Source organism: Myxine glutinosa, chromosome 11 (genome assembly GCF_964187855.1).
Source record: "Myxine glutinosa chromosome 11, kmMyxGlut1.1, whole genome shotgun sequence".
Classification (NCBI taxonomy): domain Eukaryota; kingdom Metazoa; phylum Chordata; class Myxini; order Myxiniformes; family Myxinidae; genus Myxine; species Myxine glutinosa.
In genome coordinates, this window is record NC_136271.1 from 137,988,038 (window position 1) to 138,060,126 (window position 72,089).

The 72,089-nt window shown below is 44.7% G+C and overlaps 1 protein-coding gene across 1 annotated transcript; it reads left to right on the forward strand.

Moving 5' to 3' along the window:
- Nucleotides 1-1,639: 1,639 nt before the first annotated feature.
- On the forward strand, nucleotides 1,640-59,733 carry LEMD3 (LEM domain containing 3). Its single transcript, XM_068130929.2, has 13 exons — nucleotides 1,640-2,186; nucleotides 11,622-11,656; nucleotides 13,292-13,364; nucleotides 21,681-21,751; nucleotides 30,634-30,710; nucleotides 30,857-31,002; nucleotides 41,544-41,645; nucleotides 41,830-41,932; nucleotides 47,634-47,806; nucleotides 49,383-49,458; nucleotides 49,755-49,860; nucleotides 54,978-55,056; nucleotides 58,740-59,733. Exons 1-13 carry the CDS (start codon nucleotides 1,667-1,669, stop codon nucleotides 58,856-58,858), a joined length of 1,680 nt encoding a protein of 559 aa, XP_067987030.1. The 5' UTR covers nucleotides 1,640-1,666; the 3' UTR covers nucleotides 58,859-59,733.
- Nucleotides 59,734-72,089: the final 12,356 nt, after the last annotated feature.

Genomic DNA, 72,089 nt, shown 5'->3' on the forward strand with positions numbered 1-72,089 from the left:
GTGGCCCCCAGTCCTACATCCCCCCAGCGCTTCGCACAGCGGAGTACGTCTTTGTGCGTCATGACGCACACCGGGGTCCACTCCGGCCGCCGTACGACGGGCTCTTCCGGGTCCTGCGACGGGACAACAAGTCATTCGTCATCGACTTCGGCGGCCGGTCGGACCGGATTTCAGTGGACCGCCTCAAGCCGGCACACGTGGACGTCGACCAACCACCACGGTTGGCCCTTCCTCCGCGGCGAGGCCACCCCCCGTCCACAGTTCCCCCCGCTCGACCACCCACCACCACATCGGACCCCCCCCCCCCACGACCCTCCAGGGGTCGCTTTCGGCCGGGTCATCAGGACCCCCCTTAAATTGACCCTGCCGGTGCAAGTCGATTCTGGAGGGGCGTGTGTAGCGGTTACCGCTGGGTGTACACAATCGCCTTGCACCTACCAAGGACGCGGCCAGGGAGCAATCACCATGCCGGGCTCGTCCAGGCCGCCCGGACAGGCCCAGACGCGCCTCTCCCGGGCATGCCCGGACTCGCTGTTCCCGGGCTCGCCCGAGCCTCCCGGGCACGCCCGGTCTCGTCTTTCCCAGGCATGCCCAGACTCGCCTTTCCAGGGCTCGCCCAGGACGCCCGGGCATGCCCGCTCTCGCCTTTCCAGGGCTCGCCCAGGACGCCGGGGCATGCCCGCTCTCGCCTTTCCAGGGCTCGCCCAGGATGCCCGGGCAGGTCCAGACTCGCCTTTCCAGGACTCGCCCTTGACGCCCGGGCATGCCCGGTCTCGCTTTTCCCGGGAAAACGCTCCGGCATAATGTGTATATATATTGCTGCCCGATAAACGGGCTTTTCAGAGTACCCGAGTTTGATACGTGCAATAAAGCAACTCGGACGAATTTCCGTCTTTGATCGCGTCAATCCTTCCGACTCGCGTTGGAGCACAGCTCCTTCAACGGAAGACTATTTTATCGATCATGCCTTTGCTGTAAGAGTGGGCCCAATTGACACTACGTTGTCACTACGTTGTACTAGTTACTCACGTCAACCTCAAATGGGAAAAGTGAGGAAAGGGTTTGCATTGACATAGCAATGCATTGACTGTACGAGTGAAGAAAGCCAGGTATGAAGGCGGCCTCGTATATGCTCCTGGTAGCGAGGTTGTTAAGAAGAAGATGTTATACTGTTCTGAATGCCCGAGTCCTGACCTTTTGGTGGGAGATAAACATATCCGTAACGGCATAAGACCACAAAGCACAACTGTCTCAACCACAGGATTCTGTGTATCAGGGACAAGGGTATGGATAGAATCAGCCCAGGCGGGATGGGTGTGGGATTAAGCGGTATATGAGGGAGGAAGGGCTGGAGATGAGGGAACTACAGTTTTCATGTCGGGTCGGGCATCGAGTGTTTCCATTAATATCACTATCAGGGGATTATTGTATCAGATTGTTCGCTCGATTGGTTCATTCTTCCGTCTCTGCCGAAACTTGGTGCTGAAGCTAATTTTAAGAATGAAGTCCAATTATCAGGATATAGAGTTATTATTACTCGCTAATTTTAAAACATTTCAAAACTGATTAAAATTAACACCACAATAAGGCGAGAAATGCGTGAATATAATGCGTCATCACGTCTTTTCATTTGAATCTTACGTCATTACGTGTCGAATGAAGCGACATGGCGGCGCCTGTGTTTCAGGGTGTCGTGCAATGCACAGCGGGCCTAGGGCACAGCAACAGAAATGGGCCGCATGCCTTGACAAAAGGCTTCCGGGAAGCACCAGACCATAGGACGGCGGCTCTCGAAAGAAGAAAGGCAGCGTGTGGCGCCCAAGGGGGTTGCTACTCTGAGGCCAGTTGCTTTCGTGCCATCAACGCCAACGGGGTGAGGAGGGTCTCAGGGTCGGAAAGGACCGAAGTCTCTGCCAATGGAGCCGACCGAATCGACGCCGAATTGGAGTACTCGGACTCAGACGGGGAAGCAGACGGGCTGGCATTGAGGCCTAGACGGCGCCGTGGTTCGGATGGCGAGGGAGAGCTATTGCGGCAGTTTGCAACGGCCGGACAAGCGAGGGCACCGAGTTCCTTCTGGGCACAGCAGCTGTCTATGTTGCTTCTGATAGGCACAGCTTTGTTCTTCCTGGGTCTCGCCTGTGCCTACCTGAACGTCCGTAATAATGGAGAGACTACTAATAACAGTGGGTGTCAACGTCTGCCTTGTCTGTCAGTGTCGGTCTGCCCGCCTGTCTGTGTGTCTGCCTGCTAGTTTGTGTGTCTGCCTGCTAGTCTATGTGTCTGCCTGCTAGTCTATGTGTCTGCCTGCTAGTCTATGTGTCTGCCTGCTAGTCTATGTGTCTGCCTGCTGGTCTGTGTCTGCCTGCTGGTCTGTGTCTGCCTGCTGGTCTGTGTCTGCCTGCTGGTCTGTGTCTGCCTGCTAGTCTGTGTCTGCCTGCTAGTCTGTGTCTGCCTGCTAGTCTGTGTGTCTGCCTGCTAGTCTGTGTGTCTGCCTGCTAGTCTGTGTGTCTGCCTGCTAGTCTGTGTGTCTGCCTGCTAGTCTGTGTGTCTGCCTGCTAGTCTGTGTGTCTGCCTGCTAGTCTGTGTGTCTGCCTGCTAGTCTGTGTGTCTGCCTGCTAGTCTGTGTGTCTGCCTGCTAGTCTGTGTGTCTGCCTGCTAGTCTGTGTGTCTGCCTGCTAGTCTGTGTGTCTGCCTGCTAGTCTGTGTGTCTGCCTGCTAGTCTGTGTGTCTGCCTGCTAGTCTGTGTGTCTGCCTGCTAGTCTGTGTGTCTGCCTGCTAGTCTGTGTGTCTGCCTGCTAGTCTGTGTGTCTGCCTGCTAGTCTGTGTGTCTGCCTGCTAGTCTGTGTGTCTGCCTGCTAGTCTGTGTGTCTGCCTGCTAGTCTGTGTGTCTGCCTGCTAGTCTGTGTGTCTGCCTGCTAGTCTGTGTGTCTGCCTGCTAGTCTGTGTGTCTGCCTGCTAGTCCGTGTGTCTGCCTGCTAGTCCGTGTGTCTGCCTGCTAGTCCGTGTGTCTGCCTGCTAGTCCGTGTGTCTGCCTGCTAGTCCGTGTGTCTGCCTGCTAGTCCGTGTGTCTGCCTGCTAGTCCGTGTGTCTGCCTGCTAGTCCGTGTGTCTGCCTGCTAGTCCGTGTGTCTGCTTGCTAGTCCGTGTGTCTGCCTGCTAGTCCGTGTGTCTGCCTGCTAGTCCGTGTGTCTGCCTGCTAGTCCGTGTGTCTGCCTGCTAGTCCGTGTGTCTGCCTGCTAGTCCGTGTGTCTGCCTGCTAGTCCGTGTGTCTGCCTGCTAGTCCGTGTGTCTGCCTGCTAGTCCGTGTGTCTGCCTGCTAGTCCGTGTGTCTGCCTGCTAGTCCGTGTGTCTGCCTGCTAGTCCGTGTGTCTGCCTGCTAGTCCGTGTGTCTGCCTGCTAGTCCGTGTGTCTGCCTGCTAGTCCGTGTGTCTGCCTGCTAGTCCGTGTGTCTGCCTGCTAGTCCGTGTGTCTGCCTGCTAGTCCGTGTGTCTGCCTGCTAGTCTGTGTGTCTGCCCGCGAGTCTGTGTGTCTGCCCGCGAGTCTGTCTGTCTGCCCGCGAGTCTGTCTGCCCGCTAGTCTGTCTGTCTGCCCGCGAGTCTGTCTGTCTGCCCGCGAGTCTGTCTGTCTGCCCGCGAGTCTGTCTGTCTGCCCGCGAGTCTGTCTGCCTGCCCGCTAGTCTGTCTGCCTGCCCACTAGTCTGTCTGTCTGTCTGCCCGCCCGCTCTTCTGTCTGCCTGCCTGCCCGCCCGTGCCCGCTCTTCTGTCTGCTCTTCCTTCAGTCTGGCCGCTTGGCTGTCTTTCACTGTCTGCCTGCTTGGCTGTCACTGCCTGCCCACTTGGCTGTCACTGCCTGCCCGCTTGGCTGTCACCGTCTGCCCGCTTGGCTGTCACCGTCTGCCCGCTTGGCTGTCACCGTCTGCCCGCTTGGCTGTCACCGTCTGCCCGCTTGGCTGTTTATCTGTGTGCCCGCTTGGCTGTCTATCTGTGTGCCCGCTTGGCTGTCTATCTGTGTGCCCGCTTGGCTGTCTATCTGTGTGCCCGCTTGGCTGTCACTGTCTGCGTGCCCACTTGGCTGTCTATCTGTGTGCCTGCTTGGCTGTCTCTGTCTGGCCGTCTTTCGACGATGCCTAAAATAAACGATGTAGAAATCTAGCAAGACCAATAAAACGTCATCATTCACCTAACTTCACTATTTGATCCAAACTTGAATGTAAAACTTAGTTATTGTTTTGAAATATATGTTAATTTGTTTACGTCATGCATTTTAAAAAAACCTCACAACTTGATCTTTTCACTATTTTTTATTTATTTTGCATCATTGATTTTGGTTTTTATATGACCATCTTAATGTGTTCGTGTGTGTTTATTGTGGGCCGGAGATACTAATGGTATGGCTCCATGGACAGGTTGGCGCCGTTCGTACATCGTGTTCGCACAGCTTCCACTTCCCAATACATACCATGATACATTGGCATGGCATTGCACGTGTGTTCAACTCACTCTAAACTGAGCTTGGATGACATCAATCTTGACTTGACTTGATGCATTGCATGTACGTCTGTGCAAGAGATCATCTGTTAATTATATTACTACACGCCACAATGAAGTGTGCTTCAGGGTTATTACCTCACACATGCTGAGCGAAAAGCGTTGTGAAGCAATTTGTTCACTTTATCTGTCTGTGTCTACAAATGTCAGTATATGATCCAGGCACTACTTAACTTTTAGTTCCTGGATCATCAACTACTTAACCCACTCATTTGTTCCTCTTTTTTTCTTTTTTTCCCACCTGTGGAATGAACTTCCACATCCTCTTCAATTTCATTCTTCCCTCCAGGTCTTCAAGACGACTGTTCACCACCATCTCAGTTTGTCCCCAATCCAAAACCATGATCTTTTCTACCCTCGTTAATCCCCCCACAGAAACCCCACCCCAATCCCGTCTCTTTCAAAACTTCCAGCTTTCCTTCCTGAGAGTTTCTTTCTCTGTCCATCTTGTCCACCCCATGCATCTATCTGCTCTTCCCACCCCCCCCCCCCATTCCTTCCCCATCTCTTGCCCCTTGGTGTTTCCCGCCTCCCTCGCCTTCTGCCCTGCCGTTGCTGCTCCTCCCTCTGTACTATTCATTTAGTCCTGTTGCGTCCTGATCCGTTCAGTGTACTCATATTACCTCTTCCACGAGCCTCGACTACCTATACAAAAAAACCTTCTGTTGAATGTTATATTTTGAACATTAATCAGAACATGACACAGCAGTTTAGCAGGACTTTGGCTCTGAATTTGGCAAATTATACGTAATGTCTGGTTGTGCGGCATTGGTGTGTTGGTGTTGGTGTTGGCTTAGCGGTTAGGGTGCTGGCTTGGGATCCTAGCATCCTGAGTTCGAATCCCGGTCAATCGCTGAATTAACACCAGGGGGGTTGACTCAGCCGGTCATCCTTCCGAGGTCGGCAAATTGAGTACCAGCTTGCTGGGATGAATGATCCCAGTGTGTACCCCAGCTTAGAATAGGTACACCGTATCCCTGCTCATCGTAAGAGGTGACTAAGGGTTGGCGTCAGGAAGGGCATCCGGCCATAAAAACATTGCCTCAAAAAGGGAACCATGAGGTCATGGGGCCCGCAAGGCTAACCCCCGCTTTAGCGGGGAAAAATGGCCTCAAAACGATCATTCATTCATTCATTCCTTCTGGTTGTGCGGCGATTTGGAGTAAGGTAATTATTTTACTGTGTCTGCCTGTCTGGCAATCAAACAAAATTGAAAATCATTCCAAACAGGGAACGTACTGTTTTAAGAACATCAATAAGCACCCCAGTGTGTACCCCGGTTTAGAATAGGAATAGGTTTAGAATAGGTATCCCTCCCTGCGTGTCGTAAGAGGCGATTAAAAGGGTTGGCGTCAGTAAGGGGATCCGGCCATAAAACATTGCCTCAAAAAGGGAACCATGACAATTACAATTACATATGGGCACGGTACAGCCCAAAGTACCCCGTGGAGGACCTCACTCCCTCTCGTCAAAAATCAAGGTGGGGAACCCGATCGAAGCAAGGGTAGAACTCACTCCATTTATGACGACGAAACGTCTGATGCCCGACGTGGAGATCGGTTTCTGAGGTTTGGGACATGGAATGTCGGGACAATGACAGGGAGATCAGGAGAAGTGGTGGAAGTATTGGTCAGAAGAAGAGTGGACATATGTTGTGTGCAGGAGACGAGATGGAAGGGAAGTGGTGTGAGAATGGTGAAGGGTAGGCAGGGACAGAAATACAAGTTTGTGTGGCAAGGGTGCCCGGAAGGCGTGCATGGTGATGGTGTCCTGTTTTCTGAGGAGAGTGTGACTAGAGTGAGTGAAAGGTTGATGATGGTGAAAATGATGATTGGAAAGCTCTTGGTGAAGGTCATCTCGAGATATGCTCCGCAGGTCGGTCGGAGCGATGAAGAGAGGGACAAGTTCTGGTGTGCGATACAGAAGCTGATGGAAAACGTGAAAGATGAGGAAGTTGTTGTGGTAGGAGGAGACCTAAATGGACATGTGGGAAGGAGTATGGACCGTTTTGAGGGAGTTCATGGGGGTTATGGATATGGTGTGAGAAATGGAGAAGGTGAAAGGATTTTGGAGTTTGCTGATGGAGCTGGTTTGTTTATTTGTAATACTCAGTTCCAGAAAGAGGATAATAAGCTTGTTACATACGCGTCAGGTGGGTCGACGACAACCGTTGACTACCTGCTGGTGCGTAGGCGAGATAGGGGGCACCTCCGGGACACAAAGGTGATCCCGGGGGAGGAGGCTGTTTCACAGCACCACTTGGTTGTCTGCGACATAAGGGTGAAAGGTGCGAGGAGAGCTCGGCGGGTGAAGTACCAACCGAGAATGAAGGTGTGGAGGTTGAAAGAGGTGACGGTGAGGGAGGCATTAAAAGAGAGGCTGAGTAATGCAGAGGATGATGTGGTTGAGCTTGAAAGTGGTTGGATGTCACTGAAAGATGGTCTGTTGGTAGCCGTTGGTAGCCGTTGGTGAGGTATGTGGATGGACGAAAGAACCACCGAGGCACTCGGAAACATGGTGGTGGGATGATGAAGTTGGAAAGAGGATTGACGAGAAGAGGAAGAAGTTCAAGGAGTGGCAGAAGGCGAAGGGTACGGGAGAAGAAAAGGCAGAACATGAAAGTTATAAGGCAGCAAGAAGGCTGCAAAGAAAGAGGTAGCAAAGGCGCAGGAGGCATGTAGGAAAATGTTCGGAGAATGCTTGGATTCAGAAGAGGGGCAGAGAGCGGTATTCAGGATTGCAAAGCAGATAGCGAAAGAGAGGTGCGATGTGATGGGGGTGAGTTGCTTGAAGGATGAAGTGGGACAAATCGTTGTGGACCCAGATGGAATTAAAGGAAGATGGAAGAGATATATGGAAATACTGTTGAATGCAGAGAATGAATGGGACGGCAACATCGAGAGTAACCCAGTTTTAGGCCCGGCAGAGAAGATAACTGAGAAGGAAGTTGAGAAGCGATAAAAGCAATGAAGAGTAGAAAAGCGGGAGGGCCGAAGGGCATTGTGGGAGATATGTTGAAGGCAGCAGGAAGTTGGGGTGTGAAGAGAATGATAGAGATCTGTAATCTGGTGGTTAAAGAAGGCCGCATTCCAGTGGATTGGGAACTGAGTACCCTCGTCCCTCTATACAAGCGGAAAGGTGACCCTCTGGACTGTGGCCCGTATCGAGCGATAAAGTTATTAGAGCATGCAATGAAGGTATTGGAAAGGGTGTTGGAGAGGAGGATAAGGAAGAAAGTGAAGATCGACGAAATGCATTTTGGATTTATGCCAGGAAGAGGAACGACAGACACACTTTTTATTGTAAGGCAGTTGCAGGAGAAGTACATGGAAAAGAGGAAGAAGTTGTTTCTTGGGTTTGTTGATCTGGAGGAAACATTCGATAGGCTTCCACGCTAAGTAGTGACATGGGCATTGAGGAAGTTAGGAGTGGAGGAATGGTTGAACAGAGTAGTGATGGCAATGTACGAGAGAGTGTGCATAGCTGTAAGGACGAAGGATGGGAACAGTGGTGAGTTTGAGGTGAAGGTGGGAGTGCATCCGGGGTCGGTACCAAGTCCACTACTATTTGTAGCTGTGATGGAGGTGCTGGCTCGGAATGTAAAGGAGGGTTTACCGTGGGAGTTGTTGTATGCAGATGATCTGGTGTTGATTGCGGAAAGTATGGTTGGACTGAAGGAGAAGATGAACAAGTGGAAGGAATGTATGGAAACAAAAGGTCTGAAGGTGAATATCGGAAAAACGAAGGTGATGGTAAGTGGTAAAGCATGTGGTGAGGTGGAAAGAACTGGGAAGTGGCCGTGTGCTGCGTGCAGGAAGGGTGTCGGAGTGAACTCCATTCAATGTACAATGTGCGCTGAATGGGTTCATCAAAAATGTAGTGGTCTGAGAGGGTCATTTACCAGTGTGGCAGCTACATTCAAGTGTAAGGTGTGCACAGAGTGAGCTTCAGATGGAAGGAAGAAATGTTGAGCTGGATCTTGGAGACGGTGTGAAGCTGGAAGGTGTGAAAACATTTTGCTACCAAGGAGACGTGCTGAATGGAGAAGGTGGTTCAGACTCGGCAACGGTTGCTCGAGTGAGATGTGCACGAGTGAGAGCGTGTTTCGGGAACTGAGTGGCATGCTGACGAGGAGGGGAGTGTCGTTGAAGCTGAAGGGGAAGGTGTATGCTGCATGTGTGAGAAGTGTTATGATTTATGGGAGCGAGACATGGTTAATGAATGTAGAGCACCAACGAAGGCTGGAAAGGGTGGTAATGCGAATGGTTCGGTGGATGTGTGGAGTATCGTTGAGAGAGAGGAAGACAAATTATGAATTGCGAAAGATAAGGGGAATAGAGCCTGTGATGGATGCTGTGAAGAGAAACAGGTTGAGATGGTTTGGTCATGTGTTGAGGAAGGATGAAAGTGACTGGTTGAGAAGTGATGTGAATGAATGTAGAAGGAAGTAGAGGACGGGGAAGACCGAGAAAGACTTGGCTGAAGGTGGTGGAAGAAGAAATGCGGGCAAGAGGGTTAACAAGGGGAGATGCAGAAAATATGGCAAAATGGAGAAGATTGTCATGGGGCCCGCAAGGCTAACCCCCGCTCTCGCAGGGAAATTGGCCTTAAAATGCCTGTTGTTGTATAAAGCACACAAACACCAGGCATCAATAACTAATGTAACATGTGAAATAATGTGGTGTAAATGACTGTGCATCAATGGAGGTAAACTTCCAAAGTTTTTTTTATGACCTTTAAAATCTTTATTTAATGTTAATTCAGTTTTATACTTAAACACTGTGGAATAGAAATTCTTAACCGCTGGTCCCCGGACCACTACTGATTCGTGGAGTAATGCCAAAAAAAAGAATTTTGTTTGTATATATATATTTATATATTATATATTATATATTATATATTTGCTGTGACTCACACGCCAGCGATGCCCGACGAATCCATATATAATGGAGCAAGTGTATATATGTGGCATCTTCTCCAGGGAGGGATCCAGGATTTTTTTGAAAAGGGGTTGGGGGAGGTCCAGAAAATTTTGAAAAGGTAAAAGGTTGCATACTGTTACGGATTCGTCACCTCCGTTGTTGTGGTTTTCATCCACTGTAAACATTTTTGATTCCATGTATTATTATTATTGTTGTTTGAGGGAAATAGCAATTATTATTGTCAAAAGGTAAAAAGGTTAATGTTTTAAATGAAAACAGGAACCGGACGGCGACGAAGAGGAAGAGGAGAAAAAGAAGGCGGAGCGAGTGGAGTCAGACAAGAAGCATAGTTGCTTTGCGGTCTGGAGCGAACATTGGCGAGCAAGAGTCACGAGTGAACTTTGGGTTTCCCAGTAAAGGGATTCCTGCGACAGAGTTGTTATCGCTGTGACAGATTAACCTGTGTGTCAGGTTTTGCGATTGATTCCGAAGAGAATCATCGAAGGGCCGTTACGTCTCGAGAATGGGCCGTCGGCCATTTTGACTCATGCGCTTTGCACGTCGAGCAAGGTTTCTTTGTTTCGTCAGCCGTTTTCACTGCTTTCAGACGTATCTGGTGTGTGTGTGTGTGTGTGTGTGTGTGTGTGTGTGTGTGTGTGTGTGTGTGTGTGTGTGTGTGTGTGTGTGTGTGTGTGTGTGTGTGTGTGTGTGTGTGTGTGTGTGTGTGTGTGTGTGTGTGTGTGTGTGTGTGTGTGTGTGTGTGTGTGTGTGTGTGTGTGTGTGTGTGTGTGTGTGTGTGTGTGTGTGTGTGTGTGTGTGTGTGTGTGTGTGTGTGTGTGTGTGTGTGTGTGTGTGTGTGTGTGTGTGTGTGTGTGTGTGTGTGTGTGTGTGTGTGTGTGTGTGTGTGTGTGTGTGTGTGTGTGTGCAATGTGGCTTTTGAAGATTAATTTGCGGTTCGCCGACTGTGAGCCGTGGAACGTCCATACCCGAGGGTGTGATTTTCCCGTCGCCTGGAGGGCGCCTTTGGATTTCCCAGTCGCCTTGAGGGTGCCTTTGCACTGATTTGGCAGCAGGACTGTAACTGCCAACCCAACTGGATTCTGGTCTCGATTGGACATCGTTCTGACGATCCTGGGAGCAGATCGACTTTCTGGCTTGAAGCCGGAATCAACTTTGGGTTGAAGCCGGGAATTAGAGACATTGGGAATCTTCTTCTTTTCGCTCACTTGGAGCACAGTGAGTAATATTGTACGAACCTGATGGTACCATCATAGGAAATATATATTGGTTGTACAATTGATTACTATTGTTGTTGTACTGTTATTCTTGTGTGATCTTAATACAATACTGGTTTGTTTGTAACAATTGGTGTGGCTTCACCATTGATCTTTGACATACAGAATAACACATTTTTTCTGCCGTGACTCCTCTCGGGGCTTGGAGGTACACCGTGACCAGGGGGTTGGGGAGGAGCACGTAACAATACTCACCACCATGCTGTGAGCACGAAGCCATCAAGACGTCGGGTCTGGTTGACACCACTTTTGATTAAAGAGACAACTTCTCCAATCAATTCTCACAATCCTCTCCAATACGTTCTGTCACTCAAGATTTTGGGTCTCACTATCTGCCATGATCTTTCCTTGGAAAACCACATTCTACCTGTTGCACTGTCTCCTAGCAACCATTGTAAATGGTATAAAATACCAATGGGTATTATTTAGTTTGTTGCCCTCGCAGCGATGCATTCATTGACTTATGTGTCTTTTGCACACCAATGCAACTTGTGTCCCAGCGCATGACAATTTGTGCTTGGTTTAAAAAGTCACATTGTTTATTTATTTATTTTTACCACCTTATTGCAATCTTTCATCTTACCCTTTCACAAGTGTTTAATCCATTCATGGTGCTGAAGATATACAAAGAATATGAAATGCATTGATATTTGGGTTTTATTTTATTTAAGTTGCTATTTCTTCATCGGTGTTTCCTGTTTTAGATCTCCCTCTTCTTGTTCTAACTCTAAATTATTTCGGTAGTGTTGTTGGAGAAATTTTAAATATCTGTGCGAACGTTGTTTTCTGCCCCATTTCTGTACTGCGCTGTCGAGATCTCTCCCTCACCAGATGGATGTCTGCTTTGTTTTGCAGTTAAACATTTGTTCTCCTCCAACAGTTCAAAGCCGGTAAGCTCCAGTTTTAAACAAGTACATCTAACATGGAGATTGTATCTAGATTGTATCCCATTTCCTGGAAGAGATGTTGTATCCAATTGTTATGAAAAGTCCGAAGAGCTTTTCAATATGATTCCAAATTATCGCCATATGGATGGATGCATAAATTGCGTACGATGGTGGTTCAAATTTGACATGAATTTGTTTATTAATTGTGAGCAATATTTGTGAATTGATTTTTAGGTTATCTCATCTCGATTCTCGAAGAGATGACTTGAAATGGGTCATGATGTCTGGATGTTTGTCCATCTGTCCTTTAACTTTTTGCTAATTTTGCTACTCCTGCCTTATCACCTGGCTGATTCTTCTGAAGCTTGACACATTAATAAAAGACAGTAGTCCGCACAATTGCTCGGCCTTCGATTTTTCGACTTTGGCTCATGGGGGCTTCCCGGTTGGGGGGGGGGGGGGGAGAGGTAGAGGTAGAGGGAGGGGGTGGCGTGGTGGTGGTGGGGGGGGGGGGAGAGGAGTTACCCCTTGAAACTTCGGAAACTACTCTTCCCTTATTTACCAACTGATTGCTCTGAAACGCGATACAGCCCTTCTACTCAATGGTTCAATGGTACACAGGATTGCTTGATCTTACATTTTCTCGATTTAGTATCGGGGGCCTCCCTTGGGATCAGGGGAGCTTCCAGGGGGGTCCCCCAATGTCAACAAAGGTCTGAACTACAATTTCAAGAGATAACTATCAGCCCACTCGGGGCTATTTTTTTAGGGCATAGTATTAGTAACGAATACCTATGACCAGACTCATTGGCGTAATGGTTAGAGAGAGCATCCTCTCTGAGTATAGGTGGTCGATAGTTGAAACCCCCATCCGAGTCGTCAAAACTACTTATTTTTTTTTTTCCATTTTTAAAATGGTACTTGCTGCTTCCTTGCTTGATGCTCAGCATTTTAAATGCTGGGAAGGCATTGGCAAACCTGCCAGTATAACCCTTGCCGAGAAACTGCTTAGAATCACCATTGCTCTGTAAAGACTATGGTACATCAAAAAAGACAAATAAAACCTATAATTGTGCGTTTTTGGTTTTGATGCATGTTCCAAAAATCAGGAAGTGTGCAGAGTAGTGAATAATTATGAAGTTTCTGATCCATGAAAGCATCATGCCTGCTAACTTACACCTGATTGGATGCAAAGTACAGTGATGACTGCATGTCAAGAACATATGTATTAAAGACCACCTTGAGGGGGGAAAGAAGGGGTTTTGACGAACGAGCCAATCAGAATGATGTCTTACACTGGTTACCTATTGTGCCAAATAAATATATACTGTAGGCAATACATAGGTAAACTTCCGCTCTGATGGGACAAGTGTATGTAAATCAGGAAAGTGGTTTTGTAGACAAGTGTATGGAAAGGCACAAGTGTATGTAAATGAGAAAGTAGCCTCAGTTTCTTTGGTCAAATAGTATATTTGGCATCTTGATTGGTGAATGTCTTATTGTGTTTGCAAAAGTCCATCAATTGTAATAGTTTGGTGCACCATTGAGTTTTTATTAACCTTCCTCTTGATAGAAGTTATTTTACATTACAATTCATTCCTTCCCTGCCTCCCTCTCCTTCCCCGTGTGTGCCTGAAGGGCTGTGGTGCTGAGCAATTTGCCGTGCTGCAGGTACTTGGCAGTTTGTATAACCACCTGGGAGTCATTGCAGGTAAGGCTCATTGACTGTCGTTGCACCATTGCTGAGCTGTCTGCAATCTCAGCTGGGAAGAGTTCAATAATAAACTCGGACTTGCTTTCACAAATCATCATATATCTAGCAGTTCTGTATCTTGAACAGTAATACATTAGAAACTAGAAAGAGCAATCAGAGATTGCAAACCCTCACCAGGATGTGTTTTCAGTGGTTTTTAAGACTTTTGTGTTAAAACAAATATGGCGGCTGAACCACGTGACTGATGACGTCATCATTACGACCGATGACGTCAGCTCAAATTTCATCTTAATCGGATGAAGTTTTGTACTTGTCGAATTATGTCCTCATAATGGAGGCACCAATGACTTCATCATTAACGGATGTTATTCCACATGGAGAGTTCTTTACAATGAGCCATGTCTCAATTTTTTCTATGCAGCGCTTTCGGAGATATAGAGGTGCAAATTTATTCGGTTTTTCCAAGATGGCGGCTGAACCACGTGCCCTATGACGTCATAATAATCATTAAAAAATTATACAGGTGGAGTTGCACCCATGGTGAAAATTTCCTGTCAATCGGACCAACAGTTGCAGAGAAAATCATATTTATTCTGTGCGGACAAACAGACAAACAGACAGACAAACAAACGGACTCAAATGCAATACCCTCTTCTCTGGCGAGGGTAACTAGAACGGCACTCAGTAGAGAGCATACCTCCGCCAGGTGAACAGTTTACGTTTTGTATCCTAGAATAGACCAGAAAATCACTACAGAATCGCATTTCATCAAAATCATCCGTCCACAACTTTTTGAGATATCCTGCTATATATATTGTTTTTGGCCATATCTCCCAATGATGAAGAATCATTGAAAAAATTCTACGAGCCGGATCCGGATCTGGATCTTCACCAAAATTGATTCGATTCTTCTTTGTCACAAACACATCCTCTCCACCAAGTTTCGTCCAAATCCATCCATACATTTTTGAGATATCCTGCTATATATTGGTTTTAGCCCTATCTCTCAATGGTGAAGGATCACTTAAATAAATTAAATAACTCTAATATCCGAATCCATAGTCAGATCTTCACCAAAATCGAATCGATTAGTCCTAGTCACACACGCAACCTCTCCACCAAGTTTCATCCAAATCTGTCCACAACCTTTTGAGATATCCTGCTATGTATCATATTTGGCCCTATCTCCCAATGGTGAAGAATCACTTATAAAATTCTACGAGCTGGATCCGAATCCAGATCTTCACCAAAATCTAATATTTCGTCCTTGTCACATACGCTACCTCTCTGTCAAATTTCGTCCGAATCCGTTCACAACTTTTTGAGATATCTTGTTCACAAACAGACTGACAGACAGGGGTGAAAACATAACCTCCATCCACCTTTGGTGACAGAGGTAATAATTTTCCAGCATTTTAAAGCCTAAGCAAAAGTCACTTATGAAGATCCACAAGTGAAACAAAATTTTGATAATCTGCATTTATTTTATGTTGAGATCATGTTTGAACATCAAGACGCGAAAGGAAATGAAGTTGTAAGTTATTTTATAACTACCTCTACTCGTAAGGAAGGCCAGGGAAATATTTTGAGCTGGAAGTCTATAAAGTTTGAATTTTTCATATTGAACTTTGGTAAACAAACCAAGCTCAAAGACACATGCAAGCCCACTTGGAGTTTGCAAAAAAGCACCTAAAGGACTCTCAGACTGTGAGAAACAAGATTCTGTGGGCTTTCATGTGTCTTTCACTGAGGAGAGGCTTCCATCTAGCCACTCTGCTATAAAGCCCAGATCGGTGGAGTGTTGCAGTGATGGTTGTCCTTCTGGAAGTTTCTCCCATGTCCACACAGGATCTCTGGGGCTCAGCCAGAGTGACCATCGGGTTCTTGGTCACCTCTCTTACCAAGGCCCTTCTCCCCCGATTGCTCAGTTTGGCCGGGCGGCCAGCTCTAGGAAGAGTCCTGGTTGTTCCAAACTTCTTCCATATAAGAACTGTGGAGGCCACTGTGCTCTTGGGAACTTTCAATGCAGCAAAAATGTTTTTGTAGGCTTCCCCAATTCTGTGCCTCGACACAATCCTGTCTCTGAGCTCTGTAGGCAGTTCCTTCGACCTCATGGCTTGGTTTTTGCTCTGATATGCGTTGTCAGCTGTGAGACCTTATATAGACAGGTGTGTGCCTTTCCAAATCATGTCTAATCAATTGAATTTACCACAGGTGGACACCAATCAAGGTGTAGGAACATCTCAAAGATGATCAAGAGAAATGAGAGGCACCTGAGCTAAATTTCAAGTGTCATAGCAAAGGGTCTGAATACTTTTGTAAATGTGATATTTCAGTTTTTTATTTTTAATAAATTTGCAAAACTTTCTAAAATCCTGTTTTCTCTTTGTCATTATGGGGTATTGAGTGCAGATTGATGAGGGAAAAAATGAATTTAAACGATTTCAGCATAAGGCTGCAACATAACAATGAGAAAAAAGTGAAGGGGTCTGAATACTTTCTGAATGCACTGTATGTGTGCGTGCACATCCCCATCCGAATCTATATATTTTTCTTTAAGAATGGTTTGCTCTGTAACACACCCTTGGTGTGTGTCTGTGTGTCACTTCCCCCCACCCCTTCTGTGTGTGTCTGTGTGTCACTTCCCCCCCCCCCCCCCCGTGTGTCTGTGTGTGACCCATTCCCCCCCTGTGTGTGTGTTTCTGTGTATGACCCATTCCCCCCCTCCCCCCCCCCCCCCATATGTGTGTCTGTGTGTGACCCACTCCACCGTGTGTGTGTGTGTGTGTGTGTGTGTGTGTGTCCCACTCCACCGTGTGTGTGTGTGTCCCACTCCACCGTGTGTGTGTGTGTCCCACTCCACCGTGTGTGTGTGTCCCACTCCACCGTGTGTGTGTGTGTGTCCCACTCCACCGTGTGTGTGTGTCCCACTCCACCGTGTGTGTGTGTGTCCCACTCCACCGTGTGTGTGTGTGTCCCACTCCACCGTGTGTGTGTGTGTCCCACTCCACCGTGTGTGTGTGTGTCCCACTCCACCGTGTGTGTGTGTGTCCCACTCCACCGTGTGTGTGTGTGTGTCCCACTCCACCGTGTGTGTGTGTGTGTGTCCCACTCCACCGTGTGTGTGTGTCCCACTCCACCGTGTGTGTGTGTCCCACTCCACCGTGTGTGTGTGTCCCACTCCACCGTGTGTGTGTGTCCCACTCCACCGTGTGTGTGTGTCCCACTCCACCGTGTGTGTGTGTGTCCCACTCCACCGTGTGTGTGTGTGTGTCCCACTCCACCGTGTGTGTGTGTGTGTCCCACTCCACCGTGTGTGTGTGTGTGTGTGTCCCACTCCACCGTGTGTGTGTGTGTGTGTGTGTGTCCCACTCACGTGTGTGTGTGTGTGTGTGTGTGTGTGTGTGTGTGTGTGTGTGTGTGTCCCACTCACGTGTGTGTGTGTGTGACTAAGAGAGACACAGAATTGTGAGGAACAGAAATAAAAAAACGAGGTGTGTGTGTGTGTGTGTGTGTGTGTGTGTGTGTGTGTGTGTGTGTGTGTGTGTGTGTGTGTGTGTGTGTGTGTGTCCCACTCCCCTGTGTGTGTCCCACTCCCCTGTGTGTGTCCCACTCCCCTGTGTGTGTCCCACTCCCCTGTGTGTGTCCCACTCCCCTGTGTGTGTCCCACTCCCCTGTGTGTGTCCCACTCCCCTGTGTGTGTCCCACTCCCCTGTGGGTGTCCCACTCCCCTGTGGGTGTCCCACTCCCCTGTGGGTGATCCACTCCCCTGTGGGTGATCCACTCCCCTGTGGGTGATCCACTCCCCTGTGGGTGATCCACTCCCCTGTGGGTGATCCACTCCCCTGTGGGTGATCCACTCCCCTGTGGGTGACCCACTCCCCTGTGGGTGACCCACTCCCCTGTGGGTGACCCACTCCCCTGTGGGTGATCCACTCACTGGTGCAGTGTGCGTGATGGCGGCAGGGAGGGAGAGGATTTGAACTCTTGATGTCACATTTTACATGAGATGTAATGACACATTTCAAACTGTATTTCCCATGTGCACATGCATTCACATGTTATCAAAAGTAAATACATTGTGTAGATCTGCGTTTCGCAACCTTTTTAGCCCAGGACCCAATAAATAACCCAGGCATCCAGTCGCGACCCATCAAACCCCCCCCCCCCCCCACACAAACCGTCACGGAAATATCGATTGCTTATGACGTTAATATTTTGGTAAGGGTTCGGTTCATCATCTTTGTACAGTAGTACAATTCGTAATTGAACAATAAAGCAAAGTGACGACAATCGTACCAAACACTGTCCTTATTTTGTTGTTATTTTGTACGGATCTCCACGACCATGAGGAGAGAGAGAGAGAGAGCGAGAGACCACGCCCCCCTTGAGAATGAGCAGCGACTTCGATCACAGACACCGCCCACTTGATATTATTGTCAGCCAATCAGGCGTAAACTCCCTGCCTTGTTAGCAGCTTCGGAAGAGATGAAACCGCCCCTACGATGAATCCGGATGAAGATTTAATGAAGAAGATGAAGATGATGATGAAGATGGAGAAGATGATGAAGATGAAGACGAATCTCACAACATTCATTGGCGGTGTATCTTTTGTGAAATAGAATAAAACTTTAATTAATTAAAGTGACATGCCAAGATAAGGTGTTTGATTTTTATTTTAATCTTCATCGTGAATAGATGATGAACTTAAAATGTAACATGAACTGATAAACAAAACAAGAATAACTTTTACTGAAAAAACCCGATATGCAAATTTTCTTTGTAGTTAGGGAATTTTAGCAAATTGTATTGACCATCTGTGAAAAAATTGCTTACCAAAAAATTTCTTCACTAACGTATTCATCTAGATGTCTACTAACACCTATCAATTAGTGCAAACCCAAATCCTTGTGGAAAATTCTGGGGAGCCAATCAAAGTTCGGGTGCTCAGAGGGCCTGCGCGAAAAAATCGGAAAATTAACTTTTGCCAATATTGACTTGTGGGATGTCTAACTAGAGGTTTTTTGGGGTGCTGAATTGATTCCAACCATTAGATTTGAGGAAAAATGAATCCCTGGCCGTAAAATATTGATATGATAGGCAAATGATATGAATTGATATTGATATGAAACCACACTCATGCGTGAGGCAAAATCCTCCGGTGGTCTAAACGGAGGCCGCTTTCGGAATGAGTCTTCTCATAAGTCTTGGGTTCAGACTCTGAACCACTTCTCGTTCATTCACCAAGAGCTAGAAAGAAGCATGGTCAAATGTGGGGTACCTGTCCACACCGACGTTAAAAGAGCCCAAATGAAGAGAGATAACGATGCTGTCAACACCATAGTTGGGTGGTTGGAGGAAGTCAACCCTTTCGATGCCACACGGGACAAGAAGACTCTGGTGTCCTTCTCAACTGGGTTCAGCAGCACTCCCGAAGACCAAGTCAACGCTGATCAAGCAGAAGAAATTGGCAGAGCCATACAGGCTAAGATGGATGGGAAAACTGTTGTGGATGCAATGGTAACCAAACACAAGGTCAAATCACTTGCAAGCCTCAGATCTGGACCCAAAGTCAATGGCGAGAAGCTGGTCATTGACTCACTGAAACTATTCAACTGCCTCATTGTCATCAGTGAGCGTGAAGTCAAGACCAAAGAAGCTCTGCGCTTTGAGTTGACGCCAAAACCGGTCTCTGTTTGACAAAAATCAAAAGTTGCGAAAGCCAGACAAGGCTGCCATAGCAAGGTCCCTGAAGGCATGTGTGGCACCTGTCGAACAACCCCCCTGCACAAGCCTTGTGGTTGATGGTGGGTGGCTCCTGCACAATGTCAAGTGGGAGACTAACCTTACTTGGAAGGATGTTGCCGAGAGCTACCTCCGGTTTGTGAAGTCCATGGGGAGCCATCGCCTCCGGATAACGGTGGTCTTTGATGGATATGGCAGCTCCACCAAGGACAATGACCACTTGAGACGAACAAAGAATGCATGCTGAGACATTCAGATTCGTCTGGATCTCAAAATCATCATTGCAAGAGAAAAGTTCCTCGATAACAAGAAAAACAAAGCCCAGCTCGTTCTGCTCCTTGCTGAGACATTTAGTAGGAATGGAATCAGTGTACAGCAATGCTCCGATGATGCCGACACCTCCATCGTCCGCGCAGCTCTAGATGAGGCAAGAGAGTTCCCTGTCGAGGTGAGGGCTGAGGACACAGACGTCCTGGTTATGCTGATTCATCATGTTGCAGACCATCCGATCTTCCTCACGACAGCCAAAGAAACATCTTACGATGTCGGAAAGATCCGGGAGGCCCTCCCAGAGATATACCAGAGGTATCTCATCTTCTTGCACAGCTTCTCTGGCTGCGATACAGTGTCTGCAATTTTTGGGTTTAGCAAACCAACTTTGCTAAGCAGGCTCTGCAAGACTGATGAAGCAGAGAGGGCAATGGACGTGTTTATGGACATCCGAGCTGAGAAAGGTGATATCATTAAAGCAGGCTGTGATCTTTTCAAGCTCATGTTCCATGTGAAATCCTCCAAAGACTTGGAAGACTTGAGATTCGACATCTTCAACAAGCGAGCTGCTACTGGGAGCATAAAACCTGAGAAACTCCCCCCCGACAACAGGAGCTGCAGCACAGCACTCTCTCCGAGCTTACCTCCAGACTAGAGACTGGCTGATGCTGCAAAGTCCATCGTTGGATGCCCGGGACTATGGATGGCAACTCACTGAGCAAGGATATGCACCAGTCCCTTCTACAGACCCCATTGCACCAGACTACCTCCTGACGTTTGCCAGCTGCAACTGTGCGGGGGACTGCAGCTCACTCAGGTGCTGCTGTAAAAAGCAAGGAGTCAAGTGTATTTCTGCTTGCGGCATCTGTCATGGTAACTCTTGCCTGAACATAAACCAGCTGGATGACAAGAGGAGTGAGGAAGATACTGGGGAGTTTGATGAATAAGGTTGTAAAAGCTGACGAAGCAACATTTCCATTGAGCACAGTTCTGTTAAAAATGTCAATAAAATACATTTTATATGATCATGGAGTGTTTTTTTCTCAAAAATAATGGTTGGAATCGATTCAGCACCCCAAAAAACCCCTAGTTAGACATCCCACAAGTCAATATTGGCAAAAGTTAATTTTCCGATTTTTTTCGCGCAGGCCCTCTGAGCACCCGAACTTTGATTGGCTCCCCAGAATTTTCCACAAGGATTTGGGTTTGCACTAATTGATAGGTGTTAGTAGACACCTAGATGAATACGTTAGTGAAGAAATTTTTTGGTAAGCAATTTTTTCACAGATGGTCAATACAATTTGCTAAAATTCCCTAACTATTGGCTATCTTCTCCGCCACCAGGTAGCTGGCTTTGGTCAGTCCCTTCGACGGAAAAACAGCCGAACTCATTACTGACTTGCTGTTGTTCATCTCGCGTTCTTTCCGGAGAAAAAGCTCCCGCGACTTGACATGATCTCCATGTTTCTTCTCGAGGTGCCGTTTCAGCTTTTGGGGCCTGAGGGACTCGTTGGCCAACACGTTAAGGCATATCACACACTGTGGTCGATGAACATTGTGCTTATCCATATTCAAGGTGAACCCATAGTTCAGGAACACAGGCTGATACTTTCTAGCCATGGCGAGTACCTTACGCTCACAGCTCAATCTTTAGAATGAAAAGCAATGGACATTCGCGTGTCGGAAACTAAACGTATGATCTGACTGACCGGATGCACGCGCAGTACATCGCGGTACATCGGTACAGCGCGATAGAAGAGTCCACACTATAAAGTTTGTGTCGGCGTTCATTTGATCTCTGTTCTGTTCAGTCGGGAGAAGTAAATCGTCGAAATTTTTTTTCCCACGATTTCTGAAACGATCGTGCGTCCCATTGAAAATCCTTTTGGGTCGCGACCCATAGGTTGTGGAACGTCAGTGTAGATGACATCATTTGTGGATCTGATAAATTGCCAGTAACCAGTTTGTAAAACTGAATATGCAGGTGCAGCATCTAACTCAATATGTCGAAATGTCACACACGTCCATGCCCGTGGGATTCCCAAGGGTGACCCCACTAGTATTCAATATTTTGAGAAAGTTTGGCATTGATTTAAGTGGACTTGTGTACTTTTGCACTCAACTGTATGTGCATACATACCCTACAGAGGATTGTCAAATTTTAGTGTGATGTAACAATGACATTGTAATGTATTGTGCATATATAGTAAATGGTAGAGTAATCATAATGGTACGAAGTGGTAATATACGACTAACAAATAGTAATATGTAGCTCATGGTGTGATGACATCTGCACAGGAGATTATGACTGCGGCGATCGTGCTCACACCCGCAGAATATCCCTGGAGGATGCTCGAGACTTCATCCTTGTAGGTATTTTAAAAAACTTTTCAGGAGCTTTCTGAGGCCTTTCAAGATTATTGATGCAACTTTACTCTGGGTAGTAAAAATAACTATAAGAACTTAAAGATTATTTTCTATTGTATGTCTGTGTATGTTTCATCAAAGCAATGAGTTTGGATGTGTAGCTGCAAATGATGACTAAACTAATTATTCCCATAATTCCATGGTATTACTGTAACAGTTTTCCAGCCTTGAGTGTATGTTACTTGCATTATATTTGAGTGGTTCAAGGATGATGTGGATGTTGTATTGGAGAATCGTACCATATGTATATCATTCCCCCATTAACGTGAAGCGAAAAGCGGGTTTGAGTAAATGGTTTATGTCCACCCGTCTTATCAATTTATGATCAGGAACAATTAATTTAAATCGAATGTTGTATTTTGAACATTAATCGGAACAGGAATAGGAAACCCAGTCTTTCATATTACAATACTTTGGCTCTGAATTCATCCCAATCGCACATGCGCAGAGAAGAGTGAGATAATATTTTTATTCTATCTGTTTGCCTGGCAGTCTAACAAAATTGAAAATAATTCCAAACAGGAAACGTACTGCTTTTAAAGATGTCATAAATACAGGACACAGGCACAAATGACTAATTGAATGTGTTAGATAAGGTGGTGCAATAGATTGCAAAAAATGGTGGTAAAACCTGGAATTGATTTATTTATGACTTTTACATCTATGGCTTCACCGGATGGTTTGTTTGCTCTCCTGTCTGTCTGTCCGTCTCCATCCCACCTGTGGTTTTGCAGACTTCTTTTCCCATACACTTTAACATATTCAACTGAAACTTTGTACATGGCTTTGTTATGATAAGTTACTGAACAAGTTTGAGTTTTGGTACATTTCACCAATTTTTCATGGAGTTATTAGATTATTTCATGGAGTTATTAGATATTAGATTTCATGGAGTTACTTTTTGGACTTAGAAAATATCACCAGTAGAGGACATAGTCAGGTTCACTATGTTCAGATTGTTAAGTTCGTTGGTTTTCTTTGGAGATTTGCAAAACTATACATTTCTGGAAAGTTTATTGTATAACTAATCGGAAAAGTGATGTTTTCATTTGCACGGAAGGTTCCATGGCGGCCATCTTGGATTTTCAAAATGGCCGCGCTAAAAATTGATATTTCTCAATAGCTCGGCTTCTAGAATACCTAGGGTCTTGATTTTAACAGCTAAACCTACATTTTCAGGGGCAAGGAATCCAATCGTACCAAGTAAAATGGCATATACCCATCCCTAGACTAGTTACGGTCAGTTATGCCTTTTGTCCTACTATTTTTTCCATAGTTTGATATACATCTATCGTGTTTCCACTGTCCATTAGACCATTACACTTGTTACATCACTATTATGATGCTTGGTCCTATTATAAACTCCACACTAATCATAAGATGTGCAGTAATGTGATTGCAGTGCCACCTAGTGATGTAGTGACAACTACCGTTGCAACTGGTCCAGCGAGGATGGAGGGTGATGTCTATGGTTCTGCCACGACCAGGCAAATCCTGAAATGCACGCATTACAAGCGCGCTCTCCGTGCTCACATCTATTCATATGTAGCACTGTATGAGATGGCACTGGAGGAGTTCTTCAGAGACAATCCACAACTGAAAGACGTTTGTTTGGTTGCCACAGAAGAAGTAGAAACTGCCTGCCGTGAGGGGAACAAATCCATGAAGGCCGAATCAGTGAAACAAGCCAACTGCAACCTCCTTCAGGCCTTTGCCACTGCTGATGTGGTGAAGACATTCCAGGACTGGGAGGAACAGAGATCCAAGAACGCCATGTTCAAATCCATGATGAACTACCTACACCGAGTCGAAACGATCCTGTTCTTCGTGGCAGCATCTCGGAATGGTGATCTGGTGCTGCATCTCGAAGCTGGAGAAGCACTGAGCAAGCTATTCTTTGCCTTCGACCGCATCAAGTACAAGCGGCTCTGGCCCCGCTACATCGCAGACATGTATGACCTGAGAACCAACCACCCAGACACCTGGAGGGAACTTGCAGCAGGCAACATATCAGTCACCAAGAACGAGATTCCCTTTGTAGCGATTGGTGCAGACTACACATGCGAACATATCAACAAACTGATGAAGGTTCGCTCTGGACTGATTGGCATCTCTAACAATGCCAATGCTAGACAGAGATTCTTCATGGCCACACCAGAACTATCATGCCTGTCGAGAGAATTCAAGGGTCAGTTTCATGTGGAAGCTGGGAAGGTCACAGTGCATCATGACCTGGGACCAAGTGCAGTCAAGAAGGACCATGATGCAATCGACAAAATCAAGGCTGCCATACTCAGTCATGGCAATCCATTTGCCACAGAAGGTGACCAGTTGCACAATCTGATCACACATGCCTACATCCCACAGGAGTATGTTCCATCAATCTTGAACATTGATGTCACTGGTCAGCAGCTCTATGAAGACTATGTGTCAGAGATAATCAATGGGGACAAAGCCTCTGGGCACCAGTGAAAAAACACAACAACAAAATGTTCATGTCGGGGAACAGGAAAGCCACTGTGAAACTCCGAGACAAGACTGTAGATCTGAAAGAGACCAAGGATCTCTATGGACGGCTGATGGTCCTGGCCAGGTCAAACCGAGACATCGACCAGAAACATGCAATTGGGAACTATGAGTTCACTTTGACACCGAGAGCACTCTTCGCTCCAAATGGGGCAATGCTGCCATGTACTGACAAATCAAAGTTAATCCACCTCCTGGGGAAGTTGCCACAAGCAGAACCCCCCCATGATGATCAGCAGCCATGCAAGCTGCAAGTGCTCTGCACCCAAATGCAGAAGATGTAGAAACCATGGACTTCACATCCAGTGAACCTCCTCATGCATGTCGGAAAATTGCAGTGGTGGACGGGATGGTGGTTGTGCAGAAGCTCACCAAGAAACCAGCCACCTTAGTGACAGTCAAAGATCTCAGTGACTGCTTCAATGGGAGACTGATGTCTCTAACCAGAGAATATGACGAGATTATTCTCGTGTTCGATACCTACAAGGCTGACTCCCTGAAGAGTACCACAAGGGAGAAAAGGAGGCAAGGAAAGGATTCAATCAAATATCAGGTCAGAGATGACACCAACATCAAACACATTCCAATGAGCCGGTTCCTTTCCCATGACAAAACAAAGGCTGATCTGACCGAGTATCTGGCAGCAAAAACCCTTGAGTGCAACATAGACTCGTCAAAGCTGGTCATCACATCTGCTTCAGGACGCACTAGGAGCAACAGCGAGCTCCTCTTTCAGGACAACAATCACGAAGAAGCAGACACACTGATGATCCAACAGGCAGTGCTGGCATCACATCGGAACCCACGTGATGCAGAGTTGATGTTCTTCTCTCCAGACACAGACGTACTAGTGCTGGTCATAGCAAATTATGACCTCTTGCTGAGAAACACATCAATTTCGATGACATCTGGAGTTGTCCAAGTAGAGCCAATATGGACAGCTCTAGGTCCCGAAAGAGCGAAGGCTTTGCCCGCCTTCCATGCATTCACGGGGGCAGACAATACTGGGAGATTTTCTAGAATAGGCAAGGCAACATGGCTGCAAGTCTACATCAAATGTCATCAAGATGTCATCAAGTCTCTGCAGATGTGAGAAGATGCCACTGAGGTGACTGAAGATATGCTCTCTACATTATCTACATTTGTATGTGCTGCATACTCACCAAAGGGCATTCACATCGAGACGATCCCAGAGCTACGATGGCATCTCTTCTGTAAGCACATGGCAGAAAGTGACAAACTTCCTCCTACCCTTGGGGCTCTCAAGCAGCACATCCTCAGAGTCCACATCCAGGCCAGAGTATGGGGTCAGGCAAGTATCCCTGAGCAGGAGTTCCTGGATCCACTGCAAAGTGGCTTCTACAAGGACACAGATGGTCAGGTCAAGCCCACCACAACTGAGGTCTTCCCAGCCCCCAAGGCCATCATCGAGATGGTTAGATGTCAATGCAAGGCAGACTGTTCATCTTCCAGATGTTCTTGCAGATCAAAGAACTTAACATGCACAGACCTCTGTCAGTGCAGCACCCAGTGCCAGAACGATGAGGACTCCCACGATGTGATGTTGTCTGATGAGAGTGATGACGATGTGTAAACGTGTTTATTGTCAGAGACGCTGTAATCGATTAGTCCCTATATAAATACTTGATCTGATATGTTCTCCTACGCCATGATATTCAAGCTGATTTTTAGCTGAAGTCCAGGTACATATAGCATCCAAGAGGTTGCCCTAAAATTAATGCTTGAGGTTACCTATTCCTGAAATTCACAACTCTCCATGCAGGTTATCTTCTTTGTACTACAGAATAAAACATTCGTCAACATAATATTTGGCTCTATGATTATTTTAGCTTATTTTACTCGGTACGATTGGATTCCTTGCCCCAGAAAATGTATGTTTAGCTGTTAAAATCAAGACCCTAGGTCATCTAGAAGCCAAGATATTGAGAAATATCAATTTTTAGCGCGGCCATTTTGAAAATCCAAGATGGCCGCCATGGCACCTTCCATGCAAATGAAAACATCACTTTTCCGATTGGTTATACTATAAAGTTTCCAAAAAAGTATAGTTTTGCAAATCTCCAAGAAAAACCAACGAAAATACACAGTGAACCTGACTAACATGTATTGCAAAGCAATTCTCCCTCTTGTTCAAATTTAATTGTACACAGTAAACCCTTAAATATTGCGGCGGTACATTCCTTGAAAATGACGTGCTAATGCTATTCAAAACCATGATAGTTAAAACCAATTCCCTTTGGGAATAAGGGGGTTAGTTAGCTTCCTGGGCTTTGAGGAAATATAGAGCAAGGTCATTGGCAGCCAAAAATGAATGCATCACAATTGAAATAATCATGTAAATTAAATATAAATCAGCTTTACGATGCATGAGGATGCAGCCTACTGCTGCATTGAAGCAGGTTACAAAAAAAAATGCAAAAGTGATTAAACTTCCCCCCCTCGCCCTCACCATTCCTCCCCTATTAATCTCTTAAATAAATCATTCTCCTTTGTAATTTGTCAATTTGTTTCTTTTATAAATTGTTCTGCAGCTCCGTAAAGCAGCAAATTTAATAAAATTAAAACGATCACTTTTGTCTATCATTTTTGCATTTTGGTGCCATTTCATTATCGGTGCACAAGAAATATCTCTGCTCAAAAACCACAAATGATCGAAATTAAGCCCTGACATAACTAAATAGATATATAGAGGTTGCTTTCGATATTCAAACCCGCAAATTTTAAGGGTTTACTGTACTTGAAGACTGTAGAACACAAATCACCTGTCGTAATACTTCCAATAACCTCCAGTTCTGCAGTACAGTATGTCCTCACTTAACATCACCCCGTTTAACATTGTTATTATGTCCCCGTTATTAAGTCGCTGACCTATTAGAGAACATGCTCATTTAACCCTTTGAGTACGGATGATGTCCAGTGCCGCAACCCACGAAAAAGTTTTGTGTACGGATGACGTTACTACACGTCATCGACTATACCTATAATAGATCGTCAGTACGTGGTTGCATTGAATTTATACACTGAATTACTGCCTGGAGATTGTTTATAGTTACTCTGGCCAAAATTAATCCCGTACCGGGGGCATTTATATATTAAAAAAAAAATCCCATACTCAAAGGGTTAAAGTCATTCACCCTTACGTTATAAAGTCATTTTACCTCTAAGTACCAAACTAATGGTTTTCCTCAATTTACTAAAGCTACAGTATAAACCATACCTTAAATAAGTAGAAGCCCACCCAGAGCATACTCAAGTGTGCATGAATGGTATGGTGGAAGTTGTGGTCTGAATGTGTCAATGACTTGAAAGGGTTTAAGTAAAGATGTTGCGCCTGCTATGAAGAATGACCTGATCTAACGCAAGTCATAGTAATAATAATTAATAATCCAGGATAATAACATGACTCCCCCAGCGCTCCCATAGTGAGCGGGTGTACTAGTTATATTAAAGCTGGTAAAACTAGAGGTTCCAGGGAACCTGAACTCAACTGGTCTATATCAATATGGTTAGAATATGCATAATAGAACCACAAACTATATAGTTTATATGTGTTAAAGAGGTAAGTAACGTTGAAGGTATCTCATGTTTAAACAGGAAACTAGAAAAAATTGAGTTTTAAGTGAGGCATGAAAAGTAAAACAACAATAACTTTTCTCAGATTTCAGATTTGAATTTATTATATGTGTTGAGGTTTGTTACATACTGTCTACACACCATGTTTCAGCCTTCTAGCTACATTAGGAAGTACCAGATTGACAAAAATTGATTTTTCAATATGGCCGCCCTGCCGCGACCATTTTGGGGCGTGCAACGCCCAAATGCAATCCCAAACTAGTTCGTCTTAAAGATGCTGCATAACAAGTTTCATCAAATTTAATCAATATTTGTGACTTTTAGAGCGTAGACGTCGAATTGTTTACAGACGGACGACAGACAGACGACAGACAGACGACGGACGGACGACAGACGGACGACAGATGGACGACAGACGGACGACGGACACTGGGTGTCGACAAAAACTCAGCTGGACATAGTCCAGTTGAGTTCAAAATAAAAAGCCCATAAAAAATGACAGGTTGTAACAGTTTTGTTCAATGGAACAGCCTCGTGAGCATGGCAGTCTGAAGCCTCGGCCTCGTGTCAGGTGTGCTTGTATCTTCGTTATTTATTAGACATCATAGACGTAAATGAACACTCGTTTTACTCTGCGTGAGTTGCACATCGTGTACAATCACGTGCAGTGAATTTCACCTCCCTGCTCCTTGTATTTAATGTTATTTAAAAAAAAAAAAAACCCTTCTGTACACCACCTTTGAGGCTCGATTTGCAAGCCACAGTCTACAATTACAATAGAAAAGACATAATTGCTCTTTTATGGAAAATGTTTTTCAAGTTTGTTTTATCCTCAAAAATAGACCGTAGTGAACACACATTTGTGTTAAAAGATTGGCCATTAAAACCTACCCTGATGAAGGGGGACAGACATCTGTACAAACACACAAACTGTGTTTTATATGGTAGATTGAAGTAACACTGCATGTGGTGCCGTGTTCTATGAACTCTCTAGTTTGATAAGCGTTTGTGTTTGTTTGTGTGTTTGTTGGACTTCTTTGAAATTCTGAACCACTGAACGGAATGAGTTGAAAACTGTTGGTTGTACTCTGGGTGTATCATTTATAGATTTTAGAGGGTTCAGGGTTGGGAGAGCACCATAATTCTCTATGCAAATGTGCATCATTTAGTTCCACCTGGTAGGAGTGCGGTCATTTAGCATAATCACCTGGATGAGGGTGTGGTCACGGCCCCTGTTGGAATCCCCAGGGGGCCTGACCATATCTGTAGTTTTGTACATAATTTCTGAAAATACAGGAGAGGGCTGCTCGTGGGATGATGGGGGGAGGGGGGAATGGTTGAGGGTGCATACGTTTTGGGGGGCGGGGGCAGGGTGGGAGTGCCTGGGGGTATTGGTAGGAAGCTTGGAGGAGGTGGGGGTGGGAGGGTATGTCGGCCATCCTCAGTTTGACAGGGGGAAATTACCTCCCTAATAAGTTTGGGTTTGCTCGCAAGTGTGGAGGCTTGCCTGGCATAATGTGGATTCGTGGTGCCGGCAAGTGCTTGGTTTGGCAGCCGAGGAGAGATATTGTGTGGGTGGGGAAATGGTGGTCTGCTTGTGGGGATTCGGTGCATTCGAGGAGAAAATTGTGGGGCCCCACCATGCCTCGCTTCTGTTTACTTCAGCCATTGCTGTAAGGGGTTCTGTTGGTCATGGGGTAGGGAATACCCCTGGTGGCTATGTAAAGGCCAAGGAAGGTGAGTGTGGTGACCCCCTCAAGTGAGTACACAGGAAAGGAGCTATTTGCTGCTGGCAGATGGGTTGGGTGGGGGGAAGGGGGGGCTTGGGATTCCCCTCAGGTTGGGACCGTTGTCACCCTATGGTCACCACCTGCAGTCACATGCCACCACCTCATTTTATCATCTCTGATTAAATATTCCTCCTCAAAAAAAATAATAAAAAAATAAGGAATTTTAACCATCTAACATTGCCGTCTAACACCTCTTCCTAACCGGTTCACAGGGGAGAACAGGTTAAGTAAGACAGGATGCCTTACCCTAGCTGTTATCTAAATTGTACATTGCCGGTTTTTTGGCAGTACTGAGGACACCTTGCCTTAACCACATATAATTGATACACAGTCTAAATGTTCTAAGAATCTACCTGAAACCAAACAGTGGTTAAGGCCTTATTGAGCTGCTGCCCTTACACCACAAATGTAACATCGTTTTCACATGAAGCTGAAATTAACAGGATTGACTTGATAACAACAGCATCTGTGAGCCGAGAAGGTTAGATAGGCAAATCCTGCATATATTTTTTCTGCAGGTTTTGTTCATAGCCATCTTCACAGATAACCTGGTTCATTGTTGGCAATCACGGAACAATCGTGGAAATCGCACCACTGATGTCTCTTTTAAAACGAGTCCAACATAATATTGAAATAAACGGAACCTAGATGTATCCCACGATTCCTTGTGGTAAACACGTTACATCAATAGGTCTGGGTATAATGAAGGCCCAGTAACCTTTTGCTGCACTAATTACTACTTTTATGGGTGTTATCTTGAAAGACTTCTTCAGAATGATGAAGTGCAAATGTGTTGAAATTTAGCCATATGTGATTTAGCTGAGGTCCACTGGAGTACTTTGCAATCCAAAATCCCAAACTGTTGTCTGAGTTGCAACCTCAGCTGAGGATTACTGGATTTGTGTTGTTTCCAGGCGAAGAACCTGAAGTACAAGTCATTTAACGACTCGCTGCTGAGAATCATCAACAGCACTTCTGACCTTGGAATGAGGTAACGTTGGTCTTTTTGGCCCAAGGGGACATTTGATGTTTTGTTCTTTTCTTGAAGACTTGTGATTATGTAATAATTCCGGAAGAAGTTCGTTGGCTGGATGGAAGTTCTTATTTCGTTTATTTTCTTTTTTTGCTCATACACAGACTCATCGGAGAAAAGAATGATGTTGGCGTAAGAAATGTAACTGAAGTGCGCTTCTTGGAGTCGACGCACCCACGCATGTCTTTGTCCTGTCGCATATGGCGAGCCTGCATCTCTGTGCTGAGGAAGGTGCTGCTCTTCCTCGTCGGTGGGGCTCTTACTGCATCTTCCTGCATTATTGCTCTCTCTTCCAGCAGATATCGAGCTGTAATCTTACTCGGTGTTCAACATTTTTGAGCACGAGGCTTTGAAATTTACTTCATCCACCATCGTGCTTTAATTTTATGTTTTTCTAGATTTTTGTCTTTTCCATTCAGTCCGAAAGATGGCCTTGTGAATTTATGAAATGCCCGGAGATGGGCTTCTCAGTTGTACACATCGTTATCTTTTTCGAGATTGTATTTACTGAAATCTATTGGTTGACCATGGGAAAGTTAGAAATGCCTGAAGGAGCTGGTATGAGTGCCTGCTAAATGAGGAGTTCCCATGGAATAGGGATAGTTTGGGGTCCACCACCTCAGATAAAGAATGAATGGGTGAAGGAAGCCCTCAATGAAATGAGGAATGGTAAAGCGGTGGGCAGCTCTGGTATTGTCGCAGAGATGAGTGTAATAGTGGATATTTATAAAGGGAAGGTTGATGCCTTAATCAGGGGTAATTATGTGGGTTTGAAGCTGCTGGACCATGGAATGAGAGTGGTAGAGAGAGTCATGGATAAATTGATAAGACAGAGCATTAATATACATGAAATGTAATTTGAATTTATACCAGGAAGGGGCATGTTAGATGCAATCTTTTTATAATTGGGCAAATACAGGAGGAAGAGGGGAAGAAGAGACAGCTGTACTTTATATTTGTGGATTTGGAGAAGGTGTTTGACAGGTTGCCTTGGGAAGTGGTGGAATGGTAAATGAGAAAGGTAAGTGTAGAGGATGTTTTAGTCAGGGTAGTCATGGCGATGTAGGATGGATCAAAAACTTCTGTGAGGGTAAATAGAGTGCAGAGTGAGGACTTTGAAGTGAAAGTGGATGTTCACCAGGGGGTCAGCCTTGAGCCTAATATTGTTCATCAAGGTACTTGAGGCCATATCACAGGAACTTAGAGGAGTCTTACCTTGGGAGCTCCTGTATGCTGATGACTTAGTGCTGATAGCTGACAGTGTGGAAGAGGTGATGGGGAAATATACAATATGGAAGGAGGGTTTGGAGGTTAGACAATTGAAAGTGAATGCAACAAAAGCAAAGCACTGATTAGTGGAGTGGGAGAAGGAACTGTGGAAAAAAGGGGGAGGTGACCCTGTGCTGTCTGTTGAGAGAAAAAAAAAAAAGGAAAAAAAAAAAAGGAAGTGTAGGTAGCAATTTGATATTGTGTAAATACTGTAACTGCTGGGTGCACAAGAGGTGTAGTGGTACCGGGGATAGATTTCAGTTGGTTCCTGTCTTTAATTGTGCTGTCTGCACAGGTAAACAAGTGGCACCAGTTAGAGTGGAAAGATTGGTTGATGGGGACATATCCCTGGAATGTGAATATAAATTTTGGCTAACAAGAGGGCTAGCAAACGGATCGTGCTTTCTGGAAAGCAACCATTAGGTGAATGGGGGCTTACACATGCATGCAAGCATGGAAACGGCCATAAAACAACAACAATGATGATTATGAAGATGGTGAAAGGGTATGTGCAATACTGTTACGTTTGTGGGGGAGTGGCAGTACTTGGATTAATTAGCCGTATATTTGTGTACTTTTAGAACTTTTCTTGCATTAGACTGTTTCAGGTAAGGAGTCCATGTAAAATGTTGCCTGCGAAGGAGATGAAGTTGTGCATGTAGATATGGCTTGGTTACGTCGTCTCATCTCGTGTTGTCCTTGTATGTCTGAGCGGGGCTGTGCGGTGTGGATGAGAACTTCACCAACTTAGGCAGGCTCCTCCTGGTAGCTTTCTGTCAAAGCAAGAGAGGCAGACATTTGTTTATTGCCTGGGGTGACGATTGGCAGAAGGCCCTGAGGCAGGGATTGGTTAAAAAAAACCCTATCCTTGAGGGAGGGAGAGAGAGTAGGGGGAAGAGGGCTGGGGGTAACTTTGCACTAATGATGCACAAGCAACATTGACATTGGAGGAGGCTATTTGGCTGATCAAGTCTGCACGACATCAATGCCACATTGTTTCAATCCACATCGACATGTTTATTCAGTTAAAAATCACTGGGGTGGGGGGGGGGGGGGGGGGGTGGGGGGGGGGGTGGGTTGGGAAGGATGCCATGGGTGGAGGAGTGGGTAAAAGAAGGGTGGAGCAGGTATAAACCACCAAGTGTATATATATATATTGTTGCGAATATGGCATTTGGCCTCCATATCCGCTTGTAAATATTCCCCTATTTCCCCAATACTCCCCAACTATCCCCAATCCCCCATTCCCTAGTCCCATTGCCTGTAAATAACACTCTGTAGAACCGACCTTCCCCTTTTTCCCCCATTAAATGTCGTGCCCAGGTCCACCGCATCTCACGTAGACAACTTTCGGACATCTTGCTAGTTATTCTTAGTCTATGTCAGTTAAGGACTCGTTTCCATTAATTCTGACTCTTCGTTGCACCAGAATGTGATTATATGGCACCAGTAGTGAGTTTAGGACCTTCCCATACCTCCTCCCATCTTCTTCCCCAAACAACAACTACAACAACTACAACAACAACTACAACAACAGAGGGGCGCGGCGCGGCGTGCGGGGAGTGTGCGTCCTCACTCCGGCTCGGTTAGCCGCCATTACCCATGTGCGCCGACGGGGTTACCAAGAAGGGGCTGCCTGTCGGCCCCTCGTCAAGGGCGGAGCCGGTAACCCCCCCGCACGCACCCAATGAGAAGCAACGGGCCGATTCCATCTGGGGCGGAGCTAACGAGCCGAGGGCGTGTCACTCCCCGCCGGATATACGCGGCGACTTACCGGATGTGACGTCAGATGCGCCCCCAGCTTGAGAAGACAATCACCACATCCGAGCGCTGCGACCTCCCCGCATCTCCAGACCGGACCGGGTCGATCCTGCCCTGAGCCCAGGTGCACCTGGAGCCATCGATTCTGCCTTTCCTTGCCATCAATCCCCGTGTGAGTCAGTTTTGTCCTGTTTATCTGTCGTCTGTCAGGGAATAAGATAAGTGTGTCTAAGTGCCTGTCTTTCTATGCTGTCCCTCTCATTCCTGTAATCTAACCTTCCGCCCTAATATAACCTCCTCCGGAGGTCTTGAGAACTGAACCCTTGGTGTCGTGTCATTTTAGTCCCAGCCGTTGTGTCCTTTTCCTTCATTGATTCAGCGTAGCGCGACTCGGCAACGTTCGAGTATAATCGGGTAACTTGTGCGGACACGGCGGCCATTCCGCTCGGCCCACCCTAACATCAAAGTCGTGTCCGTAACAATTGGTGTCGAGGAGTGGAATTCGGACCCGGGACTCAATTTATTAGGCCCAAATTTTGGAACACCAATTGTACCACTAGGGTAACAATTGGTGTTGGGGAGGTAGAATTCGACCCGGAGCGCGTTTCCCGCTCGAAATTATAACGGCGAAATTTGAATTTGTTTTACGAAAATAAAAACCCGAATTTTGAAGGTCGCGCTATGGCGGATCAAGACAGCTGGGGTCCGGTAGAGGAGAGTGAGGCAGGGTCGGTCCAGGACCAAATTGAGGGACGCGAGGAGAGCGAAGCAGCGAGGGTAGCAGACGCGCGAAATAGCGCCTCGCACATGGCCACGGCGCCCACGCCCGCGACCGTAGTAGCGCCGCTGGTAAATTTTGACCTTTTTTTTATACAAATGAAGGCCCTTATGGCCCAGAATAGCGAGCAAATGAGGGAGGAAATGAGGGCTCAGAGTGAGCGATTGGAGGGCCAATTGGGGGTAATGGGAAACAAAATGGGGGTAATGGGAAACCAAATGGGGGTAATGGGAAACGAAATGGGGGTAATGAGGGACGAAGCGAGGGGAACCGGTGAGGGGTTAGACAATAATTTTAAGGGTTTAGACAAGAAATTTGGGAAGTTAGACGACAAATTTGAGGGGTTAGACAACGGGATAAAAGAGGTGAAAAAGGGGTTAATGGGGGTAGAAAATAGAATGGCTGCCCAGGAGAATCAGATAGAGGGAGTGAAAAATGGGTTAGAGGGGTTAGAAAACAGGATGGAAGGCAAATTGAGGGACATGAGGGACCAAGCGGAAAGGGAAGTTAACCAAATGGGGCAGCAGATAGAGGGGGTCAGATTGGGGGTAGAAACCAAACTGGATGCTCATAGGGAGGAAATGGAGCAGATGAGGGTGGCATCTGGGCAGGAGATGCAAGTGATGGGAGAGGAGATCAGAAGAGGTGTGAGTGAGGAGGTCGGAGGAGTGCGCGAGGAGGTGAGGCACTGTAAGGAGCGCATGGAGAAGGAGGTGAGAAAGGGGACTGTAAAATTGCAAAGTGGTATAGAGGAGTTGACGCTGGGAGTAGAACAACTGACAGTGGGACAAAAGGAGTTGGGGGAACAGGTAAAGAAGAACACAGCGGTAATAGAGGGGTTAAAATCGACGCAGAAGGAGATGAAAAAGGATGTAGGGGTAATTAAAAAAGAGTGTCAGACGGTACATGAGGACTTGACGAAAAAAATGAACAAAGTGGTAGAGGTGATGGAGGTTAAAGAGCGGGAGGTGCGGGAGCACATAGAAAAAAATAAAGTGGAGTTAGAGGAAGAACTTAAAGGGGCGCACGAGGAGATGAAGGAGGTGAAGCAGAAATTAGAAGAAGTGGAAGAAGGGGTGAGCGAAATTAAAAAGCGACGGAGAGAGGATAAGAAAGAGATAAAGGAGGAAGTAAAAGAATTGGTCCAAAGTCTGTGTTCGGATCGTGATGATGTGCTCATTAACCGGATGAGGGATTCGCAGGTGATGGAGGAGAAGCGAAGAGAAAGAGGACCCGGTGTAAGTGGTGACCAATATGGTCGTGCGTATGATGCGCCAGGTGATTTAATAAGCTTGGGGGTCGAGATAGACCCGGGTGTTCGTGAGAGGCCGTTGGTGAAGTGTGCGACAGGTCTGGTGTGCGAAAAAGGAGGTGTGCAAGAAAGTCCGACTCTGGGGTGTGTGAGGAAAAAGTGCGTGCCAAGGAGTGAGGGTGCTGGCGAGAGTGAGTCGGTCGTAGCGTGTGCGCGAGGGAGCACATGGAAGCGCGGTGTGGTAAGTGTTACAGAGGGTGTGACGGGAGAGTGTGCGCAGGAGTGTGCGCGAGAAAGGTGTGTAACGGGAGAGTGTGCGCGAGAAAGGTGTGTAACGGACAGGTGCATGGGGAAAGAGTGCGCTGTCAAAGGCAAGGAAGAATGCACGCCTGTGGTGAGTGTTACAGAGGGTGTAACGGGAGAGTGTGCGCGAGAAAGGTGTGTAACGGGAGAGTGTGCGCGAGAAAGGTGTGTAACGGACGGGTGCATGAGGAAAGAGTGCGCTGTCAAGAGTAAGGGTGAGTGCGCTGTCAAGAATGGAGGTGAGAGTAGTGAGAGTGACAAGGAGAGTGAGCCGGTTGTGACAGGTGAGCGAGGATGTACACCTGGGATGGAAGGATGCACACCTGGAATGGTAGAGCGTGAGTGGGAATGCACGCTGGAGTTGGTGGCGAGGCACGTGGTTGGGTGTGCGAATGAGAGCACACCTGTGATTGTCACAGAGGAGGTGACAGAGGAGGGGGTGCGAAGAGGTGTGTTGGTGAGGTGTGCTACCAACGAATGTGTGCCAAAGTGTTCGGTGGTCAGGTGTGTGACCAAGGCTGTGAGTGGAATGGGTGTACCTGGGTGTGTAAGGAAAGGTACGAGGAGCATGGAAACGGGTGGATGTGTGAGCAAGGAACGGGCTGCGGGGTGTAAGCGTCCAGGTGAAGCATCGACGGTAACCGGTTTAGAGGTTAGAGCGACTTTTAGCCGAATCGGGCCCTCGGTGCGTGCTGGGCCTCGCTTTGAACGGCCGCGTCCGTGCTCCACTAGGCGGAGCAGGCAGCCCGATAGAAAGGGTCGTCATGGCGACCACTTTTTGTTGAGGCAGTCCGGCAGGTCGAGATCGGGACATTGGATGGCTCCACGCCGAGATGGTGCGTGGGATCTCGGCCCGGGTAAGCCCCCGTCCCTGCACCGAGTGCGGAACGTATCCAGCCGCTGGCACCAAACAACCCGCATTCATGGCTTGGCTTTACGAAGCCGGGCTTTGGACAGGAATTGGCGCACCGAGAGGCATTAGTGAGTAGACTGTGTGATGAGGTTAGTGTTTTGGCCCCAGAATTAGAGGAAAACAAAATTTGATGATTGGCAAGGGATTGGCAGTAGTGATTGGCAGATGATGGGTAGTGATTGGCAAATTTTTAATTTGTTGAAATTTGATGTGCAAAATTGGTAGTGAGCGATGGGCCCGGCGGGTAAGGCTGGCATCCCTGCCACCCTTCCCATGTGGGGGCAAAGGAGCAATAGATTATGGGGTGTATGGCAGTGAAAACTAGCCCGGGTGGGTTAGGTTATATTGATAGGGCCCTAGAAGATGACATTAGGTAACGTTAAGTTTAGTTAGTGACTGATACCTGTAGTGGGGACGCAGGTAGATTAGTGTGGATGATAATGACGAGGGAGCGCAATAGTTTAAAGGGACGACTGGGAAGCGCAAGTTTCAGAGGGGAGTAGTTAGCTGAGATGATGCCGTGTGTGTGAGAATTGAACAGGTGTGATTGCACAGGTGTGCAACTGGACAGGTGTGTGGAACAGTGTGTGAGTAATGAGTGTTGTGGATCAGCGCGAATGCGCTTGGGGAGAGAAGGGTGCAGGTGGCACCAGGTGTGAGAGCACAGGTGTGCAGGTACAGGTGTGTGGAGAGAGTTGGAGTAAGTGGTACGGAGTGGTGTGCATGGTGCGAAGGTGTGGATGGGGGAAGAGTGGACCCCTTTCACGAGTACCCGGGGCGGGTAGTGTAAGTGTTAGGTAGAGGGTATAGGTAAATTGTGGTTGGATATTGGCATCTGTGGTGCGGGGTTGCAGAATGGTATTGCGGATGGGTGCATTAGTGTCGTGGAAATGGCTGGGCGTGTAGCCTGTTAGTGTGTGTAGTTGGTTTGGCACTCCACCACTGTGAGGATGTCGGCCAGGTGAGGCCGCAGGTGGGCTCTGGGAGCCGGTAGTTGTGAGTGGGTGCCTGAGGATCCCGGGTGTGGATCGGGCAGCCCAGTGCCAGAGAGGGCACCGAGTGGGGAGAGCGCCAGAGGGCCTTCCCCAGGTAGATAGGTTAGGGTAAGGAGCAGGTAAGCTCGGAGGCAACTGCAGTGGTGGAGGTGTGCAGGTGGGTAGACCCGCTGGGAGAGGTACACGCCGCGGCCCAGAAATTGTGCGAGGGCACCGGGAGATGAATCGGGGGAGTGAGACCCCAAATTGAAAAGCACCACAGTTTGGCCAATGGGAATTGGTTTTTAGAACCCATAGTGTAAGAGGGCCAATGGTTTGGCCGGAGAAAGACCCCGGGTAGTGTAAAGTTGTTAAAGTCATTTAGGAAATAGTTAGGATTGATGAACCTGTCGCACCATACGCAGCCACTTACCTGAGGTGATGATGATGACTCCACACCTGTGTTTTCTTTGTTCTGTGTGCAGGAAATGAGAATTGCTGTGTGGATTTGTGAGACGCATCACGACGTGGATGAGACATTGGGGTGATTCCATCTCTCCCTCCCTAGGAGGGACTGATGAATTGGTGATAGCAAATTATGATGTTGAGTTGAAAATGGCAAATTTGATTGGTTAGGAGGGAGAGAAGACGAATTTGGTATATGGGAGGAACGGGGAAGACAGTAGGGATGTTTGTTGATTTGTAAAGTAGATGTTTATGGGTAGTGTTGTGTTTTGTGGATACAGTAAGGGGTAAGGGAGGGGCCATGTAGGTTACCTGGTGGGGGGGGGGGGGGGGGGGGGGAGCGTACGGTAGGAACGTACCTGTCTCACCTGGTTCCCATGTGTGCATTACCTTGTGCTGCGTGCACTTTTGCGCCCTTACCACCTTACTCACTTGTCTGCTTCTTTTGTCTCCCACCTCCGAGGATCTGGCTTTGGGGCAGAGAGAGAGGAGAGAGAGGTGCTGGCTCCGCAGTTGTGGGCCTGCACTTTCGCTGCTTGCTGCTTGGATCGATACACCATATGGACCGCAATGTTTGTGGCCACCCACAATGGACCGCAGTTCTTTTGCGGCCAAGCACCACCCGTGGAAGGACCTATGGGTCAACGTGGCACCTATGCCAAACAGGTGAACCACTAATAGTTGGCCCCCTGACGGCCACAATACAGAAATGGACGCGGTTGGCGCCTTTCTTTATTTTGTTTGAAAGAGGCAAGAACACCAAGTGCACCACACGAAGGCAAGACCAGCGGCAGAACATCGGCCGGCTGCGACACCACCGGTGATTTAGAAACACTTTATTGGTGCACCGGATGGTGCTGACTGTACATGATGGGGTGGTGCTTTTGGTGCTTGGAAGGGGTGCTCTGCACATTATTAAAGGCCGTAAGGCCACAGAGCACTCGTGGGTTGGTGTATCGATGCTGGCATGCGTGCTCTCTCTATGCGTAACATCTGCATGTGTTCCTCCAGAAACAGGTCCTGGATCGTAGTGTAAATAGCAGCGTAGTCGTGTAAATAATGCTCCCTACCGGCTGTATGTTTAGTTTGCGAATTCTTTCCGGATTCGGTTATCCTGTGGGTGTGTTTCTGTGAGGAGAAGGGTGCAACGTCGCAGGGGGACATATTTACTCATTTGTGAATATCTGTAAAACTGTCGCACTCAGGGTAGAGTTAATAGTAGAGGGAACTACATCTGCGTGCCACACTAAAGTAGGTAAAAATTTATCGGGTCGGGACGCCCCGAGGGTAGAGAAGGGTGCAATGTTGCGAATATGGCATTTGGCCTCCATATCCGCTTGTAAATATTCCCCTATTTCCCCAATACTCCCCAACTATCCCCAATCCCCCATTCCCTAGTCCCATTGCCTGTAAATAACACTCTGTAGAACCGACCTTCCCCTTTTTCCCCCATTAAATGTCGTGCCCAGGTCCACCGCATCTCACGTAGACAACTTTCGGACATCTTGCTAGTTATTCTTAGTCTATGTCAGTTAAGGACTCGTTTCCATTAATTCTGACTCTTCGTTGCACCAGAATGTGATTATATGGCACCAGTAGTGAGTTTAGGACCTTCCCATACCTCCTCCCATCTTCTTCCCCAAACAACAACAACAACAACAACTACAACTACAACTACAACAACTACAACAACAACTACAACAACAGAGGGGCGCGGCGTGCGGGGAGTGTGCGTCCTCACTCCGGCTCGGTTAGCCGCCATTACCCATGTGCGCCGACGGGGTTACCAAGAAGGGGCTGCCTGTCGGCCCCTCGTCAAGGGCGGAGCCGGTAACCCCCCCGCACGCACCCAATGAGAAGCAACGGGCCGATTCCATCTGGGGCGGAGCTAACGAGCCGAGGGCGTGTCACTCCCCGCCGGATATACGCGGCGACTTACCGGATGTGACGTCAGATGCGCCCCCAGCTTGAGAAGACAATCACCACATCCGAGCGCTGCGACCTCCCCGCATCTCTAGACCGGACCGGGTCGATCCTGCCCTGAGCCCAGGTGCACCTGGAGCCATCGATTCTGCCTTTCCTTGCCATCAATCCCCGTGTGAGTCAGTTTTGTCCTGTTTATCTGTCGTCTGTCAGGGAATAAGATAAGTGTGTCTAAGTGCCTGTCTTTCTATGCTGTCCCTCTCATTCCTGTAATCTAACCTTCCGCCCTAATATAACCTCCTCCGGAGGTCTTGAGAACTGAACCCTTGGTGTCGTGTCATTTTAGTCCCAGCCGTTGTGTCCTTTTCCTTCATTGATTCAGCGTAGCGCGACTCGGCAACGTTCGAGTATAATCGGGTAACTTGTGCGGACACGGCGGCCATTCCGCTCGGCCCACCCTAACATCAAAGTCGTGTCCGTAACAATATATATATATTTGAGGGCAAAATAAATCGATCACTGGGACGAAAGTTTTAAAAGTCTTACGTTTTGAGCTCTCACTCCAGCCCATCATCGGAGACAGAATAAATAAATAAAAACACATACGGGTGTTTTTTAATTCTCGTTCTGGTTTCCAAATAAAGACCAACTTTTTCAGTTTCCTCCTTCAATGCTTGCAGCATTTTATCAAGTCTTCTTTACTTTCTGCCAACAGAGTAGTGTTATCAGCATGCATTGAAATTTAGATTGTTGATGCGTCTTCCTGCAATCCTGACTCCAGCCTCGATGTCATCTGTGTTTGATTTTCTCATGATGTACTCACGATACAGAATGAACATGTAAGGGGAGTGTAGTGCTGTACCTAAACTGAGGTCGTGAACTCTAACTCAGCGAGTTGCCCTTCTGAGCTGAGGCTGAGGCCGAGTCAAACCAAGTTTGGCTGTCATCTCTGTTTTGGGTGTTTTGTTTGTCTGGCTGTTTGGCCTAGTGTCCTTAATGCTCTACCCCTACACCAATGCTAAGGTTAGCTGTGGCTCTCCTCCCATAGTCCACTCGATTGTAGTGGATAAGTTAATTAGGTGTGTGGTACTAAATGCTAATGCCAGTATCTTGGGTTCAAGCTGAGTGTAGAAAACTTTCTTGTTGTGTGCAGGTGTATTTGTTGTGTGGTTTGTGATGGCATTCATACACTACCTGTGGCGCAAAGAGGAAGTGGAAGTTTGGCAAGTATATCACATGGCGGGCAGGATTACAGGTATGCAATGTGGAGCCCATGCTGCTTGACTGACATCTGATTTATTAAGAATTGGTTTTGGATTGTAATTTTCACGATTATTATTATTGTTGTTTTTTTCCCCCATAGACAGCAAAGCCATATTTACTGTAATACATTTCATTCCCAATATACATCCAGCGTTTTGCATATGTTCTGTGTGCAGACACCTTACAGAGTCACAGCCAAAGGTGTCGTGAAGATGAGGCATTGCCGCCTTTCTTACTAATGGAGAATGTGAAGAACATGATCATTCCACAGCATGACAGGTGTGCAAGATGTAGCATGTTGGACATGTGAGGGTCTTTTGGACAAAATTAAAGTGTGAGGCTGATATGTGAGGTCATGGCAGATTTTACAGATGCACCAAATAAGAGAAAAATGGAACTACGGCAGTAAACTATCAATGCAGTAGCACAGTTCAGATATGGGATTGAGATATGAAAAGAGGTGGCAAAATGTGTGTTCATTTTGAAGGCCTCATGGCAATAATAATGCTGGACTGCAAATGAAAGATGTTTTCATCGCTGAGAAAATCAAGAGGTATGCATGGACATGGGAAGACCAATTGTACCTTGGGAAGATTAACAGATTAAAGGGTTAGTGGAGGAGCATGTGCTGTCAGGGTGATGGGTGAGGCTTATTCTTCTTCCATGTGCACTGTGCAGCACAAGGCTGTGGTGTAGCGTCATTGGCTGAGGGCACTTTTGCCGCTGATGCAGTGCCCTCTATAGGTTAGGGTAGAGATTTGCAATTTGTTCGGGGTGCCAGCGAGATAGCTTGCTTTCTCTTCAAGAAGGACACTGTGGAATATTTAACCTACACCAAGTAATGCTGGCAGACGGGACACCTGTTTAACGTCCATCTGATGGATGGAGGAGTAAGACAAAGTAGAGACTGGAGAAAGGCTCAGGCTAAAGACGAGGTGGATGAAAACTGAATTGTATTCATCAGACTGCATAGACTTAACAGCTCTGGAGGCTTGCATGCAACAAAAGGTGTTAAGAAGACTCTGTATCCCACTGCATTCATTGTGTCCAGATGGTTGAGTGAAAGCTTCACCCACAGCAGGAAGGCTTGGAGTACTTTATGGCATTGCAAATAAGGACTTTGATTGTCATGAGGGATCACTTCGACAAAGGATGCCCAAACGGCAATTGGACATGCAGGTCGGGTTTGTCGTGCATTTGGCGCAGGCCAAACCCCTTCCTATTTTTAGGCACCTGATCTTTAAGACGATGCATGCATCAAATTCTCGACCAACAAATTGTGGAAAAGAGTTGGTGAGTTGGTCCATTAGCAGAGATCCCTACAGGGCATGACGATTAAGCAGCGTGCTATAGAAACGTGGATTTTTACAAGTTTATATCGACAACATCTTTGGACGGTGCTGTTTCTGCTTCATCAGCAAGACCAAAAAAAAATTGGTTCACATAGAATTTGATAAAAGAAGTCTTTAAAACTGAAGGACACCAAAACTACAAATTTATGATGGCAAGGATAGAAAGAAGTATAAATGGGCAGAATGAAGTGCCAATGGGCAGAATGAAGTATAAATGGGCAGATTTTTTTTTATTTTTTATTTTTTATTTTTATTTATTTATACTGAATCGAGGCTCGTGAAAGAGCTAACATTTACTTCACAAACAAATCAACCAGACAAACAAAATATATAAAAAGAGGGAGCGGAAGACAAGATGGGGAGAGAAGGGGAAGGACACAAACACAACATTTGAGAGCAGGGAGATGTGTGGGAGGGAGGGGGCTTGGGGGGAGGAGGCGTGGGAAGGGGGTGGGGTGGGAGAAGTATAAAACACAAGGACACCAAGGACTTCCAGGACAGAAGTTGGTATTTCAAAAAAAGTGGAATTGGGGTGAAATTAGCGGGAGTAGAAAAGATCAAGGTTTTGGATGGGGGAAGATAAGAGATGGTGGTGAACAGCTGTTTTAAAGACATGGAGGGTGGAGTGGGATTGAAGAGAGTGAGGATGTTTGTTCCAGAGGTGGGAGAAAAGAGGAATGAAGGAGTGAAGGTGAGCAGAGAGTCTTGATTTTGGCAGTTTAACCATAAGAGGGTTGCAGGCAGATCTTGTGCGACCTGTAGGAATATTTGCGGGACAGAGCCCAGAGAGAGCTGGGGGGGGGGGGGGGGGGCGCAATGCCAGAGAGGAGTCGGTAGAAGACGGAAAGACCACCAACCTGCCTGCGGTGAGTGAGTGAGAGGCCCTTGGAGTTAGCTTCATCGCGGGATATTCCAATGATTCTGAATGCTTTGGTTTCAACAGCGTGAAGACGAGCTAGGTGTGAGGAAAAAGCACCAGCCCAGAGGGGAGAGCAGTATTCCATTGAGCTGCGGATGAAAGCCTTGTATGTGGTGAGGAGCTCAGGTGTGCCAAGCAGGAGGAGCACATGACTTCGCACGACGGAGGATGCCCAGTCGGCGACTGGCTTTGGAGGCCAGATTTGAAATGTGGTTTTCCCAGGAAAGATCATGGCAGATAGCGAGACCCAAAAGCTTGAGTGACAGAACTTCTTGGAGAGGATTATTCAGAAAGTGGATGGGAGGGTTGTCCAGTCGGTCTTTTCGGAGAGACATCAGAAGTGTGAGATTTGTCAGGACTGAAAGACATGTTCCACTTGTTTGCCCAGTCTGTGATTTTGTCCAGGTCTGCAGAGAGTGAGGAGGCTGCAGACTACTGATCTGAGGGATGAAGAATGGAGCGACAGAGAGTAGAGTCATCAGCAAAGAGATGGAGAGGATTTTCAAGAGAGTCAGAGAGATCATTGATGAAGACCAGAAAAAGCACAGGGCCCAGAACACTGCCTTGGGGAACTCCAGCCTGAACAGGAAGAGGAGAAGAGAGAAACCCATTCAGGGCCACATGTTGACCGACTAGAGAGGAAGTCCGCCAGCCATGCGTGGAGATTTCCATGGATACGAAAAGAGGAGAGTTTGGTGAGCAGAGCGGGGTGCCAGACCGTATCGAGGGCACATGATATGTCAAGGGAGACAGCTCTAATTTCCTGTTTGGCATTGAGGACCTCCATCCATTGTTGAGAAAGCAGAAGCAGCATGTCCAGAGTAGAGTGACCAGGTCTGAAACAAAATTGATGATCAGAGATCAAGCCATTGGAGAAGAGGAAAGATTTCATATCTGAAGCAATGATGGATTCCATGACTTTGCTGATAATTGGGAGAAGGCTGATTGGTCTGTAGTTGCTGGGATCTGTTTTTGCACCTTTTTTGTGCAAAGCGGTGATGTTGGCAGATTTCCAAGCAGATGGAAGATGACCTTGAGCAAAAGAGAGGGTGAAGAGAACAGAGATAGGGAGTGAAAGAGCGGAAGAACAGGATTTTAGGACCCGTGGGCTGAAGCCGTCAGGTCCAGTTGCAGAATCAGAGTCGACAGAAACTTTTCCACCTTGTCAGGAGGAAGGGACACAGAGTCCAGGAGCAGCTGGGTACGACTGGGTACAGAGTGGGATGAGTTTGGGACACAAGATTTAGAGGCAAACACAGAGTTGAGGCATTCAGCTTTTTCACGTGCGGAGTCAGCCGTGTGGCCGTTTGAGGTGAGGGTGGGGATGGAGGGGGAACAAACACCAGAAACAGATTTGACCAGACGCCACCAGGATTTGGAAGAGGGAGACAGATAAGAGAGTTCGGTCCTGAGAACGGAGAGATATTGTTTCCTGGCTCTCCTGAGGGTGGACACACACTTGTTTCGGGCTTTGTGAAAGGAAATGAGATTTCCTTCCGTTGGATTTGCTTTCCAGGAGACGAAAGCAAGTTGTTTCTGGGCAATAGCCTCACCACAAGATTCCGTGTACCGTGGACGGGAGGAAGGGTATGACAACTGAAGACGAGATGGTATAAATCTGTGCATGAGAGAGAGCAATTTACTTTGGAAGAATTCCCAGGATGAGTTGATGTCAGAGGCGGTAGAGATGGGAGACCAGTCCAGATGATTGATGGCTGCTTGAAGACCGTGCCAGTTGGCCTGAGTGAAATGCCAGACTCATCGATGCTGAGGAGGCTCTCTTAGAATGGTCAGAGAGATGTCCACTTTAACAAGCAAATGAAGTATAAATGGGCAGAATGAAGTGTAAATGGAGCAACACAATGAAGCAACACAATGAATCAACACAATGAAGCAACACAATGAAGCAACACAATGAAGTGTAAATGGGCAGAATGAAGTGTAAATGGGCAGAATGAAGTGCAAATGGGCAGAATGAAGTGTAAATGGGCAGAATGAAGTGCAAATGGGCAGAATGAAGTGCAAATGGGCAGAATGAAGTGCAAATGGGCAGAATGAAGTGCAAATGGGCAGAATGAAGTGCAAATGGGCAGAATGAAGTGCAAATGGGCAGAATGAAGTGCAAATGGGCAGAATGAAGTGCAATTGGGCAGAATGAAGTGCAAATGGGCAGAATGAAGTGCAAATGGGCAGAATGAAGTGCAAATGGGCAGAATGAAGTGCAAATGGGCAGAATGAAGTGCAAATGGGCAGAATGAAGTGCAAATGGGCAGGATGAAGTGCAAATGGGCAGGATGAAGTGCAAATGGGCAGGATGAGGTGCAAATGGGCAGGATGAAGTGCAAATGGGCAGGATGAAGTGCAAATGGGCAGGATGAAGTGCAAATGGGCAGGATGAAGTGCAAATGGGCAGGATGAAGTGCAAATGGGCAGGATGAAGTGCAAACGGGCAGGATGAAGTGCAAACGGGCAGGATGAAGTGCAAAAGGGCAGGATGAAGTGCAAAAGGGCAGGATGAAGTGCAAAAGGGCAGGATGAAGTGCAAAAGGGCAGGATGAAGTGCAAACGGGCAGGATGAAGTGCAAACGGGCAGGATGAAGTGCAAACGGGCAGGATGAAGTGCAAACGGGCAGGATGAAGTGCAAACGGGCAGGATGAAGTGCAAACGGGCAGGATGAAGTGCAAACGGGCAGGATGAAGTGCAAACGGGCAGGATGAAGTGCAAACGGGCAGGATGAAGTGCAAACGGGCAGGATGAAGTGCAAACGGGCAGGATGAAGTGCAAACGGGCAGGATGAAGTGCAAACGGGCAGGATGAAGTGCAAACGGGCAGGATGAAGTGCAAACGGGCAGGATGAAGTGCAAACGGGCAGGATGAAGTGCAAACGGGCAGGATGAAGTGCAAACGGGCAGAATGAACTACCGAATCTTCTCCGGCCTTGCTCCTCCAGCTCTCTCTGGGCTCTGTCCCCCAAATATTCCTACAGGTCGCACAAGATCTGCCTGCAACCCTCTTATGGTTAAACTGCCAAAATCAAGACTCTCTGCTCACCTTAATTCCTTCATTCCTCTTTTCTCCTGCCTCTGGAACAAACTCCCTCACTCTCTTCAATCCCACTCCTCCCTCCAGGTCTTTAAAACAGCTGTTCAGCACCATCTCTTATCTTCCCCCATGCAAAACCTTGATCTTTTCTACCCCCACTAATTTCACCCCAAATCCACTTTTTTGAAATACCAACTTCTGTCCTGGAAGTTCTTGGTGTCCTTGTGTTTATACTTCCCCCCCCCCCCCCACCCCCTTCCCATGCCGCCTCCCCCCAAGCCCTCTCCCTCCCACACATCTCCCGATGTCCCTGCTCTCAAATGTTGCGTTTGTGCTTCCCCTTCTCTCCCCATCTTGTTTACCGCTCCCCTTTTTATATACTTTGTTTGTTTGTCTATTTGATTTGTTTGTGTGATAAATTTTAGCTCTTTCACGAGCCTCGATTCTGTATACCAAAAAAAAAAATTAAGTGCAAATGGGCAGAATGAAGTATAAATGGGCAGAGGAGGTTTGGAAACATTAACAAGTAAAGAGAGAAAAAAATTAATTTCCTTGTATTATGCAAAGATGTATTATGCAGTTGCAGCCCACCTACTTCTGGAGAGCAAGATTTTGGGCCACATGGTGAAATTGTCACGTGATGTCGTTTGTCCATGTAATGCGCAGGGTTCGACTCAGGCGTGTGTGGGAGCGCGCGGAGGCCTTCATATGTAAACATGAACCACGAGCAAAGCGGGAGCTTCGGAGGGTTGGTGGCCAGGATTGTCCCGTTTGGTGCTGGATTCCCAGCACCCGCTCAACACTGCAGCGATCGCAAGGAAAGATATGGCAAGGCAAAGGTTTGTGATGCAATACTTTGTGCCTTTTCGGAAGGTCGAACGTTTTTGAACTTTTTACTTTTATTATTATTATCATGCACCGATTGATTCACACGTATCTTACTATAATTCACCAAATGTCCGTCCGTCTGTCTGTCTGTTCGAAGGTACCGTAAAAACTGCTGAACCGATTGCAAATATATTTTGGGTGGATAATCCTGGGATCTCCAGGAGTAAAATAGGCTATTTAGTTTTCCCAATTTCAGCTTTAGTCTCCAGCATTCTCAGGTTTGGACTCACGCAAAACATTCGCGTTCGCATAACGTTCATTGTGACAATGTTTCCATTGTGACGATGTTGTTTTCCCGGGTGCCGCACAAACGGCTGCACCAATCGCTGCACGGCTGCACCGATCGCTGCACGGCTGCACCGATCGAATTCGGTGATCTCGGACAAAGACCTTTTATAAGGACACGGGTTGAATCCCTGCTTGAGAGAATTCTAACCCATTTCAACTGAAGGAAACACGTATCGGGAGTACATGCGACATAGCGATTGTGAACACGATTATTGATCACGATTCACAATCATGATCATCACGATCATAGTGTATCGATCACTGTGCGACATTTGGTGAATTATAGTAAGATACTGTTTAGCTTTTGATGATTTGCGTGTGATATGATTTAACGGATGTTCATATGAATCGTTTAAAATAGAAAAAGCCTTCCATTTCTGATATTTTACCTTTTCATTTGCGCCTCCCAATTGAAGCCCCGCCCGTAGGGCAGGTATCGTTGCTAGTATATTATGATGCAAAGATGAACTGATTTGATTTTGGCATCAAGAGGTCAAAGGTTAGAGTCTGTAATAGGTTTGTGTTAGCCTGATAACTTAAGTACGGCTGAAGGGAACCAAGTCAAACTTGGTACATGGATGTATAAATTATGTAAAGATAAACGGATTCCATTATGAGGTCAAAAAGTCAAAGGTCCCGTTCGGTAAAAATTGTGTTGCTGCGCTACCTTGTGAACCAGTGATGGGATTTTGACCAAACTTGGTATAAGTATATATTTTGATGAAACGATGAACTGATTAGATTTCGGTGTCAAAGGTCAGATAGGTCATGTCAGGTAAAAATGTGATACTTGAAAACAGCTGAAAATATTTAAATCAAACTTGGTACAAGTCGGTATAATGATGTGATAATGTGGGCGGATGCATATCGGTCGACGTTGCACCGCCGAAAAGTGCCTTTCTTGTTCATGTGGAGGCACAATTGATTGAAACTTCAGTAAGTGGCATGCTCATCGAGCTTAGTCGTATTGGTTATGCTTAGTCGTACACCCCAACTTAGGCAAATGAAGCCGTCCTGTATGAATTTTGATTGTGGGCATTAGGATGTCCCGGTGTCGTTCTGGGGGAAAAAACAAAACTAAAAAACATAAATAACCAGGGCCACTGTTTTCTGATACTGTGGTTACATTCCCTGATTGGGATTGGCTTAATAACTGAGTGCAATGCACCCAGAGCAGGCTTCCATTGCACTCTGTCCAGTTGAATGAGCGCATTTTATCATGTCTGTATCCTTAACCAGCTTTCCAGTGGGATCGGAGGACCTATCCCAGCCCTACGCCCTGTCTCAAGATACGCAACATGTTTGATCCAGACATGTAAGTAACGGCACTCCGTGACACGTGAAACAGAACACCTGCCTCACGTTTTGATTCCTTAATCATCAATATTGTGGTCAAGCAGGCTATACATATTGGTCAATAACTCCCCCGGCCCACCCCAAATAACACCAAGGTTACCTCTGGAGTACATGGGATACCGGTTTCTGTTTGGTCGAGTTGTATTGTACAGAAGGCCAGGGTACACGATTCCTGGGCAAAACTATTTATTTTCTCGTGGCAGCGAAGGCACTTACCTAGCCAGCAATTTAATTTAATGCATGTCACTGCTGCAGGGAAGTTGGAGAGACCTGGCATCTCTCCATTCATGATGCAATCTTGGACAGGTGCCGAGACAATGATGGCATTGCACACATTGAGGTGGACAAATCGTCACACGAGGTTTGCCCTTGCGACTATTCGAGCATTTGTTGACCATTTTCCAAATATGTTTCTGTATGGTCTCATTAAAGATCGTTCTGGTTTGAAATACTGTACTGTATATATGAAAAGTCAAGTTTGTTCTGTATTAACTGTGTACTGTATTATGCTCGTATGTGCAAAAATTCGATTTGTTGGAAATGTAACGTATACGGCATACAAACAGTAATCATTTGACTGTTTTTATCCTTAGCTCGCTCTCTTTTCTTCGTCCATCCACTTGTGTTGATGTGATGTCACTGTCACTGCATCGCTGTCTCGCCTTATAACCCAGGTCATAACTTTTTTGTCATCAAATTTTCAACAACCCGTTGTCATGAGAATATGGAGAAGGCCAAATGAATAATTAGGTCAAATTGTCAAAGGGCAAAGTTGCAGTAAGTACAAGTAGGCCTCATTAGCCCGTACACTGCACAGCATGCAATCTACAAATAACACGCTTCTGTGTTTATTTACTTCGGTGGCGGAGGTTATGTTTTCACATCTGTCTGTCTGGTTGTTTGCCTGTGAGCAGGATATCTCAAGTTTTGGACAGATTCGGATGAAATTTGGTTGATACGTTGGGTGTGACAAGGTGAAAATTATTAGATTTTTGTGAAGATTTGGATCTGGATACGAGGATTTTAAAAGTGAATCTTCACCATTGAGAGATGGGGGCAAAAACGATATAGAGCACGATATCTCAAAACGTGGACTGATTCGGACGAAACTTGTTGGATGAGTTTGTTAGTTGACTAGAGCAAGCTGATTTTCGATTTTGGTTCAGGTCCGCATCCAGATCCGGCCTATCAGTGGGATATAAAACGTAAACTGTTCACCCTGGCAGAGGCATGTGCTCCACCGAGTGCCGTTCTCGTTTACCAGTGTGTCTGTCCAAGCCATAGCATCCTTTTTACCATTTGAGCCTTTATCAATTTTTCTACAAACCTTTATTATGAGAATATTGAGAACACTAATCCTACTAAAATATGCAATTTGGTGTCTGTCTTTCTGTCTGCCCACGATACATCCGGTCGTTATTTATCCAATCTCAACCAGGCTTGACAGGAGGATTAATGGTCAAACAATGGAGGTTGTAGTGACTTCATTTGCCACCCTCCCCAAGGGACTTTTCCCCCTTGGACAAATGCTATGTTAATGTGTATAAATATCTTATCGTGGCGTTTTGTGGGACACCCTTACCAGAAGTAAAAATGTTACAAACCACAAACACGTATGATTACTTTTTTTTCTTCTTTTTTTTTGTATACAGAATCGAGGCTTGTGAAAGAGCTAACATTTATTTATCAAACAAATCAACCAGACAAACAAAATATATAAAAAGAGGGAGCGGAAGACAAGATGGGGAGAGAAGGGGAAGCACACAAACACAACATTTGAGAGCAGGGAGATGTGTGGGAGGGAGAGGGCTTGGGGGGAGGAGGCGTGGGAAGGGGGGGGGGGGGCGGGTGGGAGAAGTATAAAACACAAGGACACCAAGGACTTCCAGGACAGAAGTTGGTATTTCAAAAAAGTGGATCTGGGCTTTATGGCAGAGTGGCCAGACGGAAGCCAAACAGTTCAATCTTGATTTCATCAGACCACAGAATCTTGTTTGTCACAGTCTGAGAGTCCTTTAGGTGCTTTTTTGCAAACTCCAAGCGGGCTTTCATGTGTCTATCACTGAGGAGAGGCTTCCGTCTGGCCACTCTGCCATAAAGCCCAGATCGGTGGAGTGTTGCAGTAATGGTTGTCCTTCTGGAAGTTTCTCCCATCTCCACACAGGATCTCTGGAGCTCAGCTAGAGTGACCATCGGGTTCTTGGTCACCTCTTACCAAAGGCCCTTCTCCCCGATTGCTCAGTTTGGCCAGGCGGCCAGCTCTAAGAAGAGTCCTGGTTGTTCTAAACTTCTTCATTTAAGAATTATGGAGGCCACTGTGCTCTTGGGAACCTTCAATGCAGCAGAAACATTTTTGTAGGCTTCCCCAGATCTGTGCCTCGACACAATCCTGTCTTTGAGCTCTGCAGGCAGTTCCTTCGACCTCATGGCTTGGTTTTTGCTCTGATATGCATTGTCAGCTGTGAGACCTTATATAGACAGGTGTGTGACTTTCCAAATCATGTCCAATCAATTGAATTTACCACAGGTGGACTCCAATCAAGGTGTAGAAACATGTCAAAGATGATCAAGAGAAATGGGAGGCACGTGAGCTAAATTTCAAGTGTCATAGCAAAGGGTCTGAATACTTATGTCAATGTGATATTTCAGTTTTTTCTTTTTAATAAATTTGCAAAACTTTCTAAAATCCTGTTTTCTCTTTGTCATTATGGAGTATTGAGTGTAGGTTGATGAGGGAAAAAATGTATTTAAACGATTTCAGCATAAGGCTGCAACATAACAAAATGTGAGAAAAGTGAAGGGGTCTGAATACTTTCTGAATGCACTTTATATAACATACTAGCTGAGGTACCCGGCTTTGCCCGGGTTGAATAAGAATAAGACAAATATATGATGAAAAGAACATGTATATTTTAGAGCAATATCACAGTACATTTCCTACATGACGTTTTGTCAATTGTCAATTTCTCAAAACCTCTTGGTATACAACATTTCTGGTTTTCTTACTTGGTGCCAAGACATAAAGATTGCTTGGTTTTCCAACCCTCGAGCAGCCCACGTACAGCTGGCCATGGGAAGTACCCGGCATTGCCGGGCGGGGGAAGGGAAGGGAAGGGAAGGGAGGGGAGGGGGAAGGGGGGGGGAGGGGAGAAGAGGGGAGGGAGGGGAGAAGAGGGGGGGAGGGGAGAAGAGGGGGGGGAGGGGAGAAGAGGGGGGAGGAGGAGAGGGGAGAAGAGGGGGGGATTGGGAGGGGGAGGGGGGCAGGGGAGGGGGGAGTGGAGGGGGAGGGGGAGGATAGGGGGCAGGGGAGGGGGGAGTGGAGGGGGAGGGTAAGGGGAGGGGAGGGGGGAGTGGAGGGGGAGGGTAAGGGGGTAGGGGGGAAGGGAAAGGGGTAGGGGGAGGGGGAGGGGGGAGTCAAGTCGGAAGTCATTGTCAATTGAATGTCGCATTTATTTTTTATTCCCTGTCAAATGGCATTGGTCCCGCATTCCGAACCCGGAAGTCGGAAGTCATTGTTGTCAAAGTTGAAACATTAACGTTACGAAATATGCTGATGACGTCATAATTTTAAAACCCGAAGGTTTTTTAAACATTTAAGGTGTGCTGTAGCTTCTCTGGGACGTACTGATTCCGAATATGAAGTTGAAAAATTAACGTTCCGAAATACGCTGATGACGTCATAATTTTAAAACGCGACGTTTTTTTTTTTTAGTTGAGATTTTATTCAAATTCGAATCCCATTAAATTTCAACTGTTGGAAACAATAATTATTTCAATTTCCAACAGTTGAAATAATTATTGTTTCCAACAGTTGAAATTTAATGGAATTCGAATTCGAATAAAATCTCAACTAAAAAAAACAACTGTTTATTCGTTCTTGGCGCGAAAAAATGGCGCGCATTTTGTCATTATGTGCGACTTTACGTCACTGCTACGGACGTGAAAACATTCGTTTTCCTTAAAATATATATTTAAAATAAATACAATAGTAGATAAATTAACAATAAAAGAAGCTAAAAAACAATTTAAAATACAATAAAAAGCACATTAAAAATATATAAATATGTACGTACAGTATACTGTACGTACGCGCAACCGCGGGATCGGATAGGGGCAATAGCGCCGCCACAAACTACACCATGGAATTGCAGCTGGCCCGGTTTTTTAAACCATTGATATTAAAATACAAAGTAGCCTATAACCACCAGGATTTTATGCTGATTCCGAATCTGTGTCTAAAACTTTTCTCCGATGTGTAGTTCTTGAGTTATAAGCGGACATCCAGACAGACACACACACAGACACTTCTCCTTTATATATAGAGATATCGATACATTACTAACATAATTTCCTTCGATTTGCAAAAAAAAAAAATCTTCACTATTACCTAACTTTTCGCAACATCTCCAGAAAATTTAATGACGATCAAACTAATTTTCGATTCAAAAAACGCGATTTTTATTTTTGGGAAAATTGCCTTATGCACAAAAGTATTCTCAATCGGCGAAGGCAATTATGTTGGTAATGTATCGATATGCATTATACAACAACAACAACAACATGCATTTTAAGGCCATTTTCCCTGCTAGAGCGGGGGTTAGCCTTGCGGTCCCCATGACAATCTTCTCCATTTTGCCCTATTTTCTGCATCTCTCCTTGTTAACCCCCTTGCCCGCATTTCTTCTTCCACCATCTTTAGCCAAGTCTTTCTTGGTCTTCCCCGTCCTCTACTTCTTTCGACATTAATTTCCATCACTCTTCTCAACCAGTCACTTTCATCCTTCCTCAACACATGACCAAACCATCTCAACCTGTTCCTCTTCACAGCATCAATCACGCAATATTCCCATCATCTTTCGCAATTCATCATTTGTCTTCCTCTCTCTCAACGATACTCCGCACATCCATTGAACCATTCGCATTTCCACCCTTTCCAGCCTTCGTTGCTGCTCTACGTTCATTACCCACGTCTCGCTCCCATAAATCATAACACTTCTCACACATGCAGCATACACCTTTCCCTTCAGCTTCAGCGTCACTCTCCTCATCAGCACGCCACTCAGTTCCCGAAACGTCTTCCATGCACATCTCACTCGAGCAACCGTTGCCGAGTCTGATCCACCTTCTCCATTCAGCATGTCTCTGAGGTAGCAAAATGTTTTCACACCTTCCAGCTTCATGCCGTCTCCAAGATCCAACTGAACATTTCCTCCATCTGCAGCTCCCTCTGTGCACACCTTACATTACACCCTTACATTACACCCTTACACCCTAATATGCACATACATATACAAAAACAGTGCCTTCAGAAAGTATTCACAACCCTTGACTTTCTCATTTTGTTGTGTTGCAGCCTGAATTTAAAATGTATTAAATTGAGATGTTTTGTCACTGATCTTCACATAATACCACATAATGTCAGTGGAATTTCCATCGATTAACTGCTAACTCGTACCTCCATTGTATGTTGCTGTGCAGGGCTGTGTATACATAAAGTGTTTGGCACCGGAGCATGCTGGGAAGGCCTTTAAGGCCCTGCATGGTTCATGGTTCGATGGTGAGTTTGTGAGAATTATTTACATCCTGCTGATCGTACATTTGGGATTGATCATTATTGCCATGCTGATGGTAAATGTGTGATTCTCATCCTGCTGAGGGAATGTTGCAGTTGGTTGCAGTATCCAAACATGCAAGACTTCCAAATTTCTGCTTATACCCCCTACACCCCCACCTCTGCAACCCATCATAATTGTAGAAATCAATGGTTAATTAGGGATCCAATCCTTCCAGGATGGATACATATTGTTTCTGTTCAGATTATTTATTATTGTACACCGCTCCTTTCCTATTCCATCTCCAGGTGCTGCATGACGTCATCGCCGGGCACCAAAGGGGGCCTGGCGATGACGCACTACAAAAGGGAGTACTCGGTTTTCACTTTGTTACTTGCCGGAAAAGATTCCGGCAAGTATGTTGGTTGGTTTGTCTGTCTGTCTGTTTGTGTGCAGTACTACGTCTACATCGTTGCACATAGAATCACCATACTTTACACACATATTTGTCTTGACCTGGAATAGACTGTGCCCAAATTTTAACTCTCTAGGCCCAAGGCCTCCATTATGATGTCATAATTCGATAATTCGACAAGTACAAAACTTCATCCAATCAAGATGCAATTTCTTGAGCATAATCTAGGAATAAATTAGTTCAGAAAACAAATAATGATGACGTCATCGGTGACGTGGTTCGGCCGCCATATTTGTTCAAAATGGCTGATTTAAAAAAAAGTACATTCCGGCAAAACCTTGGTCTCTGACCGATTTTTCATTTGTTTGTTTGTTGTACACTGTCGTACCTTCAATCTTCAGGCACTGCATGATGCGCGCTAAAAGGGAGTAATCAGTTTTCACTTTTTTTTTTTTTTGCTCGTTTGTTACCTCCACCACCGAAGGTGGATCGAGGTTATGTTTTCACCTCTGTTTGTCTGTCTGTTTGTTTGTTTGTTAATTGATAAATTAATTAATCGGTTAATTTAATTTTTTTCATTAACTCCTTTATTAATTTTCAAAACGTTACAGATTTGGATGAAGCGGTGGTGGTTTAGTTATGGTATTAGCCAATTGATTAAGAAATTAATTATTTTACGATTATTATTTATTTATTTAATATACGTAATCGAGCAATTATTGTACACTGCTCTCTCCCAATTCTGTCTCCATGTGGTGCACTGCAGCATCGCCGGGCGCCAAAGGTGCCCTGGCAAGGCAATGTCACACGCTGGAGAATGTTATTTATTTATTCAGCATGGGGGTGGGGTATTTTGAATGTAGCTCTACTTGTTATTACGATCATTCCGTATGATTTTTGCCGGTCTTTGCAGGTTTATTCCCTTTTAAAATCATTTTCTCGGCAACTGTTGGTCCGATTGATACTATTTTCAATGAAATGTGTCTACTCATGTATAATTTTTTAAATGATAATTTTGATGTCATCGGTCATGTGGTATGGGCACCATCTTGGAAAAATGGAAAAACCTTGGAGCTCTAAATCCAAAACCGCTCGATGGGAATTTTTTTTTAAACATTGCTCATAGTAAAGTTCTCCGCATGGGGAATGTAGAGACCACTCCCTTTTTGCATCTTTAGATGCATAAGGTTGCCGAGGTAGTTTCCTAGGCTATTGGGCATTATCCTGGATGGGTCACCTTTCCGTGCAGTATACTTGAATGGCTCATTTTGCCGACCTCGGAAGGATGACCGGTTGATTCATTGACATGACGGGCTTAAACTCAGGACCATGATATCTCAAACCAGCACCTTAACCATTAAGCCAACAACAGGCCTCCTGCATGGGGGAACTAGAACGGCACTCAGTAGGTGCCTTGTGAACAGTTTACATTTGGTATCCCAGAGTAGACCAGAAAATCACAATACAGAATCGCATTTAATCAAAATCATCTGTCCACAACTTTTTGAGATATCCTGCTTTGTATCGTTTTTGGCCCTATCTCCCTATTTTTTTGGCCCGATTTTGGCCATGGTGAAGAATCACTTTAAAATTATACTAGCGAGATCCGGATTTTCGCCAAAATTGAATTGATTCTTCCTTGCACATACGCTACCTCTTGAATCGTCACATACGCTACCTCACCAAAATCGAAACGAAGTCGCACACAACCTGTCCACAAAGTTTCGTCCAAATCTGTCCATAACTTTTTGAGATATCCTGCTATGTATAGTTTTGACCCTATCTCCCAATGGTGAAGAATCACTTAAAAAATTCTAGTAGCCTGATCCGAATCCGGATCTTCACCAAAATCGAATCATTTCATCCTTGTCACATACGCTACCTCTCCGCCAAATTTCGTCCGAATCCGTCCACAACTTTTTGAGATATTTTGTTCATAAACAAACAAACGGACAGACGGGTGAAAACATAACCTCCATCCACCTTTGTTGGCGTAGGTAATAGGTGTTGCTAACTATGACATCATCATTATGATGGTTCGATGGTGACTATGACTTCATTATGATGTCATAATTCGACAAGTACAAAAGCTTTACCCAATCATTTTGAAATTCAATGAACGTGTTCTACACAACTATATACATGTAATTTATATGACGTCATAGGTCACGTGGTTTGACAGCCATATTGGATTGAACATAAAAATTTTAAAAGTCAACTTCTCCATAATGGCTCACTAGATCGATGCAAAACTTCATGCACATGATATTCTGGACTTGGGGAATATAGGGTGTAAATTTTAACCTCATGGGTCACTTGGTCTGGCAGGTATGATTTTTTGAAGACTTTAAAAATCAACTCCTCCATAACGGCTGGACAGGTCGAGTGGAAACTTCACACACATGTTCCCCAAACGTTGGGGGATACCAGCGAGTTTTCAAATAGATCATATGTCACATGGTCTGGCAGCCATGTTGGATGAAAGGAAAAGAAATAAAGTATTTCTCTGAAATAATTATTTCTCCACTATAAGGATTGAAGTCAAACTTTTCAAGTATGATCTAGTCGTCAAGCAGAATACACGTTTAAGATTTCAGTGATTGGTCACACGATCTGGCAGCCAGAATACTAAAAAAACTTTTTGGAAGAAGAAACTACTATTTTATGTTCTCCAGCCATGTGACTATATGTCTATTAATTATGTACTGTTACAACTCGTTGGCATCCTGTCTATTTATTATGTACGTCTATGAATGACATTATTGGAATGACATTATTTTGACACTTTAGACTGCTGAGATCCTTTAGACCTTTGAAGACCCTTTAAGACCCAGAGGACCCGCAATACCTCGAGAACCCCTCATATATATTTTTCAATATTTAAAATCCAATTCTGAATTAAGTTTTATAAAGGGACGTCATGGGTCACATGTCCAATTAAAGCCGGGCTGTATCAAAGCATGACAGTTTGGATCCTAGTCATAACTGCCCGCAGTTATAAAGTGGCCCGTCGTAGGTGGCCCCTCTAGTTTTGCTTTCCACTTAGTGTTGGAGAGATTGGGGTTGGGGAGGAAGAGGTGGTTTGCATGTGAATTCTTCATTCCTCAGTTTACCTGCATTTCCCCCTTCGTCTTCGATTGGATCTTCCTCCCACTTCTTCCTCAGGAGCCATTTTGTATGTTATTGTGCAGAAAATGCTTACCTGGGGGATGATGGTATATTCCTATGTTAAGGATTTATTTTATGGATTTCACCTACTCTTTTCCTTTCCAGGAAAGCTCGTCACTGTCAAATATCTGCGGTTGGATCGCTATCACCAGCGGTTTCCACACGCTATTCACTCTAACAGCCCGCTGCACCGCACGTCCCATGTTGTGCTACCTTCTTCATAAGAAATCACATTTGGAAATAAAACGGTGTATGCTTTTTGGCTCCTTTTGGACTTTCCATCACATGTATGGAGTGCTTTTGTGGATTCGGGCGTGAGGAGCAGGCATTCTCTATGGTGGAACTTTTGAGCTGTGACTTCTAGCCCTTCTGTCCTTTGAGGCTCATGGTTTGTGATTGGCTTTCTTGAAAGTATCCCACTTTTCACTTTGTTAGTGGAGGAATGATGGTGGGCACGTTACGACAGCATACATACGAGCCCACTTACAAACAAATTCCATCATGCTGCAATGTTGATGGGTGATAAAGGAAGGCCCTTTTTAGTTTTTGGGTTGTGTTCAATGTCCAATTTGCCAAAAGGACCGTTTGTCCAAACATCGTGGCATTGTGTTGAATAAACGAACACTTAAACCAGCAGTTTGCATATCAGCAGACCGTATAAGGCACCGGGGCTTGGAATTGCACAAATGCCTTGTGCAAACCGTAATACCATGCACACGCTCATTCGCTGCGACTGCCGCCCTGGCAGGCTTTTCCAGGTGATGTTGCAGTTTGGGCTTGTTATGGTTTATTATGGCCCTGCTATATTTTAAATCGCTAAGTAACAAGCTTTGCATTTTTCAAACCTCAATACTGACGCCTGTGGCGACTTCCTGTCCGATATTTGACTGTCTTTTATACGAAACATTTTGGTTTTATTTTACACTGGCGTGCTGTGGATGGTGTGGTGAAAAGTTGCTGCCCCAGGGAAGTTTGAGTCAGTGGCTCAATGTGACTGCATGTGCAGCAGAGATGTACCATACACATGTAATACACTGCCTCCAATTGCTGTATAAATGTATTTAATTAAAGTTTACCCATTTGTAAAAAAAACCAAAAACTGATCGACCTTGCTTTCTACTTGTCTGCCACTTTCCATATATACTGTATATATATGTATATGTACAGCCACGTGAAAAAGTAAGTACACCCCATGTAAAGCTTTGACTTTTTCAAGATATTTCAACATACAGCTATTTGATCTTCATCTATCTATAATTCCAGTAATCTCTGTCTGTACGTTTGTCTGTGACCGCTGTTTCTCGACAACCACGGGTCCGATATACTTTTAACTTGCCAGGTATATTGCTGGGGACCCGAGGATGTGCCTTTTCAAGGTTTCATATTAATCGGACAATTACTTACCGAGCTATGTCCAAAAAACGATTCAACCAATCAGAGAGCAGCGAACGATCGCGTGTGCCGAACGTGGCGGGCACACTCTGCCTCGGATGGCACATTTGAGAGCGTATTCATTTATTTCACGTTTGCAAACTATGTTGGCGTTAAACTATGTTTTACAACTAATAAAAACGAATTTGCGTTTCATTCGCTTTCCTGCGCGTTTGTGCACGCGATGGCGATTTCTTTACCAAACTCCGGAAGCCGTTCGCTTTGGACCAAACCATTGCATGTAAATAGAGGGGGGGGATTGTCACCACTCGCAAGCCGTTCGCTTTGGACCAAACCATTTCATGTAAATAGAGGGGGCGGGGGGGGGATATAATTTTAGATATAGATATAGTACGGGCATGCCCTAGTTTCAACAATATTGAGAGATCAAGGTGATATAATATAACAAATATCATGAAACATTTACATTTTGTAGTCCATTATATAATTTAAATAAACATAAATGCAAATTTCGCATGTGGAAAAAGTAAGTACACCCCATGAATTTTTTTTTTTTTTTTAAATCTTTTGAAGTGCAAAACACTATCACAAGTGCAAAAAGTGTTTTTTCCACACTAATACAAGTGCAAAAGTGGTTTCCTGCACCAACACAAGTGCGAAAAGTGGTTTTTCAACACTAACACAAGTGCGAAAAGTGGTTTTTCCACACTCATACAAGTGCAAATGTGGTTTCCTGCACCAACACAAGTGCAAAAAGTGGTTTTTCAACACTAACACAAGTGCGGAAAGTGGTTTTTCCACACTAATACAAGTGCAAAAGTGGTTTTCTGCACCAACACAAGTGCGAAAAGTGGTTTTTCAACACTAACACAAGTGCAAAAAGTGGTTTTTCAACACTATCACAAGTGCAAAAAGTGTTTTTTCCACACTAATACAAGTGCAAAAGTGGTTTCTTGCACCAACACAAGTGCGAAAAGTGGTTTTTCAACACTAACACAAGTGCGAAAAGTGGTTTTTCAACACTAACACAAGTGCGAAAAGTGGTTTTTCAACACAAGCACAAGTGCAAAAAGTGGTTTTTCAACACTATCACAAGTGCAAAAAGTGTTTTTGTCCACACTAATACAAGTGCAAAAGTGGTTTCCTGCACCAACACAAGTGCGAAAAGTGGTTTTTCAACACTAACACACGTGCGAAAAGTGGTTTTTCAACACTAACACAAGTGCGAAAAGTGGTTTTTCAACACTAGCACAAGTGCGAAAAGTGGTTTTTCAACACTAACACAAGTGCGAAAAGTGTTTTATCCACACTAATACAAGTGCAAAAGTGGTTTCCTGCACCAACACAAGTGCGAAAAGTGGTTTTTCAACACTAACACAAGTGCGAAAAGTGTTTTTTCAACACTATCACAAGTGCAAAAAGTGTTTTTTCCACACTAATACAAGTGCAAAAGTGGTTTCCTGCACCAACACAAGTGCGAAAAGTGGTTTTTCAACACTAACACAAGTGCGAAAAGTGGTTTTTCCATACTAATACAAGTGCAAATGTGGTTTCCTGCACCAGCACAAGTGCGAAAAGTGGGTTTTCAACACTAACACAAGTGCAAAAAGTGTTTTTTCCACACTAATACAAGTGCAAAAGTGGTTTCCTTCACCATCAAAAGTGCGAAAAGTGGTTTTTCAACACTAACACAAGTGCGAAAAGTGGTTTTTCAACACTATCACAAGTGCAAAAAGTGTTTTTTCCACACTAATACAGGCGCAAAAGTGGTTTCCTGCACCAACACAAGTGCGAAAAGTGGTTTTTCAACACTATCACAAGTGCAAAAAGTGTTTTCCACACTAATACAAGTGCAAAAGTGGTTTCCTGCACCAACACAAGTGCGAAAAGTGGTTTTTCAACACTAACACAAGGGCGAAAAGTGGTTTTTCAACACTAACACAAGTGCGAAAAGTGGTTTTTCAACACTATCACAAGTGCAAAAAGTGTTTATCCACACTAATACAAGTGCAAAAGTGATTTCCTGCACCACCACAGTGCGAAAAGTGGTTTTTCAACACTAACACAAGTGCGAAAAGTGGTTTTTCAACACTAACACAAGTGCGAAAAGTGGTTTTTCAACACTATCACAAGTGCGAAAAGTGGTTTTTCAACACTATCACAAGTGCGAAAAGTGATTTTTCAACACTAATACAAGTGCGAAAAGTGTTTTTTCCACACTAATACAAGTGCAAAAGTGGTTTCCTGCACCAACACAAGTGCGAAAAGTGGTTTTTCAACACTAACACAAGTGCGAAAAGTGGTTTTCTTCACCAACACAAGTGCGAAAAGTGGTTTTTCAACACTAACACAAGTGCGAAAAGTGGCTTTTCAACACTAACACAAGTGCGAAAAGTGGTTTTTCAACACCAACACAAGTGCGAAAAGTGGTTTTTCAACACTAACACAAGTGCGAAAAGTGGTTTTCTTCACCAACACAAGTGCGAAAAGTGGTTTTTCAACACTAACACAAGTGCAGAAGTGGTTTTTCAACACTAACACAAGTGCAGAAGTGGTTTTTCAACACTAACACAAGTGCAAAAAGTGTTTTTTCCACACTAATACAAGTGCAAAAGTGGTTTCCTGCACCAACACAAGTGCGAAAAGTGGTTTTTCAACACTAACACAAGTGTGAAAAGTGGTTTTTCAACACTAACACAATTGCGAAAAGTGTTTTTTCCACACTAATACAAGTGCAAAAGTGGTTTCCTGCACCAACACAAGTGCGAAAAGTGGTTTTTCAACACTAACACAAGTGCGAAAAGTGGTTTTTCAACACTAACACAAGTGCGAAAAGTGTTTTTTCCACACTAATACAAGTGCAAAAGTGGTTTCCTGCACCAACACAAGTGCGAAAAGTGGTTTTTCAACACTAACACAAGTGCGAAAAGTGGGTTTTCAACACTAACACAAGTGCGAAAAGTGGTTTTTCCACACTAATACAAGTGCAAAAAGTGTTTTTTCCACACTAATACAAGTGCAAAAGTGGTTTCCTGCACCAACGTTTTTCAACACTAACACAAGTGTGAAAAATGTTTTTTCAACACTAACACAAGTGCGAAAAGTGGTTTTTCAACACTATCACAAGTGCGAATAGTGGTTTTTCAACACTAATACAAGTGCAAAAAGTGTTTTTTCAACATTAACACAAGTGCGAAAAGTGGTTTTTCAACACTATCACAAGTGCAAAAAGCGTTTTTTCCACACTAATACAAGTGCAAAGGTGGTTTCCTGCACCAGAACAAGTGCGAAAAGTGGTTTTTCAACACTAACACAAGTGCAAAAAGTGGGTTTTCAACACTATCACAAGTGCAAAAAGTGTTTTTTCCACACTAATACAAGTGCAAAAGTGGTTTCCTGCACCAACACAAGTGCGAAAAGTGGTTTTCCACACTAATACAAGTGCGAAAAGTGGTTTTTCAACACCAACACAAGTGCGAAAAGTGGTTTTTCAACACTAGCACAAGTGCGAAAAGTGGTTTTTCAACACTATCACAAGTGCAAAAAGTGTTTTTTCCACACGAATACAAGTGCAAAAGTGGTTTCCTGCACCAACACAAGTGCGAAAAGTGGTTTTTCAACACTAACACAAGTGCGAAAAGTGGTTTTTCAACACTAACACAAGTGCAAAAAGTGTTTTTTCCACACGAATACAAGTGCAAAAGTGGTTTCCTTCACCATCAAAAGTGCGAAAAGTGGTTTTTCAACACTAACACAAGTGCGAAAAGTGGTTTTTCAACACTATCACAAGTGCAAAAAGTGTTTTTTCCACACTAATACAGGTGCAGAAGTGGTTTCCTGCACCAACACAAGTGCGAAAAGTGGTTTTTCAACACTAACACAAGTGCGAAAAGTGGTTTTTCAACACTATCACAAGTGCAAAAAGTGTTTTCCACACTAATACAAGTGCAAAAGTGGTTTCCTGCACCAACACAAGTGCGAAAAGTGGTTTTTCAACACTAACACAAGGGCGAAAAGTGGTTTTTCAACACTAACACAAGTGCAAAAAGTGGTTTTTCAACACTATCGCAAGTGCAAAAAGTGTTTATCCACACTAATACAAGTGCAAAAGTGATTTCCTGCACCACCACAGTGCGAAAAGTGGTTTTTCAACACTAACACAAGTGCGAAAAGTGGTTTTTCAACACTAACACAAGTGCGAAAAGTGGTTTCCTTCACCAACACAAGTGCGAAAAGTGGTTTTTCAACACTAACACAAGTGCGAAAAGTGTTTTTTCAACACTAACACAAGTGCGAAAAGTGGTTTTTCAACACTATCACAAGTGCGAAAAGTGATTTTTCAACACTAATACAAGTGCAAAAAGTGTTTTTTCAACATTAAAACAAGTGCGAAAAGTGTTTTTTCCACACTAATACAAGTGCAAAAGTGGTTTCCTGCACCAACACAAGTGCGAAAAGTGGTTTTTCAACACTAACAAGTGCGAAAAGTGGTTTTTCAACACTATAACAAGTGCAAAAAGTGTTTTTTCCACACTAATACAAGTGCAAAAAGTGTTTTTTCCACACTAATACAAGTGCAAAAGTGGTTTCCTGCACCAAGGGTTTTCAACACTAACACAAGTGTGAAAAGTGTTTTTTCAACACTAACACAAGTGCGAAAAGTGGTTTTTCAACACTATCACAAGTGCGAAAAGTGGTTTTTCAACACTAATACAAGTGCAAAAAGTGTTTTTTCAACATTAACACAAGTGCGAAAAGTGTTTTTTCCACACTAATACAAGTGCAAAAGTGGTTTCCTGCACCAACACAAGTGCGAAAAGTGGTTTTTCAACACTAACACAAGTGCGAAAAGTGGTTTTCTTCACCAACACAAGTGCGAAAAGTGGTTTTTCAACACTAACACAAGTGCGAAAAGTGGATTTTCAACACTAACACAAGTGCGAAAAGTGGTTTTTCAACACTAATACAAGTGCAGAAGTGGTTTTTCAACACTAACACAAGTGCAAAAAGTGGTTTTTCAACACTATCACAAGTGCAAAAAGTGTTTTTTCCACACTAATACAAGTGCAAAACTGGTTTCCTGCACCAACACAAGTGCAAAAAGTGGTTTTTCAACACTAACACAAGTGCGAAAAGTGGTTTTTCAACACTAACACAAGTGCGAAAAGTGTTTTTTCCACACTAATACAAGTGCAAAAGTGGTTTCCTGCACCAACACAAGTGCGAAAAGTGGTTTTTCAACACTAACACAAGTGCGAAAAGTGGTTTTTCAACACTAACACAAGTGCGAAAAGTGTTTTTTCCACACTAATACAAGTGCAAAAGTGGTTTCCTGCACCAAAACAAGTGCGAAAAGTGGTTTTTCAACACTAACACAAGTGCAAAAAGTGGTTTTTCAACACTAACACAAGTGCGAAAAGTGGTTTTCCACACTAATGCAAGTGCAAAAGTGGTTTCCTGCACCAACACAAGTGCGAAAAGTGGTTTTTCAACACTAACACAAGTGCGAAAAGTGGTTTTTCAACACTAACACAAGCGCGAAAAGTGGTTTTTCCACACTAATGCAAGTGCAAAAGTGGTTTCCTGCACCAACACAAGTGCGAAAAGTGGTTTTTCAACACTAACACAAGTGCGAAAAGTGGATTTTTAACACTAACACAAGTGCGAAAAGTGGTTTTTCAACACTAACACAAGTGCGAAAAGTGGTTTTTCCACACTAATACAAGTGCAAAAGTGGTTTCCTGCACCAACACAAGTGCGAAAAGTGGTTTTTCAACACTAACACAAGTGCGAAAAGTGGTTTTTCAACACTAACACAAGTTCAAAAGTGGTTTTTCAACACTATCACAAGTGCAAAAAGTGTTTTTTCCACACTAATACAAGTGCAAAAGTGGTTTCCTTCACCAACACAAGTGCGAAAAGTGGTTTTTCAACACTATCACAAGTGCAAAAAGTGGTTTTTCAACACGTACACAAGTGCGAAAAGTGGTTTTTCAACACTATCACAAGTGCGAAAAGTGGTTTCCCACACTAATACAGGTGCAAAAGTGGTTTCCTGCACCAACACAAGTGCGAAAAGTGGTTTTTCAACACTAACACAAGTGCGAAAAGTGGTTTTTCAACACTATCACAAGTGCAAAAAGTGTTTTTTCCACACTAACACAAGTGCGAAAAGTGGTTTTTCAACACTAACACAAGTGCGAAAAGTGTTTTTTCCACACTAAAACAAGTGCAAAAGTGGTTTCCTGCACCAACACAAGTGCGAAAAGTGGTTTTTCAACACTAACACAAGTGCGAAAAGTGGTTTTTCAACACTAACACAAGTGTGAAAAGTGTTTTTTCCACACTAATACAAGTGCAAAAGTGGTTTCCTGCACCAACACAAGTGCGAAAAGTGGTTTTTCAACACTAACACAAGTGCGAAAAGTGGTTTTTCAACACTATCACAAGTGCAAAAAGTGTTTTTTCCACACTAATACAAGTGCAAAAGTGGTTTCCTGCACCAACACAATTGCGAAAAGTGGTTTTTCTACACTAACACAAGTGCAAAAAGTGGTTTTTCAACACTATCACAAGTGCAAAAAGTGTTTTTTCCACACTAATACAAGTGCAAAAGTGGTTTCCTGCACCAACACAAGTGCGAAAAGTGGTTTTTCAACACTAACACAAGTGCGAAAAGTGGTTTTTCAACACTAACACAAGTGCGAAAAGTGGTTTTTCCACACTAATACAAGTGCAAAAGTGGTTTCCTGCACCAATACAAGTTCGAAAAGTGGATTTTCAACACTAACACAAGTGCGAAAAGTGGATTTTTAACACTAACACAAGTGCGAAAAGTGGTTTTTCAACACTAACACAAGTGCGAAAAGTGTTTTTTCCACACTAATACAAGTGCAAAAGTGGTTTCCTTCACCAACACAAGTGCGAAAAGTGGTTTTTCAACACTATCACAAGTGCAAAAAGTGGTTTTTCAACACTTACACAAGTGCGAAAAGTGGTTTTTCAACACTATCACAAGTGCGAAAAGTGGTTTCCCACACTAATACAGGTGCAAAAGTGGTTTCCTGCACCAACACAAGTGCGAAAAGTGGTTTTTCAACACTAACACAAGTGCAAAAAGTGGTTTTTCAACACCATCACAAGTGCAAAAAGTGTTTTTTCCACACTAATACAAGTGCAAAAGTGGTTTCTTGCACCAACACAAGTGCGAAAAGTGGTTTTTCAACACTAACACAAGTGCGAAAAGTAGTTTTTCAACACTAACACAAGTGCGAAAAGTGGTTTTTCAACACAAGCACAAGTGCAAAAAGTGGTTTTTCAACACTATCACAAGTGCAAAAAGTGTTTTTGTCCACACTAATACAAGTGCAAAAGTGGTTTCCTGCACCAACACAAGTGCGAAAAGTGGTTTTTCAACACTAACACAAGTGCGAAAAGTGGTTTTTCAACACTAATACAAGTGCAATAGTGGTTTCCTGCACCAACACAAGTGCGAAAAGTGGTTTTTCAACACTAACACAAGTGCGAAAAGTGTTTTTTCCACACTAATACAAGTGCAATAGTGGTTTCCTGCACCAACACAAGTGCGAAAAGTGGTTTTTCAACACTAACACAAGTGCGAAAAGTGGTTTTTCAACACTAACACAAGTGCGAAAAGTGTTTTTACCACACTAATACAAGTGCAATAGTGGTTTCCTGCACCACCACAAGTGCGAAAAGTGGTTTTTCAACACTAACACAAGTGCGAAAAGTCGTTTTTCAACACTAACACAAGTGCGAAAAGTGTTTTTTCCACACTAATACAAGTGCAAAAGTGGTTTCCTGCACCAACACAAGTGCGAAAAGTGGTTTTTCAACACTAACACAAGTGCGAAAAGTGGTTTTTCAACACTAACACAAGTGCGAAAAGTGGTTTTTCCACACTAATACAAGTGCAAAAGTGGTTTCCTGCAACAACACAAGTGCGAAAAGTGGTTTTTCAACACTAACACAAGTGCGAAAAGTGTTTTTTCAACACTATCACAAGTGCAAAAAGTGTTTTTTCCACACTAATACAAGTGCAAAAGTGGTTTCCTGCACCAACACAAGTGCGAAAAGTGGTTTTTCAACACTAACACAAGTGCGAAAAGTGGTTTTTCCACACTAATACAAGTGCAAATGTGGTTTCCTGCACCAGCACAAGTGCGAAAAGTGGTTTTTCAACACTAACACAAGTGCGAAAAGTGGTTTTTCCACACTAATACAAGTGCAAAAGTGGTTTCCTGCACCAACACAAGTGCGAAAAGTGGTTTTTCAACACTAACACAAGTGCGAAAAGTGGTTTTTCAACACTATCACAAGTGCAAAAAGCGTTTTTTCCACACTAATACAAGTGCAAAGGTGGTTTCCTTCACCAACACAAGTGCGAAAAGTGGTTTTTCAACACTATCACAAGTGCAAAAAGTGGTTTTTCAACACTTACACAAGTGCGAAAAGTGGTTTTTCAACACTATCACAAGTGCGAAAAGTGGTTTCCCACACTAATACAGGTGCAAAAGTGGTTTCCTGCACCAACACAAGTGCGAAAAGTGGTTTTTCAACACTAACACAAGTGCAAAAAGTGGTTTTTCAACACCATCACAAGTGCAAAAAGTGTTTTTTCCACACTAATACAAGTGCAAAAGTGGTTTCTTGCACCAACACAAGTGCGAAAAGTGGTTTTTCAACACTAACACAAGTGCGAAAAGTAGTTTTTCAACACTAACACAAGTGCGAAAAGTGGTTTTTCAACACAAGCACAAGTGCAAAAAGTGGTTTTTCAACACTATCACAAGTGCAAAAAGTGTTTTTGTCCACACTAATACAAGTGCAAAAGTGGTTTCCTGCACCAACACAAGTGCGAAAAGTGGTTTTTCAACACTAACACAAGTGCGAAAAGTGGTTTTTCAACACTAACACAAGTGCGAAAAGTGTTTTTTCCACACTAATACAAGTGCAATAGTGGTTTCCTGCACCAACACAAGTGCGAGAAGTGGTTTTTCAACACTAACACAAGTGCGAAAAGTGGTTTTTCAACACTAACACAAGTGCGAAAAGTGTTTTTACCACACTAATACAAGTGCAATAGTGGTTTCCTGCACCACCACAAGTGCGAAAAGTGGTTTTTCAACACTAACACAAGTGCGAAAAGTGGTTTTTCAACACTAACACAAGTGCGAAAAGTGTTTTTTCCACACTAATACAAGTGCAAAAGTGGTTTCCTGCACCAACACAAGTGCGAAAAGTGGTTTTTCAACACTAACACAAGTGCGAAAAGTGGTTTTTCAACACTAACACAAGTGCGAAAAGTGGTTTTTCCACACTAATACAAGTGCAAAAGTGGTTTCCTGCAACAACACAAGTGCGAAAAGTGGTTTTTCAACACTAACACAAGTGCGAAAAGTGTTTTTTCAACACTATCACAAGTGCAAAAAGTGTTTTTTCCACACTAATACAAGTGCAAAAGTGGTTTCCTGCACCAACACAAGTGCGAAAAGTGGTTTTTCAACACTAACACAAGTGCGAAAAGTGGTTTTTCCACACTAATACAAGTGCAAATGTGGTTTCCTGCACCAGCACAAGTGCGAAAAGTGGTTTTTCAACACTAACACAAGTGCGAAAAGTGGTTTTTCCACACTAATACAAGTGCAAAAGTGGTTTCCTGCACCAATACAAGTTCGAAAAGTGGATTTTCAACACTAACACAAGTGCGAAAAGTGGATTTTTAACACTAACACAAGTGCGAAAAGTGGTTTTTCAACACTAACACAAGTGCGAAAAGTGTTTTTTCCACACTAATACAAGTGCAAAAGTGGTTTCCTTCACCAACACAAGTGCGAAAAGTGGTTTTTCAACACTATCACAAGTGCAAAAAGTGGTTTTTCAACACTTACACAAGTGCGAAAAGTGGTTTTTCAACACTATCACAAGTGCGAAAAGTGGTTTCCCACACTAATACAGGTGCAAAAGTGGTTTCCTGCACCAACACAAGTGCGAAAAGTGGTTTTTCAACACTAACACAAGTGCAAAAAGTGGTTTTTCAACACCATCACAAGTGCAAAAAGTGTTTTTTCCACACTAATACAAGTGCAAAAGTGGTTTCTTGCACCAACACAAGTGCGAAAAGTGGTTTTTCAACACTAACACAAGTGCGAAAAGTAGTTTTTCAACACTAACACAAGTGCGAAAAGTGGTTTTTCAACACAAGCACAAGTGCAAAAAGTGGTTTTTCAACACTATCACAAGTGCAAAAAGTGTTTTTGTCCACACTAATACAAGTGCAAAAGTGGTTTCCTGCACCAACACAAGTGCGAAAAGTGGTTTTTCAACACTAACACAAGTGCGAAAAGTGGTTTTTCAACACTAATACAAGTGCAATAGTGGTTTCCTGCACCAACACAAGTGCGAAAAGTGGTTTTTCAACACTAACACAAGTGCGAAAAGTGTTTTTTCCACACTAATACAAGTGCAATAGTGGTTTCCTGCACCAACACAAGTGCGAAAAGTGGTTTTTCAACACTAACACAAGTGCGAAAAGTGGTTTTTCAACACTAACACAAGTGCGAAAAGTGTTTTTACCACACTAATACAAGTGCAATAGTGGTTTCCTGCACCACCACAAGTGCGAAAAGTGGTTTTTCAACACTAACACAAGTGCGAAAAGTCGTTTTTCAACACTAACACAAGTGCGAAAAGTGTTTTTTCCACACTAATACAAGTGCAAAAGTGGTTTCCTGCACCAACACAAGTGCGAAAAGTGGTTTTTCAACACTAACACAAGTGCGAAAAGTGGTTTTTCAACACTAACACAAGTGCGAAAAGTGGTTTTTCCACACTAATACAAGTGCAAAAGTGGTTTCCTGCAACAACACAAGTGCGAAAAGTGGTTTTTCAACACTAACACAAGTGCGAAAAGTGTTTTTTCAACACTATCACAAGTGCAAAAAGTGTTTTTTCCACACTAATACAAGTGCAAAAGTGGTTTCCTGCACCAACACAAGTGCGAAAAGTGGTTTTTCAACACTAACACAAGTGCGAAAAGTGGTTTTTCCACACTAATACAAGTGCAAATGTGGTTTCCTGCACCAGCACAAGTGCGAAAAGTGGTTTTTCAACACTAACACAAGTGCGAAAAGTGGTTTTTCCACACTAATACAAGTGCAAAAGTGGTTTCCTGCACCAACACAAGTGCGAAAAGTGGTTTTTCAACACTAACACAAGTGCGAAAAGTGGTTTTTCAACACTATCACAAGTGCAAAAAGCGTTTTTTCCACACTAATACAAGTGCAAAGGTGGTTTCCTTCACCAACACAAGTGCGAAAAGTGGTTTTTCAACACTATCACAAGTGCAAAAAGTGGTTTTTCAACACTTACACAAGTGCGAAAAGTGGTTTTTCAACACTATCACAAGTGCGAAAAGTGGTTTCCCACACTAATACAGGTGCAAAAGTGGTTTCCTGCACCAACACAAGTGCGAAAAGTGGTTTTTCAACACTAACACAAGTGCAAAAAGTAGTTTTTCAACACCATCACAAGTGCAAAAAGTGTTTTTTCCACACTAATACAAGTGCAAAAGTGGTTTCTTGCACCAACACAAGTGCGAAAAGTGGTTTTTCAACACTAACACAAGTGCGAAAAGTAGTTTTTCAACACTAACACAAGTGCGAAAAGTGGTTTTTCAACACAAGCACAAGTGCAAAAAGTGGTTTTTCAACACTATCACAAGTGCAAAAAGTGTTTTTGTCCACACTAATACAAGTGCAAAAGTGGTTTCCTGCACCAACACAAGTGCGAAAAGTGGTTTTTCAACACTAACACAAGTGCGAAAAGTGGTTTTTCAACACTAACACAAGTGGCGAAAAGTGTTTTTTCCACACTAATACAAGTGCAATAGTGGTTTCCTGCACCAACACAAGTGCGAGAAGTGGTTTTTCAACACTAACACAAGTGCGAAAAGTGGTTTTTCAACACTAACACAAGTGCGAAAAGTGTTTTTACCACACTAATACAAGTGCAATAGTGGTTTCCTGCACCACCACAAGTGCG

Bases quoted from the DNA above. Each gene is read 5' to 3' on its own strand.
- LEMD3 (XM_068130929.2), top strand. From the start codon at position 1,667: ATGGCGGCGCCTGTGTTTCAGGGTGTCGTGCAATGCACAGCGGGCCTA. The intron at 47,807-49,382 runs GTTTGTGATGCA...ATCCTTAACCAG, and splicing joins AAAGATATGGCAAGGCAAAG to CTTTCCAGTGGGATCGGAGG. The intron at 49,459-49,754 runs GTAAGTAACGGC...TCACTGCTGCAG, and splicing joins AACATGTTTGATCCAGACAT to GGAAGTTGGAGAGACCTGGC.